The sequence below is a fragment of the Astatotilapia calliptera genome, chromosome 6 (genome assembly GCF_964374335.1).
Source record: "Astatotilapia calliptera chromosome 6, fAstCal68.1, whole genome shotgun sequence".
Classification (NCBI taxonomy): domain Eukaryota; kingdom Metazoa; phylum Chordata; class Actinopteri; order Cichliformes; family Cichlidae; genus Astatotilapia; species Astatotilapia calliptera.
Window position 1 is genome coordinate 21864057 of NC_137427.1, and position 72089 is coordinate 21936145.

Genomic DNA, 72089 nt, shown 5'->3' on the forward strand with positions numbered 1-72089 from the left:
CCCCAGACAGACCGTGAAAAGAGGACATGTCTGGGGAAAAGAAGACGGTTGGTCGCCCTAGTTATTATCCTTTTCTGCATTGCATTTTGTTTTCTCTGCCTAGTCTGTGCAGTTTTTATAATTACTCTGCCGGAACAGTCAGAAATGTTCTTTTGTTTTTCTTTTTGCCTTTGCCAGTAACTGGGATTACAGTGTAATGTAGTCAAACTTGCTCTTAGTGTTAACACACACACCCAAAGTACCGACAACACATTCTAGAAAAATACCAAGACTAAATATTCCAGTAGAAATACTGTCAACATCCTGCTTCTAAGGTGTAAACTTGGCAATCAAAACTAGGACTGCAGTAAAAATCTTATCCAGCAGTTCTTATGCCTTTAAAAACCACATACTGTATTGTACATCTCAAGGAAAGACACTCAATTAACTAAAGAATACAAAATAGGGTTAACTGAGTATACATAATACACATGAAAGAGACAAACACTAAGATATAGACAAAAGTTACCAGATAATTAATTGTTAGTGTATAGAGAACTAAAAGCAGTTCAGCCAGCTAAGTACAAATGTGCAGTGAAAGCCAGGCATCAGAACAACTGATATGACTCCGCACCAGACCAGCATAAAATGTATGCAAATAGGAAGGTTCCAAATGAGAACCTTATGAGAGACTTACTCAAATAAAAGGCAGTGATGAGTACTAAAATAATGGCCAATAATAAAGGGCAGAGGGCAGAATGGTAGACAAGATCCAAATGTTTACATATGGAGGCTTTACACTTTTATTTTAATTTATTTCACACACCTGAAATACACAGACCTAGGTGCGAGGCTTATGATGGATTCATAATTTATTTAGTTTTAAGATTTCAGATGAATCCGTGTGATCACACTTTCTGCATTTCAACTTTTTGTGTATGACTGATAAAACAAGGTCCAAGTGTGTATTAAGCTTCATTGTAAATGTAATCAAAATATCTCAAAATATAGACTTAAAATGTTCACTGTTACACATCTCTGAATTCAGACACCACAAAATATAACGGCAGTGCATTATTCCTAAGCTGTAACAAAAACAATAAACAGATGAAAAAAAGAAATTCACACTGTTAAGCAACCAGTTATATTTGCAAATACTTGTGTTTGTACCAATGATTGCAGAAAAGTTCTTTTCTACAATCATTAGTTTATACAGTGAATAATAATTTGGTTTATTGTAGATATCGGAAATTGCATATTGTTTGTAAGCTCAAAGAATGAAAGAAAGTAGTCTTTTTGACAGGTTGTTTTTTTATTTTAACACAAATTTTATAAGTAAGATAGAAAAATAAAAGATAAAAGCTACTAAGTGTCATTGCTCAGAGAGAATACTAAAAGCACTAGTTTCACTGATCAGACTTTTTCTGAAAGTGACTTTAGGTTTTGCTGATATTTTATGTAAATGACACAGATTGAACTTTTAAAAAAAAATTTGACAGGTTGTTTAACCATAGTTTGTTTAAAGACAACTCAAACCCAGAGCAGTGTTTATTGCAAGTACTAATGATACAATTTAATCAGTAGTCCTTGCAGCACTACTCATGACAAGATTTTGAAATGTATGAAAGTGTGAAACTGAAAGAATGGGCTTGGCATTGTGATTGCACCTTAAGACTTTCAACATTCTCTTTGCTTAGAAAATGATGAACAAAACAAGTCCAGCTAGTTATGTCACACTTTGAAAAAGCAAGAATTTCTTGCTTCACTTACAAATAACCAAAGGCACAAGTCTTCAGTTACTTATTTGGACTCCAGCTGGTAAGGAGTCTGTTGCCTAGTTAGCCTACCATTCAGGGTGCGGTTAATACTGACTAAAAGAATACTGCTGCACAGTTAGACTCCCAAGAGGTAAGAGAAATTTTTATTTTTTTTTATTTTTTAAATTCCGATATTAACACAAGTAAATATTTAAAATTATAATTAATAAGGAATTAATTTACACCACCAACATCTAATTTCTTGTCAAGGTGTCATCATTCTGCACTGACAGCTCTGTATAACAAATACGAGAAAATGTTTTTGTACTTTTGCGTGTGTTTAATCCTTGTTTAAACAAAAACATATTTAACAAACACACATTTATATTTATTAAAGACTTAAATGATCATAATATGATCAAACCAATAATATACAAAACATTTAGACATTGCATGATATTATTATTAATAAATCAGATTAAGTCACTTTTTATGTTCTAGAGTAGCAGACAGCGTCTTAATAATAAAGTACGTGGTCAAAGGAGCTTGCAAAGAAAAGCGTCTGGACTTCTTTAAGTTGCTTGAAGACGTTTCACCTCTCATCCGAGAAGCTTCTTCAGTTCTAAGGTCAAATGGTGGAGAGTCCCAGAAGGATGCCAATGTTCACATTTTGGACAGAGAGGACAGATGGTTTGAAAGAGGAGTGAAAGAAGCCATCTATGTCCACTGTGAGCGACCATCTTTGAACAGAGGCGGGGGTTTACGACACCAACTCTCTGCCATCTATAATCCAGTTTTGAGATCCCTTCCCAGACGCCTTAACGCCCACTCACATCCTGGGCCATCTGACCTCAGGAATTCGCATGATAAGGTGGGGCCAGGTTTCACAATGAGCTCACCCAAAACTCTGGCTGATTGGGACCCACACCCAGCTTCACACCTTGGCTCAGGCGATTAGAGGATCATCAGGGGGTCCTTTTGTCCCTCTGTGGGGGGTTACTCCCACTAGGTTTATATCTGGGACTCTCCACCATTTGACCTTAGAACTGAAGAAGCTTCTCGGATGAGAGGTGAAACGTCTTCAAGCAACTTAAAGAAGTCCAGACGCTTTTCTTTGCAAGCTCCTTTGACTACGATGACCTGGATGACTGAGAACCTTCACAGACAATAAAGTACGTGAGAGAAGGCTTTTATTATATATGTATGTTTATTATTCATGATGTCACTAACACTGTGTTGAGTGTAAAAGCTGTAACATAGGGCTGAGACCAGACTTCTTACTGGTTATAAATATATTTTTCATATGACAGTCATTTGAATTAGATTCAGAAAGAATAAAAATTTTTTTATCACTAACTAAAATGCTGCTGCACAGTCAATTCTGATACACAAATACATGTTAAAAATACAATGAATGCATAATTAGTTTACACCAAAAAGGTCAAAGTTTTGTATGTTCTAATTGATTTTATAAGCTTTGAGAAGTCTATTAATAAGCTGTAGATTCATACATTCTTAATTAAATTGGGAGTTTTCATCATCACATTTCTAAATTTGGATTACTGTTTTCTGAAAGTTTCTCACAATGTTAGTTTTTCCTGTTCACATTCAGGTATTTTTCTCAAATTAATCAAATGCATTTTTGAATGCCATTGTTCATTTCACATTAGACTGTTAAATAACAAGAAAATGCCGGCCAACAATGAATTGGTTCACTTTTAAAGCCAAAAAAGTTGTATGCTGAATGTGTAATTGAGTGGTTCTTTGTATTTTGAATAATAGATTGCCCTGCTTAGCTTGTCAAGGTGTGGCCACTCTGCACTGACAGCTGAATGTACAGTGAATATGAAAAAAAAGTTCTTGTACCTTTGCTCTTTGGAATTTCAAAGAATTCCAAGTAAAGAAAAAAGCTCAACTTAACAAATACATACTGATATTTATTAAATACTTAAATGGCTTCTAATTGCAAACAGTCTGATAGACTAGAAAGATGGAATTACATGATTATAAATTCATGATATATATAGTTTTAATGTCAGAAAATGACAAATAGTAAGAATTTTGATCACAGAACACACGAGAGAAGATTCATATTTTGTTATTATTTATTCAATTTCATTATACATGCTGTCACACCATATGCCTGAGACCACAGTTCTTAATTTGATTATTTCTTAGTAATATATAAGTATAAATATTTCAGATGAAAAGAAAAAGTATTTCTCAAACATGTCCTCTGTAATTTTAGTTTATTCATATTGTAGCAGTTTTGTAACTCTTTTCCACACCTGTTATGAGTGAATGAAAACTACTGCCAAACGGAGACATAGAATAGAAAACTGAACCAGAGTCAACAAGTAAAAAGTCATTTTGTTTTGTTCATACATTTTTGTAAGTGCAAATTTTACTTCTTTGGGAAAATTTAAACAACACAAAACAAACAAACAAACAAACAAACAAAAAACTACAAATATATTTATGGAGGGTTGTGTTTTACAGGAACCAGGCAGAGGGAGGATGGAACCTCTTACATTCCTCCTCCTATTAGCAGGTATTTCTTGGGTTGTATCTTTCTGTCATTTCACTCTCTTGATATTTGTGGTTTCATGTGTTTGCACGTATGTGTGTGTGTGAGAGATTTTGAGACAGTGCAAATAGAGCGATGATGCTAATAGCAATTTATATTTAAAATATATGAAAGTATAGACTGAATTTGTATAATTTTGCTTTTTGCCTAAATTCAGATAAGAATAATAATCCAATTAATATTCTACAGGACTAGTGGGAGCAGCATCTACTGACAATTCAACAACAGGTAACAAAAACAGAAGCTGAAGGAGCCTAGAGCTGAATGGGCTAAAAGATTTCCCCACCCCTCACTCCCATTCCTCTGTTCGACATCCCTCCACCTCCCACCACAATTTGACGTAACTAAAGAAACTTTAGTGTAATGAAACTAATGTACATGCTTTTAAGACAGTGTTCTTTTTAATGCACAACTATGTCAGCATTTTACTGTATTCAATGAGTAAAATACTGAACAGCTGAGGTGGAGGAACATGTGGGCATGGGGGACTCCCATTCTATTAACCCAAACCCACTAACACTTCTATTTTCAGTTAGCACAAGCCCATCAGACATCAACATAACATCAGTACCAAGCAATGCAACCTCAAACGAAATCCTACCACCACTAAACTCATCTTTACAATCATCAAACACTACAAGCTCATCTACAGTTAATCATGCTTTTACTGCCTTATAACTTCTTTTTCATTTAACCTCACCACCAATCAACCCAGTCTCAATGGGAAATGCAACCTCACCAATGCCTTTTCTTTTTACAATAATTACCTTTTATTTAACACAGTCGCATCTCTGGTAAACATTACATCAGTACCAAGCAGTGCAACCTCACCACCAGAAGGTACAACTCCACCAACAGTTTTTGGAACCTCAGCACCAATAAACTCAAACATAACCTCATTACAACCCACCACAACATCATCTTCAGGTAATCTAATACAAATCGTGCGCATTCAATATATGAATGACAGTTAATTTATTATGTTCCATAATCCACTAAAAAGATTTTAAGTAGTGGACTTTAGAACAAAATCAAAATGAAAATGAACTGCAGTATATATTCCTTTGTCTAAAATGCTTTTATTCGTGTCTAAATTATGCCTCTGTATTCAGTGTCATTATTTTATTTTAAGCAAAGATCATGATGAGCAGATATTGTAAACACCGGAGTAATAAAAGTTGCTGTCCCTCAACAGAAAACATCACATCAGCACCACCCTCACCAACAGCAACAGTCAACACGAACATGGCCTCATTACCAGTTAACCCAACTTCATCGGGTAACGTGACGTCAGCAACACCCTCACAGACAACACCAGGCATCATGACCTCTCCGCCACTCAATGCAACTTCACCAAAAAACGTGACATCAGCACCACCCTTACCACCGTCTCTCAATGCAACCTCACCTCAAGTCAACATGACCACAATTCCACATACTTCACCGGGTATAGTGACATCAGCACCACCCACAAAACTAGTCAGCATGACCTCAGTGCATCTAAATGCAACCCTACCAGGTAACATCACCTCAGCACCACTCTCACCAACAACACCAGTCAGCATTACTTTATCACCACTCAACACAATTTAACAACAGATCAACTGTCCTCAATACCACTTAACCCAGTCTCGTCAAGATGACCTCTATGCGACTTAGCACTACCTCAATAACAATAAACACAACCTTGCCTGTGAACATGTTGTCAACAACATTAAACCATAGAACAAGTTGATATGACCTTAACATTACTTTACCCATCCACAGAACCAGTCAACATGACCGCAGCGTCACTCAGTACACCCAGCATGACCTCACCAACAGTCAAGCCATTATCTCCAGACCTAACTTCGCAAGGAACATCCATACTTTCAAATGTCACCTTTTTTAGCACTACAACTAAAGCTGCAGCTCCAACCACAACTACAACTGCCGCGCCAGCACAAGCACCTAAAATCAATTTAGGATTTAAGCTGCAGGAAACCTTTTCACCAGAACTTGCAAACAAAAACTCACCAGCCTTTAAACAGTTAGAATCAAAAGTGACTGAACAGGTGAGTTCTTGGAATTTTTTTTAACCTTCCCAAAAAGTCTACTTATCTAAACGTCTTTGTTCTTTTGATCTGAATGTACTTAAACAATAGATATATAAAAATATGAATAAATACAATTCTAGCTGGTTACTCCAAATAACTAAGAATTTTATGATGAGCAAGGGAACGTATACATGAAACATAAAATGTATGAAATCTTTGTGATATGACTTATATGAACTTGATTTTAAAATATTTGAAATTTCATTTTTTATGATATGTATTTATATATCTTTCAAAACAATTTATTCCTAGCTCAACGGCGTCTATAGTAAAAAATTTGGATCTAGCTTTAATCGAGCTGTCATCAGTAGTTTCAGGTAAGAAACACAGCTTAAGATTACTTTCTAAAACTAAACATTTATTAGCTACTAACCATTTAATGATCAAGGAACTGACCTCACAGACCATTGTGAGGTAAGTTGACTAGTTTCAGTTGTTGTGCAAAGGTACTGTTTATATGGCTGCAGAAACCTGCAATCAACTGAGACTGAAGAATTCACTTGGAACAGTGACAAAACATTTCTCCCACTGAAAACTTATGTCCAGATGAAAAGATTCAACTTTTTTACTATACTGGATGATTGAGCATGCATCCAGACAACTAACCATTTACTTTTTATTTTTAACAATAGATTTAATAAGTTCATTCTTGCCTTCTTGATGTAAGGCTAATCAGTGATAAAGAATTGACAAATAAAATGAAAGCATAGAAAATCACTACATTTTTCCTTTACAGTCAAGGATCCATTGTGGTTGATGCTGAGCTGATATTCAATAATGTCAGCACATTACCAAATATCAGCTCTGCAGTTGCAACTTTGACAGAAGCTGTTGCAAGCTCAACTTTTAACCTCTCAGTTAACACGTCATCTATTTCAGCAAAAGGTCGGTCCTCATGTAATTTGTTGTTTCATCCTTCCTGATCATTTATTGTCATAAATTGTGATTTTGGATGTTGATCTCAAATATATGATAACTAGGAAATAGTCACAAGACTGTGCAATGACTTATTTAATATTGTGATTTCCAGCTGTGACAATAGCACCAACAGAACAAATCATAACATCATCTTCAACAATGAATCCAAGTACCACACCAGGTATTACCATGAAATAACTATGAATTTTTACATGTGATTATCACAAGCATGTAACACCATCATACAGCCTCACTCTTATAACCATTTTATCCAGCCTCACCACCACTCAACATCACCTCTGTGCTAACAACATTTAATGTGATATTGATTCCACTGAACTCAACTAGAGATGGCACGATACCACTTTTTTATGTCCAATACCGATACCGATATCATAAATTTGGATACCTGCTGATACCGATAGGAATCCAATATAGTTTATTTTTTTATCAATAAAACAGTTTTTTTAATATCTTGCTGCATTTTGTATAGGTTCATACTCATGTTTTAAAAACAAAACACTAAAGCTATTCTGTTATACCTGTATGTAAAAAACACACTGCACACAAAATATTTCATGGTTCAGCAATACTGAGCTAATAAACTTAAACCTACACCATCCTCCCTATTCTGGTATTTTAAAGAGTACTTAGCAGAAATATTAAACAACCTAACTGATAGGGTTGCAAACTCCCAGTAAAAAAAAAAAAAAAATAGGGAACTACCCCCCATCCTCTGGCTCGTGATGCATAATCGACGTAATCAACCTTAATTTAATGCACATGTAAAAAAAAAATGCACAGAAATCAATTATTTTTCTACAATAATTAAATAGATTCAGCATCTTTTTTCAACAGAATTGCAGACTGCACAGATGGAAAAGGTACTATAGCTTACTAGGGTATGTATTAGACTTAATAGTTACTATATACAGTAATGACTTCTATACATTTTACCTCTGATTAAAACTTTGGTTGTAAGATTCAGATAATTGTTTATTAAAAGCTAGACATTTTAAATGAGAATAAAAAAGAAACATATTCTTTGGGCCCCCCTTTTCCCTGTTAATGCCCTATCGGCCCCCTTGGCTAAACTTTGCTAGATCCGCCCCTGCACAGTTACCAGCCGTCAACTACGTAGAAAAGGATCCTGGTGTAGAAAGTAATATTAAATAAATTCTAAGAACAGCTTATCAAGCTTAAATGTGCTGCTGTTGTTCAGCCGCTGGTTTCCTCTTTCTGGTGCAAAGTTGGCGATAAATAAACAAGAGAAACGGGACTCGCAACAGAAAAGCCGATCAGCTGATCATTGATCAGTTTCATGATTGATGTAGTAACAGGAGAGGGAGGGAGAGAGAAGAGGCAGTCGCTCCATATATCGGTTGTTAAGCTTAACATGGGAATGCTTCACAAACATCCAGAGATGAACTTACACACTTGCTTTACTTCTCTCTGGGATCACTTTCTCGGAGATGAAATGCCGGTTTGGTAGCGAGGATCCAAATGCTGACCGCCAGCAAGTCTTGCACGCCACAGCCGCTCTATCACGTGACGCATACTGCTCCGACACGCTAAGGTTATGAGCTGAGTTGCGCCATGTTGCAAGTTTTGTGAAGTGCTTTTGTGATATTTAATGGATCGGATTACATTTTTTATTTCTCTCCGATATCCGATCCAGTAATTTAGGTCAGTATCGGACCGATACCGTAATATCGGATCGGTCCATCCCTAAACTCAACCTCAGCCACACCAGATAACATGCCCTCAGCACCATCCAAATCAATAGCACCAGTCAGCACAAGCCCATTGGCACTCAGTACAACCTCACTACAAGTCAACATGACTTGAACAGCAGTTAACCCAGTTACACCAATTAAGGTGACCATAGTACCATTAGCACCAATGGCACCATTCAGCATGACCTTACCAGTAGCCTCTACAACCTCACCACAAGTCAACACACCTTTAACACCACTTAACCTGACCACACCAAATCACCTCACTATAATGCTCACCAACAGCACCAGTCAGCATGCTCTCACCCCACTCAGCACAACTTCACTACAGGTAAACATGACTTCAACACCACTTATCCCAAACTCATTTGCAGTCAGCATAAACTCATCAACACTCAGTCTAACCACACAAGTGAAGAGGAGCCTCACCTTTAACCTCTATCACCAGGAAAATCAGTGTCTGTTAAATCAATCCATGACTATGAGGAAACGTGTTTTCTTTAATAAAATACAGTATGTACCAGTTTATACTAAAAGTGAATGTCCTATCTGTGGCATGTTCATGAAATTCTTTAATTCTCCATTTGTAAAAATAATATATTGTAACTGACATTTGTTCCAACTATATCTATTGCCTCAGCTACTGCCAATGCCACGAATGCTACCTCAAATGCAGCGACAACTTTGGGCTCTAATACAACTGCAGCCACAACAGTGGTTTCCAATACAACTGCAGCTACAACTGTGTCTCCAAATACAACAACCACTTCCACTACAGTGACAACATTACCCACAACAACTACCAGCACTGCATCAACAGATCCTCCTACTGCAAGTCAAGGAGCCCTTGGTCTGATATTCAGTCTCAGCGAAACTTTTACAGCAGACCTCGCAAACCCAAGTTCATCAGCTTTTCAGGCTTTAGCTCAAAAAGTGACCAATGAGGTAAGACGGCAACAGTGCTGATATTCTGTTGGCCTACATAAAACTCACTGAAAATTGGCAATGGTTAAAATACTGAAATGCCTCTTTCCCTGGTCTTCTTCTTCTTCTTCTTTACATTCATTTATTCATATTTAGTTTGGTTATTAAATCTTCTAAGTCCTGTTTAGTTTTGTAAATCCATTTGATTTGCAAGATGATATTTATGAAAGCCTCAGATTCATACAGGCAATGGCATGTGCATCTGCTGTAAAAGTATAAAACTACATTTTATCTTTCAGGTAAATGCTGCATGTAAACGTGTCTATAGATCATCCTTCCTTCGTTCCTTTGTTAAATCATTCCGGTAAGGCCAAAATTTGATAATGTAGTTTTTCCAGATATTTACTAGTCACTTCCTGCCATAAAAGTATTTCTTTCTCTCTTTACCAATAAAGGTCAGGATCAGTGGTTACCGATATGACTCTTGTATTCCAAGACAAAGCCTCAGTTCCTACAGTAAACAATTTAACCACAGAACTCCCTGCAAATATTAACTCTTCTTCCCTGAACATTATACCAGGCAGTCTTAATGCAAGTAAGTATTTAACCAAACTTATTTAATTCTTTATCTTAAATAAATTAGTAATTCTTTATTGATAAATCACCGGTACAGTTACAGTTTCCACTTTCTTTGCTTCCGCAGCTGAGCTCAATATTACAACAACCCCAACCACTGCTTCTAACATTACTACAGCTGCAACAACTGCAGCTACAGCAGTGGTTTCCAATACAACTGCAGCCACAACAGTTGGTTCCAATACAACTACAGCCACAACTGTGGGTTCTAATACAACTGCAGCCACAACAGTTGGTTCCAATACAACTACAGCTACAACTGTGTCTCCAAATACAACAACCACTTCCACTACAGTGACAACATTACCCACAACAACTACCAGCACTGCATCAACAGATCCTCCTACTGCAAGTCAAGGAGCCCTTGGTCTGATATTCAGTCTCAGCCAAACTTTTACAGCAGACCTCGCAAACTCAAGTTCATCAGCTTTTCAGGCTTTAGCTCAAAAAGTGACCAATGAGGTAAGACACCAATACTATGTGCTAACAAACAAACCTAAATGTCGGCTAGCATAATAATGTAAAATGTATATATTCTTGGAACTATATATGATTTAAGAGACTTTCATTTCTTCCTTTAACCTTCATTAAACACTTGTAAACACTTCACAATAATGTTCTCTTTCAGATAAACAGACTGGTTAAAAATGTCTTTGGATCATTCCTACGCTCCAGGGTTAACAGCTTTAAGTAAGGCTAAATTTCTGTCCATGACTTATGTTTTTCTTAGATATCTGTCCTTCAACTGCTTTTAAGAAGTATTGCTTCTGTCTTTGTCATTCTAGGAATGGATCAGTAGTTGTCAACATGACTCTTGTGTTCCAAAATCAAAGCTTGGTTCCATCACTAACTAATGCAACTACAGCGCTGACACAAGCACTCCAAAATACCACACTGGGCATCATAGAAGGCAGTATAAGTAAGTTTCTGGCCACATATTCTGCAGTTTGAATTTATTAATGTAAACTACCCTATATAATGTTGTATAATTGTGCTGTCAGCAGAGGTGTGGACTCGAGTCACATGACTTGGACTCGAGTCAGACTCGAGTCATTAATTTTATGACTTTAGACTTGACTTGAAAAAATGTTCTAAGACTTGTGACTTGACTTGGACTTTTACACCAATGACTTGGGACTTGAATTGGACTTGAACCGGTTTACTTGAAAAGACTTGATATTTTACCCCAAATATAAAATTTAACATGCATATTATATAGAGATTGAAAATGTGACGTCATTCACGGGTAGAACCGCAAAGGATTCTGGGAACTCGTGGCAAGCGGTACTAGCGCACGCAGGCTTTCAATTAAAATCAGTTATACAGCGATAAAAAGAAACACAAAAATGTCAAGAAGCCGTTGTATTATTAACTGCAATAGCCGGTCGCATGACAGCCACGGGAAGCCGACGGGTAAAGAGATCGGTTGTTATCGGATTACGTCGTTGAAGAGAAATTGTTCGAGCCATGTTTCCGAAGTAACAAAGACACGACGGATGGCCTGGATTGCAGCCATTCAAAGACCAAATATAACGTCCCAGAACACTCCAGCTCACAGGTTAGTCTGCTCCAAGCATTTACACGAAGATCAGTCTGCTGTTGTAGTTAATGCGTCATTTTCACAACATAATTGGTGATATAGGTTACAAGCAAGTCTGGCGCTGAACAGAAATTGTCGCGCTATGCTCCTTTGTTTATTGTGCATAAATAGTGAATTGTCCTGACACAATATTGCGTTTCGCTTCTGTTATTATGGTACATTGACAAAAACATATACTTTTATTCACAGGGTAAAACAGGTTTTTTGTATCACTAATTGCCCAGTACGATTACAGCATACAATATTATTGTCACTGCTACATTTCTGTGATGCTACCAGAAATTATTTCCACTGCTAATTAATTACCGTTGAGCTCAAAGGTCCTATTAATAAACGGTTAAGGAATGTGTATTTATGACGACGATTTGTGAGACTGGTAAACTTATGATAGGTACGATGGTCTTTACTTTCTACACGGTGCATTTCAAGGTCCTGCACCCATCCGTCGGTAAACTGTACCTGGGCTTGTTGCAGTGACCTGAAGTTACTAAACTTCATGAGTGTATGCACTCACTCCAAGAGCCGTATGATTATAAATATGCATATAAATATGCTACGATGAGATACCTGACTTCATCTAACTAGCAAATGTTGTCCAGGCTACGTTGGTGATACAGTTTTTTTTTAATGTGTATGATATTTTTGTCATGCGATTTTAAAGCCGGTCCTACAACCGCATCCAAGAATAACATGCAGCTTATCTCAGAACTGTCGGTGAAAATTATTCTTGGAGCTAGGTTTAATTGAGCTGCATTTTAAAGAGGTGCAATTTCACAATTTGTGTATATTTTCTAAGTTCACTATTTTGTCATGTGTTGAGAAAAACACAGATTTAAAAATTACATGGTCTAATATTTACATTTAGCATAACTGCAACATTATTTTTTCGTTGTTTTTTTTTTTAAAGACTCGAAAGGACTTGAAATTCAAAGTTTCAGACTTGTGACTTGACTCGGACTTTTACACCAGTGACTTGAGACTCGACTCTGACTTGCCTGACATTACTTGAGACTTGACTTGAGACTTGAGGATAAAGACTTGAGACTTACTTGAGACTTGCAAAACAATGACTTGGTCCCACCTCTGGCTGTCAGTGTTACACATAAAAGCAAGATGAGAACTCAAGTTTATAAGTCCAGAGAATTTTATGGAGGTACCTTTTTTTTTTTTTTCAATATTCCAGGAGTGTCATCATCAACCAGTCTTCAGTCTACAATTGGCATATGGGCGCTAACACTGTTGACTGTGGCACAAATCATGATCAACATGTAGGCACCACTCAAGTTCACTCCAGTGACTTCACCAAAAGTTTTTACTGTGCTATAAAACCGGGTGTGCCGACCAAAGGAAAAACAAAAGATATAAGAAGCTAGCATTATGAAATTTACCAAGATGAAGTAATTTGGTGCTCAGATGTGTGCTGAGTGTAAAAGATTAATATATATATCTTATAGTATTTTCCAGACACAAATTTATGGTGCAAAATATCTAATACTTTTTGGCAACGTATTGGCAGTTACTTGTGAGTAACACATTAGCTAGTTAGTGCACTTGTTTTCGTTGCTATTGTGGCATTAAAAAAAACTATAAAAAACATACATATTAATTTACAATATGCATTGCAAGATGCGAATTAATATCCTAACATATTATTGAGTTAAATGGTGAAAGAGAAGATGTGCATATTTAATGATGTGAGTTGAACTGAAATGATCTTGATGCAGCAGACAAGTGATTGATTCTGTCATAATCATACAGTATCAGGTGAATAGTTTGGAAGGTGGACTTTAAATGAGAAACAGCATACTAGTCTAGCAAAATATTTACATACTACTGTCTTAATAAAAATAAGTTGTTTTTCTTCTTTTCATTGATTAATTAGTGCATTGATTAAAAGATCTGTATGCCTCTATAATGAAATTAATAAAACCATTATTTATTCAACCAAGTACTAGAATCTTAGGCTTAATATGCTTCTTGTGATTTGTAAATGCCATCTCTTTTACTCTGCATTTTTTCCTTTTAATATCAGAAGAAGGAAAAACTACTGCAAATAATAATTATTAGTGGTGTGGTGAATGTGATTTGTAGATTTGTGAACTTTATATTTATCAAAATAAAGATTATGACAATTACCAGGTTTGTGTACTACAAAACAATTAATGCGTTAAGGAGCTATTTTGAGATTAAAGTCAGAGTGTTCTGTGTCAAGCAAGAGCCTAAATCACCATGTGAACTTTAAACACGTGAACATTGATATAGCACAAGGTTCAGTTGGCTCTGCATAAAAATAGGTGGTCGAAATTGTCTTCAAGAAGCTACTTTTATGTAGTAATGTTGTCACTGTAGTGGAAGTAGTGTGAAGTATATTTCACAACCTGTACTTTTTTACTTTTACTTGAGTAAAGGAGTTGAATCAGTACTTCAACTTTTATTGCAGCATTCTTTAACACTGGTATCTGTACTTCTACTAAAGTACAAACTGTCTCTACTTTTGACACCTCAATGAACAGGTATGAAATCTTTAACTGGGGCTTAGGTTTTGTCAAGCCAACTAACACAAACAAAGGGTTGCTGTATTGAACTTCTTTATCAAAGATGTGTCATCTTATTACTAGACCTATTATTTTCAGAGCCGATATCCAAGGATAGTAGATTATAGATCAAACTGGGATTGTTAAGACTGGCTGTTAGCCATAGTCATGAATGTATCCCTAGCTACTACCAGAATCCAGGAAAAAACAACAGGAGCTACCAAGAAACAAGTACAAATGTGTTTCCCTTGCAAACTACTGTTTACAAACTACTCTACTACAGGTAGAGGACCACAGGCTTTGATGTACTATCAAATGAAGGAGCAAAGTAGCAGACAACAATCCATTTACACAATATTGTTTTTTAATTCTCTGTGTATCACACCTGCAGCTCAACCCTCAATGGATATACCTGCTCTCACTCTACTGTAATGTAGCATTTATTTTATTGTTCTAAATGTCCAAATAAATTCAATAGTTGTAAATGGGCTCTTCTTGTGGAAGTGTAACTCTCAGACTCTGCTTGTGTTTAGGATGGAGACTTCATGTTGATCACACTAATGGTCACTCATTAGCTGTATCCATGATTTCCAAAGCAAACTTGAACTCTTATAGGTCTGATGGTGAGAGAGGTAGAAGTACATGAAAAGCTGTGAAATCTCTGGTTTATTAGGGAATATATATCTTTTCTAGTGCTTATTTTCTGTGTATTTTGTTTTATGTATTTTATAATAAAGGCCTGTATAAAGGAAGGCCAGCTTTGACTCACAAACCAATTGCTCAGCCAGACTGGAACTGTGCAGAACAGGAAGTCTTGTGCAGAGCTGCAGAGGCAGTATATTAAGAACAGAAAACACATGTACAGACAGAAAAGCGGAACTAAGCAACACACACACACACACACACACACACACACACACACACACACACACACATCAAGTAAGGGCAGAGGTAAAGAAGTAAAGAATCATAAAATGATTATAAATACTTTGAGTCTGCGTCTTCTCTGTCCAGTAGAAGAATAAAAAGAACTGGGTTCAATAGGTTGTGTACAAAATTGTTTTTATTTACAAGTCACACTACACACCAAGCTCCACAACTTACAGTCTTATCTGTTCTGGAAAATGGGTCATATCCATACACTCCTTTTCTTAAACTCCAACAGTCAACACAAAACTAAAAAGATGTTGTAAAAAAGTATTTTTACAGGACATTATCCTGAGCTTTTACTTTATGTATGTCATATAAAATACTGGTGACTGCAAGTGCTTCCCCTTAGCCTTCTAGTAGATGCACTTGGTTAGAGATGGAGAATTGATAGGATTTTAGCAATTCTGACATTACAAAAGTCAAAAGACATTAAATTTGTGCAAATTAATTGCATGCTGTTTTGTGAAATGTTTGTGCATGTTGGAGATCGGTGTTCCTCAAAGAACAAAAGAAAATATTATTATTATTTTTGTACAAAACACTTCTCATAAAAGTAATGCAATACGTTACTTTTTAACTACTTCAAAGAGAAAGTTATTTATTATAGTACTTGTTACATTACTTTCGTATTGCTCTGTAAAACAGCTGAAACACACACACACACACACACACAAAACATATTAAGGATTGTACATTAACATGAAACTGTTGTACACACACACACGTGAAGAGAGAGAGAGAGTATGCATAGTATGCAAACGGCTACCAAACGTCCATCATAATTCGTCATACAATGAGAACAGGACAAATCAACAGTCTGTTACTGTTGCTATTTTTACCATGTCTTCTTGGAGCAACTGTAATGCACATAATTTCCTTAGGGATTAATAAAGTATTCTGATTCTGATTGTTTCAGGATGACCTGCCATTATCCAATGACACATCTGCTTACCTGTATCTGTTGCTCGTTTCTCCTCCTCTTCTTTTCTCTTTTTTCTAAACTGAGCACCTGATGGCTTTGAACTTTTCTTGTCCATCTTCCATTGGTTTTAATTTTGCACTCCAGTATGACCACCCATCCATCAACTCAAGGATCACCACAACATGACCTAATAGACCTACACCTTAGTTCACAGATTCACTTTGTCTAGGGTTTATTTCTGGGATTTCACACAACCCAGGATTCAAATCATGAATACATAATGGGCTTGGATTTACAGCATTATAAATGAAATGTGCTCTATTTGGAAGCAGCGGGTCTCCCTCCCCTTTCGACGGGTTGTGTGTGAGACTTTAAATCATCAAACTGAAAATTATAAATTTTAAATTGTTATTGATCCCTTTACCCCCAGTCCTAAAGTGTATATTTATTTTCTTACTCTTCTTATATATATTGTTTGTTTACTTGCACTGCTGTAACTGGAGCCTCGTTGTCTCGTCTCTCTATATGCTGGACTGTATGTAGTGGAGATGACAATAAAGTTTACTTTGACTTCAGCAGCAAGCAGGCGCACCGAAGGCTCTCGCGCTCATTTTTCGTGTACAGAATTACAAAAAAACATCGGTGCAAATTATAAGTCTGTATCATAATGTCTGGTGTTTTCGTGTTTGTTGGTTTGTTTTTATTTTGTTTTATTTTGCGAGTTGATTATTATTAGATGCTGCTCCAGCCAGCCAGAGAATTTTTTTTTTTTTTGCCGATGCCCGTGATGCTGCCCCCCACCACGATGCCGCCCCGGGCAACCGCCTGTGTATCTAAAACCGCTACTGCTAACGAGCAAAAATGCATTTTGAATGCTGAAAATTTGAAGATTTTGCCAAAAATGCTTAAAAATATTTCAAATGTCAAAAGCTTATTATCTTTCTTTTAGTATTTAGGTATGACCACAAAGCTGACAGCACCAAGCAAAGATGAAGACCAGCAGAAAGAGACTTCAAAGCAATCATCACATTGATCCTACTGTAGAAACATAAACAGAAATAGAAATGGTTGCTGATCATTAGCTTGTTACTTGTTGAAATTCAGGGTCTGGCTGCTGGGCAGGGGCTTAGCTTAGTGTTAGCATGCTGTCTGTGCCAAACTTGTGTTGGTAGCATAATGTAACTGTTTCTCTCCTGCATGCAGTTTGCCTTTCATCATTGTGCTCTCCTCCTTTTTTGCCAAAAAATAAAAGTAATATTCATATTCACGCTCTACACCACTACTTTCCTCCTCTGCCACAGCAACTGAAATCAGCAGATCAAAGCTCAAGTGCAAATGGAAAGCATAAGCAGTGATCAGACTAAATATTCCAAAGGATTGGTTCTCTATAAAAATCAGTTCTCGATTCCCATCCCTACCCATGGTGTAAATCTGAAAACCATAGGTGATTTTCAGAAAAGTACATTTCTGATCTTGAGTTTGGGATTTTTAGTAGATACACCTTTGGAATCAGTTTCAAAATCCTATATCATTTACTTCGTGAGATGTTGCATTCAAAAGATTATCAGAAAACTTGACCTTTGACCTTGTTGTTAAGGTCAACAAAATTCTTACTTATCCAAGATTTTTAGTAGATGCACCTATGGTATGAATTTAACAAATGAAATTGACAAGCTTGGCTGTCCATGTCACTGCCCACCCTTTTCAATAATAAGTTCAGTAAAGAACATCTGTATTCACTGATCAGCCCATTTTCCCAGGTTTTTGGCTGCTAGTCTTTTCTTTCACATCACTTTCCCCCACTGTAAAACAAATGCCAACATCATCACTGTAGTCCAATCATCTTGCTGCCTGCTTTCTTCAATTCAGTCAGCCTCCACTCTGCGTACTTTAATCGCCCTGCTCATCTTTCATTCGCTCTTGCAGTCTCCTTCATGCAAACCACTTCCTTCCCATCACTGTCTCACACAAGACACTCCACCCAAGCCTCCATCTTGTCTTTACCACCACCACCACCATCTAAACTCTGGGGGGTCACCCCTGGGATTTCATTCTTCTGTGATGGGCCATCAGAGTCTAATTGCCAAATAGCATAATTGGAATTTTGTATATTTATAAATCATGTTCAGTTCCTTCTAATGAACTCTCTCCTTATTGAACGCTCACTTTTTAGTCATTGAGTATCAATATGAAAAAATGTTATAAAGCATCAAAACAAGCAGGCTTCTAACACTAGCAGTCTTTTCTTAGATTTAACAGGTAAGCTTCTGGGATACACATGTTTTTAGTAGTGCAATTAGCAAATTGTTACATGTGAATTTGTCTTGCCTTACCATTTGTGCAATATAAGAAATTAGGCTATTTCTCCACAGAAAATGGCCTTAATCTTAGAGGAGATTTGAGAGAACAGTTGATGAAACATTAAACTGTTTCTAAGGACATTTTAAAACAAGAAACTTTTATAATGTTGCCATTTAAAGTTTGATTAGGATTGAGAGAAACTAGTAATACTACTACTAATAATAATAATAACGATTAATAATTTAGGATTGTAAATCCTTTTATCACTAATGAAAATAAATATGCTTACATTTATCTGAAGGAACTGCTTTAAAAAAACCAGACAAATAAGCTACGTGCATAAATGTGTTGTATGTTCCTCAGCAACTGTTGATTGCAGACCGTGGGAGGAATCCACTCACCAATTTACTGTTTGGGAAAAATATATAGTTTATTTAAACAGTAATGACTTTGTTGTTTGTGCATACATAATGCGTATAACAATAATAATGTATAATTTAATGATTGTTGCATTTGATTTATGTTCTCATTGTCTATATGTAATGAGAATGGCATGCCAGAAGAGGGCTGCATTAACCCAAGAATTAGTCCCTGAAATGCAAGAGTTTTGGGGCTCTGTAAGACAAGGTTAAACTGCCCTTATATCAACAGGCAGTGACCACAAGTTGAAAAGATTTTATAGAAAACAAAAATCAAATTATGTATACAGAGGAGTGCAGCATTTCTCACAATTCTGAAATGTAATTTAATTACTTAAGAGTACCACTTTTTCAAAACCAGCAGTGGTCTGTGTGACCCATAACTATTTGGTAAATAACTTTTCATTTGGGGAAGATGGTGGAGCATGTCATCTACCAATCTAATCGTTGGCTCTTCCTGCCCATGAGTCAAAGTATTTGTGAGCAAAATACTGACCCTCCAGTTGTCCCCAAACCATCCATCGTGTGTGTATGAATGTTACTCAAAGTTCCAAGGTATAGATAAAAGCACTGTATGAATGTGTGTGTGAATGCCTTAAGTTGAAAGCACCTTGGGAAGGTGCTATGTAAGTGCAAGTCCATTCCACATCCACATTTAAACGATATCAACCAACTCAAGTCAAATTCTGGCCAGTATTTCACCCACACTCTTCCGCTGTCATGTTTCTCACGATAAGAACACACAAAAGGACTAACAGTGATGCTGGAACCCATTGTCGGATGAGAACGTGTTGCATTGTCAGCTGTGGAGCACTGAGGCTGGTGAAATACAGGATGACAACAGGGGGTTTAAGGAAATGTTAACTTGACTTTCCCTGCCAAATGTAAATATGCTGACATCTTTTCTCTTCGCATTCAAAAATACATTTTGAGATTGTTTTAGTTTTGAACCCAGCCACTGATGAAGAAGTTCTTGCCTCTGTGCAGTTCTCTTCATGGCATAGCCTGGGATGGTGAAATATGGTAAGGGTGAAAAAAAGCAAACATTTCTGTTAATCCTCCTCCACATTCTTTAGATGAAATGGAAGGATGGATTAGGACAATATGCAAGGTGAGCATATTCACCTTAAATGTACCAAGCAGTGGGGCGAAAACAGTGGATTCTCTCATAACACTTTGCCAACAGGAAAAAAGGAGAGGGAGAGACAGTCACACCAAGACACTCTCAAGAACTATTCCCTTAATAGACACACTACCTCGACCACCAATACCGCCGCACAAATGGATGCAGCTGCAGCAAAACTTAGTCAGCTATTCTTTTAGATTTTAAAAGTTTTCCATTTACCACAAAATTGCTCAGAAAGAAAAATACCAAAACTATGAACACCAAACCTGCTTACTAATCTCCGTCATCTTTTGGGCAGTCCACTAGCAATAATCCTACAATGTATGCTCTTAAATCACCAGCTGTCATCATTGTCAGCATTGTCATGCTGAAAAGCAGATGAAAATGAAAATCAGAAAATTGCCAATCAGATGCTTTTCTGAAGGTTTTGCATGGTGAATCTTAATTCTAACAAGAACATCTCCAATGTAATGTAACCCTAATGCATGACAGAACCTCCACTATGTTTTACAGATGGCTATAGACACTGAGTGTCCCGCTTTCCTGATCCCCTGTGTTTCATACTGATGATGATTTGAATGAGAAATTTCAGATTTGACTTCATGTCTCCCTAGGATCTGTTGCATCTGATTATCAGTCCAGTTGTTGCATAATTTGGCATAGTTCGACCCCTTCTCCCTGTTTTCCTTCCTTAACAATGTTTCCTTGACAACCAATCTGATGAAGACCATTTGTGATAAAGGTTTCTGATAAAGTAGCTGTATCATTCACAAAAAAGAAAAGAGAGCTGACTCAAGAAAAAAAATCTCTTTAAATATATTCACTATGGAAGAAGATAAACACACTTTTCAATTACTTGAAGACGTTTCACCTCTCATCCGAGAAGCTTCTTCAGTTCTAAGGTCAAATGGTGGAGAGTCCCAGATATAAACCTAGTGGGAGTAACCCCCCACAGAGGGACAAAAGGACCCCCTGATGATCCTCTAATCGCCTGGGCCAAGGTGTGAAACTGGGTGTGGGTCCCAATCAGCCAGAGTTTTGGGTGAGTTCATTGTGAAACCTGGCCCCACCTTATCATGCGAATTCCTGAGATCAGATGGCCCAGGATGTGAGTGGGCGTTAAGGCGTCTGGGAAGGGATCTCAAAACTGGATTATAGATGGCAGAGAGTTGGTGTCATAAACCCCCGCCTCTGTTCAAAGATGGTCGCTCACAGTGGACATAGATGGCTTCTTTCACTCTTCTTTCAAACCATCTGTCCTCTCTGTCCAAAATGTGAACATTGGCATCCTCGAAGGAGTGTCCTTTATCCTTAAGATGCAGATGGACTGCTGAGTCTTGTCCTGTGGAGGTTGCTCTTCTATGTTGTGCCATGCGCTTGTGAAGTGGCTGTTTGGTCTCTCCAATGTAGAGATCTATGCATTCCTCGCTGCACTGTACAGCATACACCACATTGTTAAGTCTGTGTTTTGGAGTTTTGTCTTTCGGGTGAACCAGTTTTTGTCTGAGCGTGTTGCTGGGTCTGAAATGCACCGGGATGTCATGCTTGGAGAAAACCCTCCTGAGTTTTTCTGATACACCGGCTACATAGGGGATGACAATGTTGTTGCGTCTGTCCTTCTTATCCTCCCTCGCTGGTGTCTGGTCTTCTTGATTCTGCAGAGAGCACAAAATCACCTTTTAAGTGAAAGGATAAGACAGGTCCATTTCACCATAGATGCCCTCCAGATCAAGATCAGCCAGACCCTGCAGGAACTGGAAATCCTTCTACCCTCTCCAATCTTAGAAGAGGTTTACAAGTTTGTGGACAAGGCTCAGCGGGCCCAACACTATAAAGGAAAAGAAAGACAATGCAGGAAATTTCACACATTGCTTTCAAAAACACACACTCCTCATCCTGAACCTACACAACCCAGAGAAGAAAACACACCTGATGCCAGTCAGGAGAAATGGGTTAAGAACTTTTCAGACAGAATTCTCACTGAACCTGAAAAGAGAGTATTAGCCAAAGGACTCAGATTTGCCATTTCTCCACAACAGTTGCCCATAGTGGACCTCATCACAGCCACAGAATCTGCCATACGGATTAATAAATTATCACAGACAGAAGCAGAGCAAATCAGGATGAAAGTCTCAGCCATGCTCTCCAGTGCCAAAGTCCCTCCATCCAACCTCACAATACAGGAAAAGACGGCCGTCGCTTCCCTGAGCAAAGACCACAACATCACTGTTTTACCAGCTGATAAGGGAAGATGCACCGTGGTCCTAAACACTACAGATTACCATACAAAGATCACTACTCTCCTCAGTGACAACAATACCTACGAAGCCTTAAAGCAAGACCCCACAAGCAGCTACAAAAAGAAAGTTATAGCTTGCCTTCAAGACTTTGAAAAGGACAAAATTATTGACCGCCTTACATATCACCGCCTTTACCCAGGGGATGCCATACCCTGCATTTACGGACTTCCTAAAATCCACAAGGAAGCTGTCCCACTCAGACCCATAGTCAGTAGCATAAACTCAGCCACTTATAACATTGCTAAACACCTTGCTACCATCCTTGCTCCTCACGTGGGGAACACCCCACACCACATCAAGAACTCCACCGACTTCACCGACAAGGTCCAGAAACTTACCGTGGATCCAGATGAAACCATGGTGTCCTTTGATGTAGTCTCTCTCTTCACTTGCATACCCACCACGGAGGCCGTGGAGACTGTCAGAAAACGACTACAAGAAGACAGCTCCTTGGAGGACAGGACCAACTTCACACCCGATCAGATTTGCACACTGTTAGACCTCTGCCTCACCACTACATATTTCAAATACAATGAAGGCTTTTACAGACAAAAACATGGCTGTGCCATGGGCTCCCCCGTGTCACCTATTGTAGCCAACCTTTACATGGAGGAAGTGGAAAGGAAGGCTCTTGGCTCTTTCAAAGGAAGAGTACCCAGCCACTGGTACAGATATGTAGACGACACCTGGGTCAAAATCAAGACACAAGAAGTGGAATCCTTCACTGCGCACATTAACGCTGTGGATAAAAACATCAAGTTCACCAGGGAAGACACAAAGGACAACTGTTTGCCTTTCCTGGACTGCGCTGTGCACATTGAGGAGAACGGCAACCTCAACATCGAGGTTTACCGGAAGCCCACACACACGGACCAGTACCTCCGCTTTGACTCCCATCACCCTCTGGAACACAAACTTGGAGTAATTAGGACCCTAGAGCACCGGGCAGAACATGTTCCCTCTAAGCCTGAAGGAAAAAAGAAGGAACACACACATGTAAAGGAAGCACTCAAAACGTGCGGCTATCCTAAATGGGCGTTCTTAAAGTCAGCAAAGAGGCACAGAAAAGAAGATCAGACACCAGCGAGGGAGGATAAGAAGGACAGACGCAACAACATTGTCATCCCCTATGTAGCCGGTGTATCAGAAAAACTCAGGAGGGTTTTCTCCAAGCATGACATCCCGGTGCATTTCAGACCCAGCAACACGCTCAGACAAAAACTGGTTCACCCGAAAGACAAAACTCCAAAACACAGACTTAACAATGTGGTGTATGCTGTACAGTGCAGCGAGGAATGCATAGATCTCTACATTGGAGAGACCAAACAGCCACTTCACAAGCGCATGGCACAACATAGAAGAGCAACCTCCACAGGACAAGACTCAGCAGTCCATCTGCATCTTAAGGATAAAGGACACTCCTTCGAGGATGCCAATGTTCACATTTTGGACAGAGAGGACAGATGGTTTGAAAGAAGAGTGAAAGAAGCCATCTATGTCCACTGTGAGCGACCATCTTTGAACAGAGGCGGGGGTTTATGACACCAACTCTCTGCCATCTATAATCCAGTTTTGAGATCCCTTCCCAGACGCCTTAACGCCCACTCACATCCTGGGCCATCTGATCTCAGGAATTCGCATGATAAGGTGGGGCCAGGTTTCACAATGAACTCACCCAAAACTCTGGCTGATTGGGACCCACACCCAGTTTCACACCTTGGCCCAGGCGATTAGAGGATCATCAGGGGGTCCTTTTGTCCCTCTGTGGGGGGTTACTCCCACTAGGTTTATATCTGGGACTCTCCACCATTTGACCTTAGAACTGAAGAAGCTTCTCGGATGAGAGGTGAAACGTCTTCAAGCAACTTAAAGAAGTCCAGACGCTTTTCTTTGCAAGCTCCTTTGACTACGATGACCTGGATGACTGAGAACCTTCACAGACACACTTTTCAATTCTTCGAATTTAAATTTGTACAATTTGAAATGGTGATTATATAAATTAGGACAAATTTAAATGATCAAATAATAAAAATATTGTCTCATTATTAAATATTACAGTATTGATAATGAAATGCGTAACCAAATAAGAAGGGTCATTTTATTTGCAGTCGAGTACAAGAAACAAAGCACTGGAATCACTGTCTCCTCACTTTACTCTCACAAACAAAAGAACAGATGTGTGGTAGTCTACCCCGCCTACAAAGAACACTTGCATTACACATATGAATGACTGGTAAAAAAAAACAAAACACTAATTATTGAGGCAATCTGCCTTTTATTGCACCCTTCATTAAAAATTCCCCCATGTTTAATTAGAACACGTCCGCCACACATGAAATACGCCTGTCACTGGCTGAGGCCCAAGGTATTCAAGCTCGGCAGGATTGGCTGTGGTCGACTGCGCGCTTAAACGCATGAAAGGGATGATGAGAGATGTTTGAAGGGTTTGTAGCAAATGGAGTTTCACAAATATGAAACTGATTTAAAGTATGAAATCAGATAATTGAATAAATCATTTGCTAATTATTTCATCAAATTGAATTTGTTTTGTTTTTTAATTATTATTTCACTGTTTCTAATAGCAACTTTGATTCTTAAAATTACTTTTATATTGTTTTGAATGATCCTAACTTGCTTTGAAAACTTGCTGACCTCGGTTTTTTCAGTTGCAGACTAGTCACCCCTGATAAAGTTACAGCAGTCTTTCCTGAAGCGAAAATAAATAAGTCCATTTAATAGTTTGGGTATTTTACAAAAATATCATTCACATATTTACCTCCTGTACTAGGAGCCAATGACTTCTAGATCTTTAAAATATGCTTTGACCTATCCATATGGAATTGCTTACTTTAAAAAAAGAGGTTTTTTTTATGTTTTACTGTATTACTTGGGTGTCAGATATGTTCTATTTTTTTTTTTTATTGTTCTAAACCACATAATGTCTTTAGTGCCGCTGTGCACACATCAGAAAATCTTTAAAAAAAAATCTAAAACAAAAAAAAATGGTTTCCTTTTTTACATTCATTTGAATTGTGTTAGCAGGGGAGTTGGCAAGGCAAGGCATTTAATTAGTGTGGTTATTGTTGCATGTATTCATTACAGCCCGCTTCCTCTACTATCTCTCTCGTCGGTGTAAATCTAAGGCTGACAGAGCTGCAGTATGACACACACAAGAGCAGACGATCATTTTTCTTCATCACAGGTGAGTGTCATTTTTTTAACCTGTTTTTCTATGAGCGCCAGTGAAGGGAAATTGTTATAATAAACAAAACGGTTTATTTAGTGAGCGCTAACCCTGACTGAAATGTTTACAGCTTTAAATAAGCTTAGTTAAACTGTAACCAAGTTGTTCTTTGTTCTGATAGAATCCCTGTGATGTTGTGAGTTGAAGCATTTATATTCGAGATGAAAAATGGGGCTTCACCCCTATATAATTTGTAATTAAGATTGTGCAAAATAATGCAAGTGCTTTGTTTGATCATTATGACAGAAAGATGTGAAGATAAAAAATAAAAATACATAATCCTTCACCAGGAATAATATAAATCAACTGACAGATCATTTTTTGCTAGATAGGACTATTATCAGACCCAGATGCAAATATATAGCTGTTGCACAAATGATTATAGGCTGGAAGTACAATAAATAGAAAAATGAGAGAATGAAACGATCAAATGATGCGTGCAGGGCCGTGAACATGACTCTTCCTACACATTTTAGCTGAATGCTGAACTGCCTTCTATTTCTTTGATGAGGTAGGTGCTACAGTAAAACTGCTTTTCCAGAATAAATGGTCAACAGTGCAAATAAACAGACTTTCTGATACAGCAAAAACCAGTATGGACATAAAGGTATATAAAATTGTACTATAAAAAGTTGAGAAGTGTTTTTTTTAACCCACTAATTGCAGCAAGCAAAAGAAGACTTTAAAAAAAATCATTATCAAAATGGTCTAAGTAGTAGTAACTTACTACTGAAAGTTAAAGCAGCTGAGTTATGTGTGGTATCACTTGTTGTGTTAATCTGTACAGTAATGTGCATAAAGACCAGGAACTCCTCATTAAGATAAGCTCTGTGACCTCAGCACTTATTCAAGAACTGCGTCCCAACTGTCTGAAGAACAGCGCTTTCTAATTTTGTTTTGCACCTCTTAACTTTTTTGGTTCTGTCATAATTTAATAATAATTTAAATAATATATTTTCTAGTTGTGATTATATTCTTTTTTTAGTTATCATATTCTTTATCACAAATGCTAAAATACACAGTAAGTAACTTTTTCAGCAACTCAGGTTCAGATTTTCTCAATTTGTGACTAATTAGAGACTAATGTTCAAAGTTATCATCATTTCAACTGAAACGGGACACTAACTTTTTTTTTCCTTAAGTGCTGATGATTTGTAATTTTATAATGCACAGTGGCCTTGTTCTATATAACAAGTAATTCAAGTTGCAGTATTTACAGTGTTGATGGGTGTAAAATGGTTTCAAAAAAGGTGTTTTGTTTAATTTTTAAAATGGGTTGGTCAAGAACCAGATAGAGGGGAGCATTGGAAATAAATATCAGTCCAAACAATGTCTTAATACCTCCTACCTCGACATGGATTACAAGACATGGTTGCACTGTAATACTGTAATTTTGCTTTTTTGTTTTCATAAAAGTGACTCTAAATCCACCTACTTTTGGAGAATTTGGAGAATTCACTTCCCTCTGAAGGTATTCAAACTATTGTCTGATGCATTAAGCCTTTTTTTTTTTAATGTCCAGTCGTGATTTTGTAAATAAAATGTAATATAACCTTTCAATCATTATAACAACATCTGTGTTGATTAGAAGACCACCCGGTATTGTTAGCCACAGCAAGCAAAGAGATTGTGTGTTAGATACGCCCCCTGCTCTGAGAACAAGCTTTTCAGGCCCATGGTCTCTTGTGATTTATATGGCAAACCAAAGTTCACTGTTCAAAGATTTACTGATAAAAAGTAGCCCCGGAGCTGCATTTCAGCCTGAAACAAACAGGATTCTGGGTGGTTTGTCCACTTTTTCATTGTTAATGTGCCATAGAGTGGTGCTATGAAATGCCTCGAAGTAATTATTTCCAATTCTCTCTGTATGTTTTGACAGGTTTGATTAGGCCATGGATAACAGCACCTTGGGATGGCTCGGAGATGATAACACATCTCTTCAACTTGAACTTCAATCGTGTACTTTATTGAGGCATCAGGTCTCTCGCATTTTCCTGTATGCTTTCCTGTCGGTTGGCATCATCTGCACAGTTGTGGGCAACTTCCTGGTGGTCTTGTCCATTGCTTACTTCAAGCAGCTGCAGTCCCCCACAAACTGCTTCGTCATGTCCCTGGCAGTGGCTGACTGCCTAGTTGGCCTTGTAGTGATGCCTTATAGTATGATTCGAACTGTGGAGGGGTGCTGGTACTTTGGTTCTCTTTTTTGTCGGATACACTCTAGCCTAGATGTTATGCTCTGTACTGCCTCCATATTTCATCTCAGCTGCATCGCCTTCGACCGTTACTATGCTGTCTGTAACCCTCTAGTTTACTCGTTAAAGATGAGCCACAGGCGGGTAGCTCTCCTCATTGCTGTATGTTGGCTTGTCCCCATACTCATTTCCTTTGGCCCCATTATGCTAGACCTTCATGTTGCTGGTGTAGACATGGTGATTCCTAAAGATTTATGTGTGTTCTTGGTCAGTCGCATTTATGCTGTCATGGCTTCTTTAGTAGCCTTTTACCTGCCCATGGCAATCATGCTAGTAGCCTACTGGAAGATCTTCAAAGCTGCCAAGCGGCAGGCCAGGCAGATCAGTGCCATGGAAAGCCAGATGGCTGCTGGAGTGGGTAAAGACTCAAGCAAGAAAAAAAGACACAGGAATGCCATGAAGAGGGAGAGAAAGGCAGCAAAAACTTTAGGTATCATCATGGGAGTTTTTCTCATCTTCTGGATGCCCTTCTTTACTGTCAACATCGTGGACCCGTTCATTGAATACAGCACAGAGGTGGTCCTCTGGGATCTCTTTCTGTGGTTAGGGTATATCAACTCATCCCTAAACCCTTTCCTGTATGGTTTGTTCAATCGCTCCTTTCGGAGGGCGTTCCTCATGTTTATGGGCTGCAGGGTATGCCTGCCCGGATCATCCCCAGGGATGGAATTATCACATACTCGAAAAGAGGCAAATGAATGTGCAGAGCAATCCTAAAATAGTATCTATAAATGTAGGTGTAGATATTTCAACAAACAGTGAGGGCTACTTTTTTTTAAATCAACAACATTACTCTCGGACTACTTCAGCCACAGTTTCTGTTAACAGCAAGGCAAAATATGCTTAAAACTGAAAGAATATCATTAACTGTGACCTGTCCACTAATGAGGGTGGGTTTAAAACTATGCCTTCAACCATTATGTAAGAATTTGTTCCCAGCCTATGGGTTCATTTTCATAAAAAATTACATTATTCATTTTTCTTGTTATTATTATTACATTTGTTTCAAAAGGATTTACAAGAGGAAAAATGAGCAGATCATAAAGTTAAGTAAGAGTGGGAACTGTGGGAAATAAGCAGTTAGACGTTTTGGCTAACTTATGTGAATTGCTCTGTCCTTAGAAGATCCTCTGTTGAGTGTAAGGAATGTGTAAATGCAGTAATGATGATGGTACAATTCCCAATGAGTAGGCAATGTGAAAGGTTAAAGTGTCAAAAGCTGCCTCTCCAGGGTTTGTGTTGAACTAAAACAAACTACATCCTAGGTGCTGACCATTCCCATATTTATTCTTAAAGTAATTTTTAAAGGTCTAAACAATAGGCCAAAGCTTTTAAATTTGTGGTAGTACTGTTTTTCATCTAATAAGAAAGAGAACCAAAAGATACCTAAATTAGAGGTTTTATGTAAGAGTAAACAATTCCCAAGATCTAAATGGGGGAAAGTTTGGAAGATTTGTGAAGCAAGACTTGGAGAAGCAAGTTGAAAGGAACAGATGAAACTTCACTTCAGCAACATGCAGATTTAAATCTCAGGTAAAGGTAAAGCTTTTTGATGTTTATAAATTTGCTCTTCTTTGCTCAAGAATTTGAAACTATAGTGATAAAATTCACTGACATTATAATAAACTCAAGATAAGACTGGGTAGCAAGAACTGACTGAACTGACTGGCAGAGAAGCAGGAATTCACACCAGTTTGAATGTAAGCGGAAGCAAAAATAATATGAAAAACAAAGAGCACAGCACAAATTTGGATGTGTCTTTTGTTCCACTTTTGCTGGTATTTGCAGTTTGTATAATTCTGCAGCACAATATTTACAATAGCTACTTACACTTACACCCTGAGAGTTTTGATATAAATACACATTACATGATTTTATAAATTTGATGTTTATTAGATGTTGTGCTTGACTTTTTCTCACTGTGTGGTCCCTGTAGGACAGCTACAATATTAAACCTTACCTGCTGATACAGCTTCAAGTGACACTTCAAGACGTTTAGTCAGAAATATTGTTTCATAAAAAATGACTTTTTTATGATTAAAATAAATACTTTTACTTGCCTTGTTTACTTACCTCCATCACTGATACAGATGCAGTGAAATCTCAGTTTAAGATGGGACAGGAAGAGAAACAGATTTAAGGTAATTAAATACACTATGTGAAAAAAAACCCTACTGGGCCACACCTCCTAATTATTATCATTAATGACATGTTTTCCTATGTGATACAAATGCTTTTAAGGAACTAAGTCTGCGTGCCCTGTCCCAAATACTTTGATCTTCTGTTATTTACTGGATGTGTTCAGTAACCTCTGGTTAGCACATTTTGTGAGAGCTAGAAAATGACAATATGACTTATGACAAAGGAACATTTGTAGTAAACCTTTAGTGTCAATATGTTAATTTCTAATCCTGTCAGTGTTTTTATTTGTGTTGCTCAGAAAGTGAATTGAAAGCACTCTATCATATGGTTTCATCACTGTATAATATTGGATGTGATGATGTGCTATGGCTTATCATTACAGCTGTTAATATGTTGATGCAAATATTGGGGTGGCCTTTACAGTGTAACCCAGACCGATACATCAACCATGCAGTAAATCCTGCACATAAAAAGTGACTACAGTGTACAGAGTTCATTCTGTGTGTGCTGTGTTAGGTCAGCCTGTGGAAATATATTGGTCGGGTAAACTTGAGACTTCATGTTGCTCGAAGGTCAGTGTGATTGATTATCTGTGCCTTACGAGGGTATTATGAAGTGTATGCTCCCTCTCACCCACTGTATTTGGATAGGTTTTGGGACACTCTGTCCACAAAGACCTAAGGGGGGAGAGAAGATGAAAATGTAATAGTAATGACAGTGACAGTGAAAAATATGTAGAATGTAAAATAAGATTTGAACTGTAATGCACATTTTTCCCCAAGTTGTACACTTTTGCTTTTTCCAAAGTGAAGAAACAACTTCTCTTCTAAGCCATATTAAGATTAAGATTTATTATATTGAGAAACACTGGATTGTATAAATCAAACCAAGTTATCACATAATATACACATTTGTGAACACTTACATGAAATTTATTTAGATGCATCATAAATTACAAGATTTTTTTTTACTTTCTAACGTTAACATTATGTGAACAAATGGCAGATAAATACATAAGTAAACCCATCCTTTAAAGTAATGATACACAACCTGTAGTAGCCTGTGAACTACAATATACACAGCAGACTTTTCACAGTGTGTATAATAACCTCTTCTTCTTCACCCACCTCCACAGGCTGATGCAGACACAGATGGTCTTGAAACACACAGAAGAGACCTCATTGGACCACGGACTCGATGCTCCACAATGCATCAGCAGTGCAAAGCAAAAAAGCTGTGTCCACTTGATCTCAGCTAAGGCAGCCGTTTTAAATGCTAGTTGTTTCTTTAGTTGTTATTCATTAGGAAACACAGTTTACTGCACCCATGTTTGATATTTGAAAATCCAAAGTTTAGCACATGAATTCCTATCTGATCGTAACATTATATTGTAGATAACAGGTGTTTAAACAGAGTCACCAAGTTTCCTGCAGTAAGTAAATGTACAAATTTCCATTAATAAAGAGTTAGCAGATTGTACCACATTCAGTATGTGTTTTGTGGTGGTAGATTTCTGAGGATTTGAATGGTGGTTTGTAATGAGCTCACAATGGAAACTAGAATTTTAATCTTAAGTGTGTATACAATATTTTAATATACCCTAACTTTCCATTTATTATTACTTCCATGGATACAAGTGTAATGGAACCTAAACACGTTGTTTCCATTACCAAAAACTGCTTGCTGGGGTCTGGAGTCAATGTACATCTTAATTACTGTGTATGTTCTTGCAGACAGTTTACTCATTAAATATGTTAAACCTGTCATGTAAAAGGAAGCCTTCTTCATTTCTTTGCTACAACCAAGTTCCTATCATGTTTAATCTAACTTGCATCTGCACTGTTCGAATACATCCTCACAGCAAGCTGTTCTACAACTTACCAGCACCAGAAAGGTTTTGATAGATGACAGCAAATTCAAAAAACTTAATGAAGCACTTTTTTTTGGCCAATAATGTTATTTAATTCACTGCTAATGTTACAGTAGCACAATCATAGTGGGAACTCCTTTAAAACTCCTTTTATAATTTCGGATACCTCAGCCTTTTCTCCTTGTTTCCCTTATGGAAGAATGGTTTATTGAGAGCCACGCTTACACTGACGTTGACATGGACCAAATGAAGGTCCAGATGTATCTCTCAGGTCCTGTGTCAGCAGTGGCGTGTCCAGCGGGGTGGCCACCAGACTGGCCACCCCAGGTGCCACCCCAAAGGCAAAACAATAAAATTCAATCAAATATCAAATGTCCGATTATGTTTTCACGGTGAAGCTCAGATATCCGAGTGTAAGTGAATGCAGCATCGGCTTCAGCGCTATGCGCATCACGTTAGCAAAGGTAGGAGAGCCAAGCACGAAAGACGGCACTGCAGGAAACAATTTTTCGGTGAAAGAAAATGAGGACAGAATAAATGTCCCGGTAAGTAATATTAAGTTTGCTGAGTTTAGTAAACTTCGGTGAAATTAGAATACCAAGGAAAAAAATAACACTTAAAGAATTATTGCAGCCGTTGAATATTTCAGACAGTATGCTACTGAGGGCAGCTAACATAAGAGTTATGAGTTATAAGATATAATCTAAGTCGTAACATTGCTGTATGGAGCTGCAGATTTGGTTGCAGGTTAACATAGCTGGACTGGCCATCGGGCATACCGGGCATATGCCCGGTGACTTATTTTTTTATTTTTTTTTGTAAGGGCACGGACAATGAGAGGTGGTGGATTGGCCAGATGCAGGTCGATGTGTAAAAATAACTCAGTTGTTTGGTGGTGGCTATGGCGGGGCTTCCACAGAGGCCAGCAGGTGGATGAGGGAAGGGGAGGCAGGAGGAGAGCCCCGAGGCAGCCGCCAGTCTGAGTGTCAGGTGAACTGAACTTCAGGTAAGAAGTTATGACCGGGGCCCTATTTCAGGAAGCCGGTTTAGAGCAAAATCTGAGTAAGTATACCCTGAGTTAACGAAAACTCTGGGTTTTCGGTTTCACAAAGCGAGTTTAGATTAATTCTGAGCGAGTTACTATGACAACACACTCCGTGAAGCTAACCTGCCCCCTAGCAGGTTTACTTCAACTAACCCTGACTGTCCCCGCCTCTTTGTCGGAAACCTGACTGTAGGAAGTGTCAGACATGCCGTGCCCCTTCCTTGAAGAGCCAGTAGATGTTGAAGCCCAAATTCTCCGCAGAGCTCTCCACCGGGAGAGAGTGATTAGAGCGCGTTTGGACATTTTATCATTTCCTGATGATTTCCTGTGTGAACGTTACCGTTTTTCAGCACAATCTATAATTTATTTGAATAACATCCTCAGGCCTAATATTGCTCATGTGACACATCGCGGACATTCTCTCAGTTCTGTACATATTATTTGTATCGCACTTCGGTTTTTTGCAAACGGGAGCTTTCTGTATAATATTGGTGACGCTGAGCACGTTTCCAAGGCTACCGTCTGTCGGGCAGTCAGGAATGTTACAGTTGCACTGAAACGTCTCCTGTACTCGTTTGTGGTGTTCCCCGGTCATAGACCCACAAGATTTATCAAAGAGGGATGCCACAAAATTGCAGATAGCAGGATGAACGAAACTTAATTCATGATGTGGTGATACTTGAACTACTACTTAAATTTTACATTTATTCTCAGGGTTCCCAGGCGTGATTGGCTGTATAGATGGCACTCACATTCCAATCATTGCTCCTTCAGTAAATGAAGGAGACTATGTGAACAGGAAGTCTTTCCACAGCATTAATGTACAGGTACATGGTTCCCTGTAGCATTTCAAACTAACAAATTATTTCATTATAGTAATGGATGCTAATTTGTGTTCTCTGCACTGTGAAGATCATATGTGATGCTGCCAACATTATCACAAATGTGGAAGCCAAGTGGCCAGGCTCTGTGAGTGGTGGTGGTGGAGGACCCCCACCTGTTTTTCAGGCCTCCGTTTTTTTTCTAGTGGCCATAACGGGTCACATTTGAGTATACAGAGTAAGCAAATATGTACTTGTAATGTGCTCAGATAATTTCAATAAGTGCTTACAGAGGGGAAATTAATGTAGCCTCTAACTGCAATTGATTTACATCGGACAAACAGACCAAGCACTATGGCCCATGATACAATTACACCTTACCTGTTTGGACTATATTTTTATATTTCATTTTTACTTGCTGCCAGGAACGTTGGGGGCCTGTTGGGTTGCACCTGCGCTCAAATCACATCACAAAATAAACTGTATAAAACACAAAATAAAATATAATAAAATAACGTGTTAAATGGGTGGAAATCCCTAGATCAATGTTTAAATTAACACTCACGCATTGACTCTGTCGGCTATGTTTTGCCATGCATGCTCCCTTTCTTTTGCAGCTGAGGCTGTGTTACTTTTTTTCTGCAAAATTTGCATGTTATCAGCATATGCTGCCATCAGAATTTCGGCCTCAAGCGCTGTAAAATACATTGACCGCGCCTTCTTTCCCTCCGTCTCCATGGTGACTCGCTTAATCTGTGCTCCACTGATCAGGGCTTTATGTATCCTCGTGCGCGCGCTTAACTTGGGGTTAAAGCAACTCCGCGTTGATTGAACTAATTGTTATCAGCCTTTCTGAAACCGAATATTCCGAGTTGGACAGTTCGGGGTTACTCAACCCTGAGTATCGTTTTTCACTCTGAGTTTTCTAAACCGGCTTCCTGAAATAGGGCCCTGCAGTCTATCTGGGTCAGATATAAACCAAGTTTAGGTGGAGTTTATTTTCGTTGTGCTGACTTTTTACCCTCAGTTGCAAAAACTCGTACTGCGTTCTAGCCAGCTTGACGGAGTTTATATACAGCTGGGTGGGTGCTATGATGTTACTGATAGTGAACTTTATTTTATTCATAAGGTTAGTAGAGTTGCCAACGGCTCCTTAAAAAAATGGAATGGTCCCTCATTCAGAGAAAATATTACACGTTTCGTATTGAGCTGAGAAGAGACGCAGTTTGTCCCGGACTTTCGCTATAATGAAAAAAAGACACAAAGCTGGAGTTATTCTGTCGTTACGCTGCACAGCTGCCTCTTCTTCTCTCATTCTCTCACCCTGCCTCTCCTGTTGCTACTTCAATCATGAAACTGATCAATGATCAGCTGATCAGCTTTTCTCTCTTGTTTATTTATCGCCCACTTTGTGCCAGAAACAGGAAACCAGCGGATGTCGCGCTAAACAACAGCAGCACTTTTAAGCTTGATCAGCTGTTGTTAGAATTTATTTAATATTAATTTCTAGTATCAGCTGATGTTTGCTGGAGCCACAGCTGTAAAGCTGCTGGTCATGATGTCGGTTTGGATATGTGGTGAGAGGGAAACATGAGGATGAAACCAGGAGATGTCCTTACTGGATCATCAGAGCTGTGATGGAGAAACAGGTTTACCTTTTGGGTGACGTGAATGAGTTGAAGTTATGAACTGTTTCTGAGAGACAAATAACACCAGGATCCTTTTCTAAGTAGCTGACAACTGGTAACTGTGCAGGGGCGGGTCTAGCAAAGTGTTTCCAGGGGGCCAGGTAGGGCATTAACAGGGAAAGGGGGGCACAAGGAAATACTTTTCTTTTTTATTCTCATTTAAAATATCTAGCTTTTATTAAATAATTATCTAAATCTTGCGAACAAAGTTTTTATCTGACGTAAAATGTATAGAAATCATACATATACCAAAAAGACTGTGTACATCACTGTCACAACAGCATTTGTTTTCATTCAAAGGCTTTATGGCTTTAATACCTGGTGGGCCGGTCTGTAGTCAAAATGCCTAATTTTTTGTCCCAGTCCAGCCCTGCAGGTTAATACTGGCAGTGTCACCATGCCAGCTGACTGTATTTCATCATCAGCCAGTGTTGTTCTTTATACATCAATATTACCAAAGTTTATCATAAGGCAGCATAGAAAGTATTTACTTGCTTTCAGGTTTTATTCAAATGTTAGTCTTTTCATTTGTTTCCCCACTTTTTTCCTGTTTCAAAATCAAACACCAGTTTGTGAGAAGATTATCTTCTTTTTTTTTAACAGGCAGATAAAGTTTTGCATTGGAACTGGCTAATTTGCCAATTGTATGTTAAAAATGTTCGTATTTTAATATTCAAAGATGTTTTTGCCCAAAACATATGTGCACTACATGTCAGTAAAAATACTATGCAAATATTGATGTTCTTGAATGCTGAGTAAACACTGACAAAGCACTGATTGTATCTCTTGTACTTTATCAACGCAGTATCTAAAAACTTTGCACCGTAGTGGTTAAAATCTCATTCTAATAAGAGTTAAAAGTGCATTCGGTTATTAGGTTTATAGGATTATTGAATTATGGTTAACGGTTGGTAGAATTGTTTTTAACATTATCTGCCAATTACATCTGCCACCCTTCTCCAAATCTGTGCCCCTACCTGGCCCCCCCAACAAAAATTTTCTCGACACGCCACTGGATGTGCTCCGCTGGCACGGCCATTAATTTTTTAATACACCTTCTCGGATTAATTCACTGGGTGTCGTGCCATCAGTTAACCCTTCGCGTGCCAGCTGTGTGGCAGGAGTGCCCAGGATTGCCGACTCCTGGTCTAACCCATGCGAAATACAGGGCTGCAAATTCCCCTCTTGTCATCTAAAACGATTGCCTATTATTGTCACAAGGGGGCGCTTTGATGCAGTCTTGCTGCGTTACGACCTTGCGTCTTGTGCGCAGGAAGCATTGGCTGTCTCTTCCTATGAGAGCTTCGCAATAAGATAAGATAAGATAAGATAAGATAACCTTTATTAGTCCCACACGTGGGAAATTTGTTTTGTCACAGCAGGAAGTGGACAGTGCAAAAGTTATGAGGCAAAAATTAGAATACAATAAGAATAAATACAGTACACAACTGTACAGAATAGAATAAAATAAAATACTATATACAGTAGAATAAAATAAAAATAAATATACAATAAGATAAAAATAGAATACAAATACAAATACTATATACAACTGAGTAAAAATACAACGATGACAGAAAGGATTATTGCACTTAGTATTATTGCATATGTATGGATGTGTGTGCTTGATCAGTTAAAGTCTTTATTATGGAGTCTGACAGCAGTGGGGAGGAAAGACCTGCGAAATCTCTCCGTCCCACACCGTGGGTGCCGCAGTCTCCCACTGAAGGAGCTGCTCAGTGCTGTCACAGTCTGCTGCATGGGGTGGGAGATGTTGTCCATCAGGGATGACAGCTTAGCCGCCGTTCTCCTGTCACTCACCACCTCCACTGGGTCCAGAGGGCATCCTAGAACAGAGCTGGCCCTTCGGATCACCCTGTTCAGTCTCTTCCTGTCCCCAGCAGAGATGCTGCCGCCCCAGCAGACCACGCCATAAAAGATAGCAGAGACCACGCCATAAAAGATAGCAGAAGCCACAACAGAGTCATAGAATTTCTTCAGGAGTGGGCCCTCCACTCCAAACGACCTGAGTCTCCGCAGCAAGTACAGCCTGCTCTGCCCTTTCCTGTAGAGGGCGTCTGAGTTATGAGTCCAGTCCAGTCTATTGTTCAGATGAACACCAAGGTACCTGTAGCTGTCCACAGCCTCAATGTCCATACCTTGGATGTTCAGTGGTTGCAGTGGAGAATGCTTGTGCCTGCGGAAGTCTACCACCAGTTCCTTGGTTTTACTGGCGTTGATCTGGAGGTAGTTCAGCTGGCACCAGTCCACAAAGTCTTGAGTCAGTCCTCTGTACTCCTTGTCGTCCCCATCAGTGATGAGGCCGACTATTGCAGAGTCATCAGAGAACTTCTGCAGGAAGCACTGGGTGGAATTGTGGGAGAAGTCTGCAGTGTAGATGGTGAAGAGGAACGGAGCCAGAACCGTTCCCTGTGGGGCCCCCGTACTGCAGACGACCCTGTCCGACACACAGCCCTGAGTCCTCACATACTGTGGTCGGTCGGTGAGGTAGTCCAGGATCCAGGTAGTGAGGTGATGGTCCACTCCAGAGTTCACCAGCTTGTCCTTTAGAACCGAGGGAAGAATGGTGTTGAAGGCACTGGAGAAATCAAAGAACATGAATAATGGCGGTCAAGTGTTTTTTCAACAAAGTATGCAGTGCTGCAAACTAGATAATGAGACCAAATTGTTTTGTTTTTTTTTTACATATCAATGCTAATAAGCTACTCTTTTATTAGGCCCCGAACTCTGACCACAAAGGGAATAACGTGTGTCGAATTACTTGTGTTGGAGTTATTTGTCCCGGTGAGTCACTCGCTTTCGTTAGCTACCTGTTAAGTTTACACAATGTATTTTTCCCGCCGATTAAGCTCAGAAACATTTGAAAAAAACTAAACAAAACACCAATACAGTCGGGAACTGTGAGAATGTATTGTGTTGTTTTACTTATCTTGTTGTTCCTTACAGTAAGTACAATAAGTGTTTAATGTTCTAAGCTACAGATGGTACTTATCAGTACATATCTATATTTTTATATCTATAAAAAGAAAGCTGACGCTTGCGAGACTTGGTCTGGGTTTTTATAGCAGATGACATTAAAAATATTGTGCAGTCAAAAACGAAGTGAAGCAGAGCAAAGTTACAGAGGTTTGATTAGAGACACAGCTAAGCGTACGTGCCGGCGGGTGAGAAAGCCACATCTCAGTGATTCTGATCCGTCGGGTCCGCGTTTTGTGTTCACGTCTTTGTGCAGAATCCGTGTATCTGCTCTCATTTACTGTTTTAGCGGTTTGGTGGTTGTAGAAATTTTGTGAGGTTTAACCTGAGATTCTGGCGTTTCGGGCAAAATAAATTTCTATTTAAAAATCGATTCAGGTTTTAATGAATCGATATCACGTTATCCAAGCCAGAATCGATTTTAATCGATAAATCGATCATCAAAACCCACCCCTATTAAGAAATATAAAATTTTCACTACTGAATGGACATTAATGATTCAATTCAACCTTAACTATAGCAACAAGTCACATCTGTTGTCTAGAGGCACTTTACATTGGAAGGCAGAGACCCTATACTATTAGAAAATGAATCCCACCAATCAGAGAGCCCACTATGAGCAAACAATCAGCAACAGTGGGAAGGAAAAACTGTTGCAACCTCTGTTAGATCCAGGAAATCTGTTGAGACGCATTAGAGGTTAGGGCAACAGATGCAAGTCTTCAGAGCAGTGACAGTGTGACTTTCGTTGTGCATACTTTAACCTGATTGAGTTTTCAGTTTTCTTACTTGTCAAAATGCATCATGAGTAAAAAACAATCCTTGACATGGTAATGAAAGAGTATTCTCAGCAAAGTTGAGTTAAACAAGTTTTAATGGAAGTTTAAGTTAAATCTTTTGATTTTTACTAATTTTGATTACATCAACGTAATTTTATTACATTAACCTAATCAAATAAGGCCAATTTTGATGAAGCTCCTGACCCAGCCCAAGCTCTCTATGAAGACGAGGAAAAACTCCCCGGGGGGCCAGAATGATGGGAAGAAACCTCGGGAAAGCCAATTCAAAGAGAGATCCCCTTTCCTGGGATGGCTGGGGGGGGGGGGTTACAGGAATTTCAGGATAGCAAAATTTAGAATTGGCCAAAAAAACCCAAAAAACAACCTTTTCCTGTTAAAAAAAACCAAAAAAATGAAAGAAAGACAAAAAAAGAAAGTTAGGTCACGTATCACACTTATATGATAATATATGAAATGTGTGTGTGTGAGAGATGGGTTTATCTGAGCCAGGGGTGACGCTGGAGGTCCCCCAGCGTTGGGCGCTTCTCCGGGACATCGGTTAAACACGCATCCAGGAAATTCCGGCAGTCTGGAAAGAAAGAAAGGAGAGAAAAGATGAAGATGATAGTTCCAGTGATCCAAGCCATCAGTGAATCTTGAAGTGTGATGTTTTCTTACGTGGGGACAGATGCTCGTTGAATTTCAGTTCGTTTTCAATGAACGTCATGATATTAAAGTCCCCCACATGAAGCGCTTCGTACAGCACCACTCCCATTTGCCACACCGTGGTGGGTCCAGGCCTGTATTTTTTGCCCCAGTAACATTCGGGAGGGCTGTGGATAGGTGTACCTAATAAACAGACACAATTACAATTTCTTCTAAAACAAAAGGCACAAATTGCTACATCTGTGAAGAGCAGGAGCTGAATATGTTACCATAGAAGAAGCAGAACTGCGATTGCTCCGTAGCAAAGCAGCTCAGGCCAAAGTCAATGATACGAACTCGAGGCACATCTGAGCCGGTCTCAATCAGAATGTTCTCACTCTTGATGTCCCGGTGAAAGATGTCTTTCTCTTCCAGGTCCTTTGCTGCATCAACCAGTTGCTTCAGAATGACCTGGAAAAGATGAAAAAGACAGTAATGAGTCAACAGGTTGATGCTTCTCTGATACTCTATGCTTTGATTGAATGCTGTACAGTCTAAGGCTCTTCCAGTCAACTTACCTTGGCCTTTCCTTCTGGTAAACATCCTCCATTTTCTCTTATGTATTCAAACAGGTCCACCGCGGGGACAGGTCTCTCCTGCACCAGGATCAGCTCTGTGCCAAAGTCAAACCAGTCCAACAGAGACACAGGAGCCGACGTTCCCACTGATCCATCTGCTTCAGCTGCAAGCTTCAGCAAAATGGCCACTTCCACTGAGACTTCCTTCCCGTTTTCATCCTGATATATTACAACAAAGTGGATGATGAGGAACAGATGTTTCACAGGTGAACGCTGCACTCAGTCCAGGAATGTAAAAACAGTTCAAGTGTTGCACACTTACCGTCACTTTGATGGGGATTCTGTTCTTGGGAACGTGTTTGATGGCTACCTAAAAGACACAGAGCATTGGTGAGCATTTCCTCAGTATGACATCATTAAAGGTGTAAAACGGCACCTTTAATGCTCAGCTGACGATATTATCCGTTATCTGCATTACTGCCTGTCTTACTCCCACCATCTGAACACTTACTGGGAAATGATCTGTTATCCTGTAGCCAGCAAACACTGCTCCACAGCCGCCATTTCCTAGATGGTGCTCCTGCACATATCTGGCTTGGTATTCCCCTGAAAAGACCCAAATGTTGTTTTACTACAGCTGTGACACAAATTACTCTCTGCTGTACCCTAAATGTTCATTTTGCTCTTCACCTGAGTATAAAAGCCAAGCTGCTTGCTACTTACGTTGCTGGTCGGCTGCTGGATTTTGGACGACGTTTTTGGTTTTGTCCTTTTTCTTTTTCTTGGGTGACTCTTTGCTGTCTCCCGCAGACTTGTTTCTGCCATTTTTTGTGCACCCCTTTGTGTTTTGACTGCAGTCTGCAGATGTGGAAAACAGCAAAAGCACATCAGCGTATTAGATCATACACACAAATATCTCCCAAACACTAATATCTTAAACCGAGCAACCAGCTGTGCACTTAATCTACCCCTCACTCAACTAATTAGCCTACCTTTACCAGTGTCCACGGAGGAAGACGCTTGCTCCCTGTCTTCACTCGTAGGCTCAGCAAGTTTAATCTTCTTCGGTGCACTGGTTGTGCCCGCTCCATCTTGCTGGGCCTTACGCTTCACTGCTTTGACCTGGTGTGTATCTGAGCTGGTGGAAGGAGCAGCCTGCTCAGTGACCCTCCTTCTTTTTACGGGGGTCTTCTTTTCAGGACTGGCCTTTCTTTTAGCCATCCTGCTCTTAGAGTCTATAAACAACAACAACAACACAGTAGTGAAAAAGAGTGCTCGACATCAGGACTGGAAGGATTTTGATGCCATTTTAGGAAGTATTGGTTAAATTATAATAACAAGTTTATCCTTTTGATAAAAACAGAGCAACACGAGTCCATACTAGGTCTACTAAGACTTAGATCTTCATGACACTTGTTGATCTGTTTTTACTGCTGAGTCCAAGAATAAACTAATAATAAAGATTTGAAATAAAGATTTAAATAAAGAAATAAAGATTTCAACTAATTCTTCTTCAGTCATATGGGTATACACACTATATAGACCACCTTTATAGAATTATATTTGTTCGCAGATGTTGGCATAGAGCAGATCAGCTATTTTGAAACAAAAAATACACTTTTTTTTCATCAGTAACAAGAACTCCATAACAGCAAATGAACTGTACAACAGAAAAGTATCTCCCAAACACTAATATCTTAAACCGAGCAACCAGCTGTGCACTTAATCTACCCCTCACTCAACTAATTAGCCTACCTTTACCAGTGTCCACGGAGGAAGACGCTTGCTCCCTGTCTTCACTCGTAGGCTCAGCAAGTTTAATCTTCTTCGGTGCACTGGTTGTGCCCGCTCCATCTTGCTGGGCCTTACGCTTCACTGCTTTGACCTGGTGTGTATCTGAGCTGGTGGAAGGAGCAGCCTGCTCAGTGACCCTCCCTCTTTTTACGGGGGTCTTCTTTTCAGGACTGGCCTTTCTTTTAGCCATCCTGCTCTTAGAGTCTATAAACAACAACAACAACACAGTAGTGAAAAAGAGTGCTCGACATCAGGACTGGAAGGATTTTGATGCCATTTTAGGAAGTATTGGTTAAATTATAATAACAAGTTTATCCTTTTGATAAAAACAGAGCAACACGAGTCCATACTAGGTCTACTAAGACTTAGATCTTCATGACACTTGTTGATCTGTTTTTACTGCTGAGTCCAAGAATAAACTTGTCACATTATTTTACCAAAAGACAAAGTGCCCCATTAACCTTTCTTTGATTAGACGTGTTGTAATTATGCTATTTTCAGTCAAACATACCCATATGGAAAAGAAATGGTACAAATTTATAAAAGACTTGCGTAAGATGTGGCCTACTTCATGCAGTGAATCATATCAGGCTTATATGATTTACTCATGAAAGTGGCCACTTTCTCATTACTTTCATATATTGTTTTAGTAAGTATCCAAAACATACAAGTTTCACACAAGACAGATACAAACTTTATAAGATTTATATATATCTTTTCCATATGGGTAGGATTCAAATGTTTCATTTTATACACAGACTGTCAACATTTTTAGAAAAGTAGATTCTGTTATTTGAGGGATTTTACCCAGATTTGATGTATTTGTTTACTTACTTTGATCTCCTGGATCTTTCTTTTCTCCTGAATTTGTATTTTTTCTCGTTTCCTTTTTCATGTTAATTTTTGAGACCGTTTAAAAGTGAAAATGTCACCGTGATGAGGGAATACTTCTTCAAATGTGTGCGCTTGTCTTTCCTAAGCTGTTTAAGCGAGTTCCGTAAGTTAGCTTTCAAAATAAACTCAGGAGACTATGGCAACAGAACCTTGCCTTTCAGTGACATCACCGACTGCCAGTAAAAGTGTTCCTAAGTAGTTTAAAGAAAAACACTATGGCAGACAAAGCCATAATAATTCATATAATTTAATGAGAAGTCGATATACCTACCTATAAATTTTGTTTTTTAAATTGTGCATTAATTTTTTTATATAGTGTAACTACTGGACCTTATTTCTCTTTTTAAATCTAGAGACAACCACGTTTTTGAGGTTGTATCACCTTTCTCATAGCTATTCATTTGTGTGAATAGCTATGGGTTAACTAGCTATTGGTGTTAATTTACTGATTAACTTATAAAACACATGCTCAACTTACTGAAAAAGTCCCACAGTGGCTTCCATCCTTATGTTGGTTTGTCCAGTTTACGGCAGAACACATCAAACCTGGGGCCCATGTCAGCCCTACTTGCGGCCGTATATTTAAGTGAAGAAATATAAAGCAATTTGGCACTTGAAGAGCCTTTTTTGTTAGCGGGGGATTTATTTATTTTTGAGTCCAATGTTAAAATGCGTTCTTAAAAAAGTTTAAAAAAAAAATGAATATGAAGGTCTAACCCAGGAGTCAGCAACCTTTCTGATGATAAGTGCCATCTAAAATTTCCTTAGAAGTCAACGTGCCATATGATTGCAGTAGCAATAAATTTAATAACGCTCTATATCAACAGTTACACACTATATAGACCAACTTTATAGAATTATATTTGTTTGCAGATGTTAGCATAGAGCAGATCAGCTATTTTGAAACAAAAAATACACTTTTTTTTTCATCAGTAACAAGAACTCCATAACAGCAAATGAACTGTACAACAGAAAAATATCTCCCAAACACTAATATCTTAAACCGAGCAACCAGCTGTGCACTTAATCTACCCCTCACTCAACTAATTAGCCTACCTTTACCAGTGTCCACAGAGGAAGACGCTTGCTCCCTGTCTTCACTCGTAGGCTCAGCAAGTTTAATCTTCTTCGGTGCACTGGTTGTGCCCGCTCCATCTTGCTGGGCCTTACGCTTCACTGCTTTGACCTGGTGTGTATCTGAGCTGGTGGAAGGAGCAGCCTGCTCAGTGACCCTCCTTCTTTTTACGGGGGTCTTCTTTTCAGGACTGGCCTTTCTTTTAGCCATCCTGCTCTTAGAGTCTATAAACAACAACAACAACAACAACACAGTAGTGAAAAAGAGTGCTCGACATCAGGACTGGAAGGATTTTGATGCCATTTTAGGAAGTATTGGTTAAATTATAATAACAAGTTTATCCTTTTGATAAAAACAGAGCAACACGAGTCCATACTAGGTCTACTAAGACTTAGATCTTCATGACACTTGTTGATCTGTTTTTACTGCTGAGTCCAAGAATAAACTTGTCACATTATTTTACCAAAAGACAAAGTGCCCCATTAACCTTTCTTTGATTAGACGTGTTGTAATTATGCTATTTTCAGTCAAACATACCCATATGGAAAAGAAATGGTACAAATTTATAAAAGACTTGCGTAAGATGTGGCCTACTTCATGCAGTGAATCATATCAGGCTTATATGATTTACTCATGAAAGTGGCCACTTTCTCATTACTTTCATATATTGTTTTAGTAAGTATCCAAAACATACAAGTTTCACACAAGACAGATACAAACTTTATAAGATTTATATATATCTTTTCCATATGGGTAGGATTCAAATGTTTCATTTTATACACAGACTGTCAACATTTTTAGAAAAGTAGATTCTGTTATTTGAGGGATTTTACCCAGATTTGATGTATTTGTTTACTTACTTTGATCTCCTGGATCTTTCTTTTCTCCTGAATTTGTATTTTTTCTCGTTTCCTTTTTCATGTTAATTTTTGAGACCGTTTAAAAGTGAAAATGTCACCGTGATGAGGGAATACTTCTTCATATGTGTGCGCTTGTCTTTCCTAAGCTGTTTAAGCGAGTTCCGTAAGTTAGCTTTCAAAATAAACTCAGGAGACTATGGCAACAGAACCTTGCCTTTCAGTGACATCACCGACTGCCAGTAAAAGTGTTCCTAAGTAGTTTAAAGAAAAACACTATGGCAGACAAAGCCATAATAATTCATATAATTTAATGAGAAGTCGATATACCTACCTATAAATTTTGTTTTTTAAATTGTGCATTAATTTTTTTATATAGTGTAACTACTGGACCTTATTTCTCTTTTTAAATCTAGAGACAACCACGTTTTTGAGGTTGTATCACCTTTCCATTTTCTATTAAAGTACATTAATTCATGTGTACTTTGTTTTCTAAAATAAAAACATCATAGTTACCCAATACCCCGTTGTTGTGTGAATAGCTATGGGTTAACTAGCTATTGGTGTTAACTAGCTGTAAAGCTGCTGGTCATGATGTTGGTTTGTATATGTGATGAGAGGGAAACATGAAGATGAAACCAGGAGATGTCCTTACAGAATCATCAGAGCTGAACAGGTGATGGAGAAACAGGTTTACCTTTTAGGTGACATGAATGAGTTGAAGTTATCAACTGTTTCTGAGAGATAAATAACACCAGGATCCTTTTTCTACGTAGCTGACAGCTGGTAACTGTGCAGGGGCGGGTCTAGCAAAGTGTTGCCAGGGGGCCAGGTAGGGCATTAACAGGGAAAGGTGGGGCACAAAGAAATACTTTTCTTTCTTATTCTCATTTAAAATGTCTAGCTTTTATTAAATAATTATCTAAATCTTACAACCAAAGTTTTTATCTGACGTAAAATGTATAGAAATCATACATAAGACACAAGACTGTACATCATTGTCACAACAGCATTTGTTTTCATTCAAAGGCTTTATGGCTTTAATACCTGGTGGGCCGGTCTGTAGTCAAAATGCCCGATTTTCTGTCCCAGTCCAGCCCTGCAGGTTAATACTGGCAGTGTCACCATGCCAGCTGACTGTATTTCATCATCAGCCAGTGTTGTTCTTTATCAATATTACCAAAGTTTACCATAAGGCAGCAGAGAAAGTATTTACTTGCTTTCAGGTTTTATTCAAATGTTAGTCTTTTCAGTTGTTTCCCCACTTTTTTCCTGTTTCAAAATCAAACACCAGTTTGTGAGAAGATTATCTTCTTTTTTTAACAGGCAGATAAAGTTTTGCATTGGAACTGGCTAATTTGTCAATTGTTTGTTACAAATGTTCATATTTTAATATTCAAAAATGTTTTTGCCCAAAACATATGTGCACTACATGTCAGTAAAAATACTATGCAAATATTGATGTTCTTGAATGCTGAGTAAACATTGACAAAGCACTGATTGTATCTCTTGTACTTTATCAACGCAGTATCTAAAAACTTTGCACCGTAGTGGTTAAAATCTCATTCTAATAAGAGTTAAAAGTGCATTTGGTTATTAGGTTTATAGGGTTATTGAATTATGGTTAACGGTTGGTAGAATTTTTTTTTAAACATTATCTGCCAATTACATCTGCCACCCTTCTCCAAATCTGTGCCCCTACCTGGCCCCCCCAACAAAAATTTTCTCGACACGCCACTGTGTGTCAGGTCTTTGTTGGGTGGCTTTTTTTTTTTATCAAGGTCTTTTTTTATTGAACAAAAATTATATTTAACAAATATTGCAGCAGTATTAATAAACAGTTTTTCTTCTTTTCCCCCCATACCTATCCAAAACAATGCAACCAAGGCGCAGCCAGTTATGCTGGATGGGTTTTTTTTTTTGTCTGCTTCTTAAGGACATGACTTTCAGATAAATTTCTTTTTTTATACACCATTTGTCCAGTTTCCTCACATTTCTTTTAAAAACACACTACACACCATGCTGACATGTGCGACGTTTTAGGCAAATAGCCCCACTGACTCACTTCATTGATGTAAAATATTATTTTATATCTGCCAAACTCTGTCATCGTTACTATTTTTTGTAAACTCACCTACAAAATTGGAAACAAAAGATATGTGTACTGCTGGTAATAAAGCACCTAAAGATATAATAAAATTATCTCTGGTTCTTTGCTAAATTGTCTTTTATGTGTAAACCCAACACTGGTTCATCCTGTGAATTAGGTGCCTTTTTGTACTTGAATGATTCATAGGTCATTGCAGAGTGATTTATAGCTGTCAGCCTGTGTTTGTTATCTTTGGCATTTTTTGTAGATTCAGCTAAAATGGGAATGGGAATACATGTTGTGTTGTTTTTGATAGGCTGCTATTAACAAAGTCAAGTCCAGTTTAAGAAATTGCAAGAAACGTTTATATGACCACATAAAACAGGGGTGTCCAAACTGCGGCCCGCGGTCCATTTTTAATTGGCCCGCAAGTAATTTTATGAATAGAATAGAATTTGGCCCGAACTTTTGGTTGAGTGTATTGCACTTCTTAGTTTTAACACCAGGGGGAGCTGTTGTTAATCAAGGCAGTTGCTCCACCAAAAAGGTCAATCACAGAAGAAATTTACCCCCAAGTTACTAAACATGGCAGAACCAAAGAAGCGAAAGGTAGAAAGTGAGTGCAGAAAATTTCAGACACGGTGGGAGAATATTTCTTCAAAGAATTCAAGGGGAAGTGTGTCTGTTTGATCTGCACTGAAACTGCGGCAATTATGAAAGAGTATAATGTACCACGTCATTATGAAACCAAACATCAGGCCTATGCATCCTACACTGGTGCTGAGCGAGAGCAGAAATTAAAGCAAAGGGTAGCTCTCCTGCATGGTCAGCAACAGTATTTTTTTCGTGCTCAAATTATCCAGGAAAAGGCTCCAATAGCCGGCTATGAGGTCGCCCAACTCATCGCAAGACATGTCAAGGCTTTTTCAGATGGAGACCTCATAAAACACGGCCTCGTTAAAGTCACCGAAATAATGTGCAGGACTTCACCAACGTCAGCGTGTCCAGAAATCCAGTTGTGCGACGCACTGAAGACTCGTCAGCCAACATTAAACTGCAACTGTCTGATAAAGCTGTGCTTTTGATTTTTACTCCATGGCATGAGATGAGAGCACCGATGCCACAGACACCGCACAGCTGCTAATTTTTTGCGGGGAGTGGACGAGAGCACGAGCGCTTTAGGTGAGTAAAAAATATATTCCACAGTACCCGTGGGTTAATAAGCATGCATGTGCAGGTACACATGCTTCAAATATCTATAATGCGCATCAATTCTGTCACTACCCTGCTTTTGCGCACCACTTTCTTTATATGCACAGCGCACGCACACGTAGTCAGCTGATCTCATCTGATGCAGATCTACTCCTTGATCAAGTGACATTTGTCCGGATTTTTAGCAGAGTGGCGTCGGATCAGCACAGCAGCTGATTTACGGCCCGATTTACATACCCAGCGCAGCTGATACCAGAATAATTTACTAAAATTATATGGACTCCTGTTATTAAGTCCAGTTCAGTCTGTTAATGTTGATAATCGTTTCAAACGGACGTAGATGTTTTGCTAAGCCTAATAACTTAAATAACAAACTTGAAATGTACCCGTCCCATTTTCCCCTTTATTGTTTTTTTTCTCTGTACTGCAAATCTTCTGTCTAAGAAGAAATCTGAGGCTGCTGTTCTGAGAATGAGCTACCAAAGCTTTTTCTGATTAAATCAATAAAGATTAATTTAGGGAAAGCTGTGATGAAGGCAGTTTTGTCTTTAATTATATTCAACAATATAACACATTTGACCACTTTTAAGTGATTTTTCTAACTTTAATACAGTAAAGTTAAGGTTATATACCTAATTTCTAGTAAGGCTTCTAACAGGAATCAACTGTGGTTTATTGGGCTTCATGGAGTTGTTCCCTTTCTCTCTATCAATGTGCACTGCCTCCAATTCCAGATTTATGAAAGTGTGTTTGTGCTTTCCTGAAATCTTTTTGTATTTCTTTTTCTTTTTGTAATTTGTACTTCTCAGTCAGTAGACATATTCTTACTGCTGTTCTGACCGCTTTCATTAAATGCAGGTGTTAATTTATTTCCAACAGATTCACTTCTACTAAAAACAAGTCATCCCAAAAGCATTTAGCTTTACTTAAAGATGAATAGGTGCACAAGGTAAAACAACCAAAGCAACAGTGACATCTTCTGGATGAAGGAGATATTTTTCTTTAATCATGAATCAAATAACGTAACGTAACTGGAAGGCATAAAACAATAAAGAAATTATTGTCTCCACATTTTTTCCTCTCCTACATTTTTTGCCTTTCATCTGATAAACATAAACCCCCCACCAAAAAAACACAACTTGACATTACTGTTCACTTGGCAACGTTGGCCACTCGTCTTTACAATGCCTTGTCAAAAAAAGAAACAGAGGCGCAGATTAATGATCATAATTCAATATGAAATTTTACATTTGATTAAACTGTGGCACCAACACAAAAATGCACTTGTGATTTTACTTTCGCGGAGATTGAAAACTTAGTTTCAGTACAGGTATTTGTTCTTTTGCTTCTTTGTCTTTTGTTAAATCACAAAACATGCCAACCAAACCATTTACTCTCAGTCTTTATCACACAGTGTGAGCTGGCTAACATTTAAAGACATCAAAACTGCCTGATACAAAACTGTAAGAAAAACATACAACAATACTAATTATCCAGCCTTATGTTAACTGTCTTTCCCAAAATATTACATTCTTAAAACTTGCCAGCTGTCAGCTGTAGGCTATGAAATCTTCACATCCAGTGCCTTCAAGCGAAAAAGTATTAAGTCCCAACTTACTGCTTATTTCGCACCCATGTCCCAAATGTGTCATTGAGCAGTTCGCTAGAAGTTTCATCCAAATAAACATGGTGGGACCCACGTGATTGGGATAAGGGTTTCTTTTTTTTGCCTGTTTGTGCAAGGATCAACCCATTATTCTCAGCTTTAATCGTGCCTTGATTCTTTGATATTATGCATTATCACAGTCTTTCTTACATGTCGGTCCAATATGGCCCTTTGAAAATAAATAAAAGCCTCTTTGGTGACCGTCTAAATGTCAGTCTCTTTCAGGCCATAGCATTCTGCCAGATCATAAAACTGATAGCTACTCTGCTCACAAGAGTTGTAAATCCCCATAGACACCGTGTCCACCGTTTCAATTCGACCAACAGCAGGTGTGTTGCATTTTCCCGTCCCTCCCTTAATTTTATTTGACAGATTATTTACTTTCTCTTTGAGCTGGAAGGAGGACTTTCGCAGTGGTGGAAACAGACTCCATCTCTTGAAACCTAGTGCATGTCCTTTTCTTGTGTGTAGCAAAGAGCTGCCGCAGGATTCGTGCACAGCGTAGCCAGGCTTATAATCGCCTCTCTGATCCCTTGTCATTCCCTTGACAGCAGTCCGCCATCTCTGGTCATAGAAGCGGCGAAGGACCCTACGTTTCTGGTAACACTGGCACTTGAGGAGCCTGGTGAAAGCCCGCTGGAACTCTTTACTGGAGCAGGGGTAGATAATGGGGTTGATGCAGCTGTTGAAGTATCCCAACCAAAAGATCACCTTGAACACAGTTTCAGACGGTTTTAGTGCCGGGAAGAAGGAACCTGAAAGGAGATGAAGCCATCAGGAAGATGTGTGAGTTACCATAAAGTAAATGAACAATATAGAACAAATATTTTCGCAAATATCCTACAAAGAGCCGCTGAAGATAAACGTTAGTACTGTCAGAGAATTTGTACACATGCAAAATATATAAATTTAATAAATATGAATGATTTTTACAGTTTGATGCTGTATGTCATTTTGTCAGTCAGGTTGGATACTAAATAATAATAGGTAAGTAATAATAAAGCAAAATAATTATATGGAATAATCTTAATTTAACAAAGATATATATATATACTGCAAGAAATGCACACGTCTATGCACAGCTGTGATGTACTATTATGTTATGTGTATATGTATTTGCACTCTGACGGCAGGATCTTTTTAATGATTTATTGTGCACCTGCAGGTTTTTTTTTTTTTTGCTTATGTTTGTTAATAGAAGCAAAGGAGGTTCTGACATTTTAAGGGCAGATATTTATAGAACATGCTTCACCCACAAGCCTGAGGGCACAGAACTTTTTTTCTTTTTGCTTGAATACCATGCACGATGAAGGCAGACTTTTCTGGTACTTACAGATTTCTTGAATGGATTTAACTGATGTTAACTGATTACATGAAATGTGCCAACACAATATTAGATGGGCTTTTTCCTGTGATGGAAACTCTCGCTAAAGGGGTCAGGTGAAACATACACATTGTTATCAAAAAATGTTTTTTCCATGCTCCAAGGACACACACCAGGCTTAGCACAATGATTCATAAAAGTTTTGAAATGTTCCATTTAATGCAAGCACATCATCTTTGTTTCTGCTGGTGTTTCTGTCTGTGTTTGTTATTGGTTTTGCCTGATGTGAAATACTGGAATGGATAACCTCTAAATATTCAATTTATCAACTCTATTTAGAATAATGGAAAATGAAGGGAATTTCTATTATTTCTTGTAGTGGGGATTATAGATATTTAAGAAATATGGAATATATGGAAGTTTTCTAGCTTTTGTGCATATGACATTACACACTGGTAATTTAACAAATGAGAACATTAGAGTTTTTCATAATGAAAATTGCTTTTTGCACAGATGACTAGCAGCACAAGGCATTTTGCTTTGCTCATATACTCCCAATGCTATTTTTAGTACAATAGTCCGATGACACCCTTATTTTTCAGAGGAAGCTGCTTTTCTCTCTTTCTTTACCGTTATTCTTCTTTCTCTCCAGGCCTGGGATTTAACATGGCATCGAGCCTGGACACAGAGGCAACATTTAACAATGCTATGATGTCAAGTCTGCACTGATATCCCAGAAATCCTTTTTTTTTTTCTGCTTAGTACTGCACAGAGGCTTGTGTGTAATGCTCAGAGTTCATGCTCTGACATTACTGACCACTAAACAGAAAGAATGCACTTATATTAAAAGAAGTGGATGATGAAACAAAGTTGAGACTTTCTTCATAGTCTCATTTTTCTTTCATCACTACCCACCCAAATTCACTCAGGATTAAAGACTAAGATTAATAAATTAATAAGAGGAAGGGATGTTCTTTTTTTGAATTATGTCCCTAAAATGACATCACCTTTAGAGGCAGGCAGCAAGTGATTCACTGCTCTGACGCACAGCCAAAACACCATGACAACAGGTATATTTTTTATGTATTTGTTTTATTGCTTCTGGGATGGCAATCTTTTTTAATTTGTGTATTTTGTATATTAGTGTGTTTTGTTTTACGCTTTTCTAAAGCTTAAACTCAACATAAGGCCACCAACAGCTAAGATATACAGACACTGAAAAACTTGAAACCTTAAAAGTGAGGGGATGGAGGCGCCCTGCTATGCTGTGTGGATGTTGGGCAAAGGCATTTTGTTGGCATAGTTGATTTTTGTCCACTTGTGCCCTCAGATTCATTGCAAAAAAACACAGCTGCTCATAATGATCACCTTTATTTGTTCCAGTATGACCATTCCTCCATCAATAAAGTTTGTCTGAATGTTTTGACAAGAAAACAATGTGAATTGTATCTGTGCAAGCTCTCGGCCAGCCAGATCAAGATAGTCTTGGGAGCTTGAAAACGAAGGTAGCTGGATTTAATTAGGTTTGTGAAGATCTTGTCCAGTTCTAAAAACAAATGTTGGCAAGCCCCAGATATTTAACCTCCAGTGGGGGTTGTGGCCTTTGGAGATGGTGCTGAGGGTCATGAGGTCATTACTTGAGCTGAGGTGTGAAAAAAGGCGTGGGTCATTGCCATACTGGGGGTCAAGCGTGAAACTAATATGAGACCTTGCCCCACCCTGTGAGGTGATCTTCTGAGGTCAGCTGAAGCAAGGTGTGAATGGGGGTTGAAATGCCTGGGAGGGGATCTCAAGAATGCATTGGAGTTGGCTGACAGTGGGAGAGTATAGCCAAAGAAACTGGACACTTATGAGAGATTTTAAACAATTTATCACCACGGTCAAATGAAGGAATACCTGTTGTCAAAATTGTTTTTGTACTCAGGTATACTGCCAGTGGTCTGCAAAGTCTATTTCAAAGAGTGATATAGTTTTATTCTGGAAAAACATGGCCGCCCAACAACTTATTAAGACACTCAATAAGTTATATGGTTCAAGTATAACCACTGAAAAACTATTTGGCTACTTTACGCTCTGGTCAAATAAGATCTTCAGCTTCACTGACAGAAAAAACCAAAACCAAATAAAGACGACTGCATATGGACTCTAAGCCCCTGTCCACACATACTTGGATATTCTGGAAGACATAAATTTTCTTTGCATTTGTGACCTTTCCTCTACTTTTAAACAGCATTTTAGGCCACTGAAAATGGGCCTTTTGAAAACCTCTTCCAGCCTGAAGATTTTCAACAACGACGTTTCTGTATTAATATGTCAACAAGGAAAGCAAGGATGTTATCTTGGAACATCAAAGATGTGCGCCTGTATTTCAGTTTTTGATGTCAGACTGCTTGGTTTTGCTGTTTTTTCATGTGTTTTCACATTGATGGAGATTTTGAAAACAAAAGTGGAAAATCCCTGTATTAAAACGTACCTGTGTACAAATAGAGGATGCCCTCTGCACTTACTCACTTAGTTTCATCATAATATCTAAAACATTTTTCTGGACTTTGTTCTTTGGACTTCTGTCAGAATAATTGAGTGCTTCCCCTTTTTGTACACATTTCTAACTACTATCATTCATTTATGGTATGATATTAATGACCAAATGACATATTATCATAATACAAAACTGCAAATATTACAGACTGTAGCAATAGTAAATGTTTACTAGTAGTTAACATTAGTTGTAAAATTTTAGATTTTCTGATTGCTTGTCTCCCGTTACTTTCCTGCTTAATCAAATCTGCTTGTGAATCACGCCCGGAGTCCACAACTAATTTAAATATTTTAAAATGGGTCATCACTATCAAATGCCCCCCACAATAACGACTATCACAAGAGGGGCTAATAATAAGGTGTAGCTGAGTATTTACAGCAGCATGACTGTGTGTATGTGGTTAATACAATACTTTCATGATGATGAAGGGGCCAGTCACACAGCATAACAATGGGTTTTGTTAATGTGTTACTGAGGTGTTTTAACAGACTTTGGACAGTAGAGGTTTCTAGCTCAGATAATTTATTGGTCAGAATCGCAGACAGTAAAAGTAGCTAATGTTGTGTCACGTTTTGAAGACCTGAGATGAGCATTTACCCCATCGCTATCTTGGTTGCAAAAAAAATGTATGTGACTAAGATTGGTGGGTCTGACTGGTAAACCACATGCCTAATGACATGCAGTTTTTGTTGTTAGCCAATAAATATGTCCAAAATAAATCCAAAATGAGTGACTGAGTCCATAAACTCAACAAGAAACTCTTTACAGACGTCAAATCAGAACAATGTCCTCACATGGTTTTCAGTAGGACCAGAAGTCCTTTTGCAACCACAACTATCGCCACCTGTTGGCCTTCAGAGAGACTGCAGATTTTTTGTGCACTTCCTCATTTACAACAACCAATTTCAGTCTATTAAACAATAGTGGGTGAACATATTTAAAATCAGTTGTGCATTTTTGAAAAACAAAAAAAAAGCATTTTCTGCTAAGCCTGAAAGAAGAACTAGTTAATTATACCACCTCAGTGGTCGTGGTTGGCTTTTACAGAGGGAAAGAAATGGCCTTAAACAGAAATCTGACAGGCCATTCCTCTTTATTTCCTCAGTTTCTGGCAATATAAAATGGGTCTGGTGTGCTAATATAGGTTGAAACGAGTCAGAGGATTCCATCTAGATTTGGATCATCACACAGAAAAGTCCTGATTGGTATAAGATGAGCTGAACGTACAGCTCTGCCTTTCGGCAAAAAGTTACCTATTAATGTCTGTCTCTGCGATGGACCAACATCACCGTGTCTGACTGACCGAGTGTAGGTTAGCAAGCGGTGCTAAGGCCCCACACTCATCTGTGAGTGGTTTGGGAAATAAAAGGCAGCCACCCATGGGGATAAATTGACAGTGTAGAACTTTATTGATCCCTGGTGGAACTTAATGTTTAAAAATACTTCCTTTGAGGAGGCCTGAGGTCATCTCTCAAAGGGTTTTTGCAAACCAGATGGCTTACAGCACGATGACTAGATTCTTAGAGTTCAGAGTTTTACTATGCTTTAAAAACCAAATTGCAGGTCGTTAGTTTAGATATTAGTGTTTTGATAGTCTGACTTCCTTTATCATGCAAATTAGAGACCTTTCTGACATTCACCAGGTATCATAAATAAAAAATAAAACAACTCAAGATAACACCAGACAAAATTAATGATCCCTTTTGGCTGAACTGCCTTTGAATGCAGATTTTTAGTGTCACCATTTTAGATTTAAGAGTCTGTATGACCTTTCCTAAAAGCAATAACGCGATCACAAAGTCAAATTATTACAATCATTACAGTAATGTTAATTAAAACTATTATTAGAGACTGCCTTGAGGTGCACAAATTGATTAATAATGTGTGTAATGAAATGTGTACTGACTTTTAACATTTTAAACCTTTAAATCTCATTCCTGTCATTTTTAATCACATGCTGAGGATGGAGTTTGTCTGATTTAGGCATACAAATAAACGTGCCCCTTTCTTTCCCATTAAGTGAATAAAATGATAAGTAGCACCAATTTCATTTCATGCACCCCGTGTGTCCCTAATAATTCCAGTCTGTAAAAGGAGAGGTGCAGCAAGAATCAGAGTGCTGTGTTAGTGCTTTGCCCAGTAAGATACTGGCCATTTGTTCTCAATGGCTCTCGCAATCAATTATGTGAAATATATGCAAAATGAAAATCTGTGGTGCCACCATTAACATGTGGCACCAGAGCTCTATTAGTCTAAGCGAATCTAGCCTGAATCCTGCTACGTAGGCACTCTTTATTTATTCAGTTTTGCATTTCAGTCATTCTTTTTGTTGCTAATACCCATATTGCCTCTGTTTGTGTTTTAAGGTGTGCCTTTATGTCCAGTTTTGTCTTTAAATTTAAAGCTATTTCCATTTGATTCCACTGTAAAATGTGCTCGTTCGGTTTGATTTATGTGTTGTCATAAAGACTGAATTGGTCACCCTCAGTGGAGGGCCTTTTCAACCATCTGCAGGGGAATAGAAGATCTCTTTGCCTGATTTGAATCTTACATCCCACTCTCTTAGTACCGTAGTCAACTTAATGAATATGCTCAACAATAAAACATAAATGTTTATTCTTGAAAATCATGCCTGTCTGAGTTTTTACCAAGGTAAGTAGCCGCTGGAACTGGTCATCAGTGAAGAATGTCAGTCTGTTATGACTGCTCTTTGAAAAATGTGATATTAGCCATGTGAAGGAATAATTACAGTCATGAAAAAATTACAGGCATGAAAACAAACCACTTTAATGGTCATGTTGCAGAGCTGACCTTTCCTGACAAAAGAATTGGTTTTTGTAGCATTATAGCATCTTAATTTTGATCACTTCCTGGCATAGCTCCCAAAATAAGCTGCGCATGCAATCCAGAACACGCAATTTTCTTATTTTGTTAGGCCAAACGCCAATTTTACAGAGTTTATTAACAGTGTGAAAGGGTTTTCTTAAATTAAAATTCACGGAATTTCATACGTTTAGGTTTCCTTTGCGACCAGAATTTCGAGTCTTTTATAAAAGTCTGCGCAGCTGTCAAGAGGAGCCTCTTAGACGCAAACGTTTTCAATCACAGCGTCAATTTCTTATACTGAACACGACCCATTTATTCAGAACGCTTTATTTTGGACCGATGTCCATCTCACACATGATCAGTTCAGGAGTAAAATCATAAATCATAGCAGGCCCGAAACAGGCGTGTTTGTTGCTCTTAAAGATAGAAACTTTTTAAAAGCGCATTTAGGAGAGGAACATTTATAAGAAGTCATATTCTCCGTCTTTGCCAGGAGTCTGGTGGAAATGCAACAGACTGAATCCTATTTTACGCAGGACCCAGCTCATGACCCAGCATGAAATGCTGAGAAACGGTTATATAAAAATAAAAGAGATCGATAAATAAAACATACCCATTGGCAGAAAGAAGAAAAAGGGCAGCCAGCAGAGGATGAACATCCCCACCACTATGGCCAGGGTTTTCGCAGCCTTTTTCTCCCTGGAGAACTTCATCAGCCGCACGGAGAGCGAACTTCGAAACGGGTGGTTTTTGCTGCTTTTTGAGCTCGCCGGACGCGCGTCCTCCAGCACGCTGCGACAGTGTATCCGCAGGACCACTTCCATCGACTTATTTCTCTCGCGTTTGACTCCCGCTTCCAGGCTCCGAGTAGTCCTGCGGGCCACCACGTACACCCTAAAATACATGATGAGAATGACCATAAGCGGGAGGTAGAAAGAGAAAAGCGAGGAGAAGAGCGCGTATCCCGGCTCCTCTGTGATCCTGCAGATGCTTTCGTCCACAGGCGGCGGTTCCTTCCATCCCAGGAGCGGACCGACCGAGATCACAACAGATGATACCCACACTAGGACTAAAATAGCGACTGCCTTTCTCTCAGTCATAATACTTGGGTATTTAAGGCAGTATTTCACGCCGATATAACGGTCGATGGAGATCATACAGAGGCTGAGGATTGATGCCGTGCAGCAGAGCACATCCACCGCTGCCCAGATGTTACAGAAAACCCGGCCAAACACCCAGCATCCCAGCACCTCTAGAGATGCAGAGAAGGGCAGCACAATAATGCCCAACAGGAGGTCTGCTATGGCTAAGTTGACAATGAAGAAGTTGGTGACGGTCTGTAACTGTTTGTTGCACACCACAGACAGGATAACCAAAATATTCCCAACAATTGCCACCAAAATAAAAACGGAGAGAAAGATCCCAACTCCGACAACCTGTGAGTCCATTGTGAAGTTCCTGCATGTGGTAATGCTGTCATTTGGTAACATCTGGTCCGAAACAGATCCATTAAAAGAAGTGAAAAACAGCCCATGGTTGCTTTCGTTCCTCAAGTTAGAGTCTGTCATTTTGAAACGCCATAAAGAGAAGTAAGGGAGTAAGTTTTCTGAAGAAAGCAGTGTGACACGCGTCGTTCTCAGTCTCCTTTCATTCTGTCTTTCCAGTAAGGTTGCCAAGCAGCCGTTCACACTGTCAGTATTTATCACGGGTCAAGCGAAGGGAAAGTAAAAGGCAACAAAACTAAATAAAAATAAAAAATAAAACCGATGGGGAAAAAAGAAGCCCCTGCAAAAACTACATCCACAAAGACTGACTCGTGATTAGTGTTAAACTCACTTAAACGTGTATGTACACAATGTTTAATAAACTATAAAGTTTGGATGCCATTTTTAAAGATCATTAAAAAAAAAACAAATTAGGTAAATGTAAAAATATTTCTTCCATGCGACGGGTTTCCACTGCTGGCATCCTTCATAACAAATCCCAGAGTCAGAGCTGGTACAGCAGGTCTGAACCTACTGCACAGCTCCACCCACACCGCAAAAAACATAACGATGGGCTCACAGTCTCCACCAGAGAGCGTATATGTGGTCACGAATTCTGCATGACCGCTGCATGTGTACAAGCCTTAAATGCTCCAGTGCTTTTTTATCACCAGGGTGATGATGATGCGCTTATGGGCAAATAAAGTTTGACCAAAGAAACAAACAAAACAAAGCAAAAGGACACGTGTTGGAGGTAGGGGGATAAAAGCTATGTTGTTTATTACTCACCGGTTATTACACACCAGAATAAGCCTCTCTTTCATGCCATAAGTGTAAAACAGTGGCACATCACTGAGATTATCCAAACTGCCACCAGGCACCGACAAACCATACTGACCCCGGTGTGAAAATCCGAGTGCCTTCAGGCAAAGCGGTAAAGCTTCCCAGTGGCACTGCAGCTGCTTTCTCCAGGCCTGGTGTGCATAGCTGAAGTAGAAAGATGGGCCTGCACAAACCACTAGGGAGCCCAGAGGAGAGGAAAGGTCAAGAGGCAGGGTCACAGAGAGGCCAAACAAACCCTGCATGGAAAACGATCAACCCCAAACTACCGGTCTGTTTAGTGTAGCAACAGAGCGTGTTGTGACACATAGTTAATACATGTCTCCAGGATGAATCTCAAACATGTCTTGGCGAAAAGTAATCAGCAACACCTAAACATACCACACCAGGATGTTGTGGTGTGTGGATTCACATGCATATTTATAGAAGACAGTATCTAGTTTTGCTGGTACTGGAATACTGCTCTCCTGCATGATGAAAGCTTCCTGCTGATAGTGGTATCTACATCATCTTAGATTGAAACAAATGATTGCCTATTTCCAAGTGCCCATCCTGCAGGTGCGTGCAAATTCAGTAGCACTTTCTTTCTTTCACATTTTGTAATAAGAAGTACTGAATCATGCATTGAATGAAAAGCAACTTAGGAGAAACTTCACTAGTTTTCATATCACACAAGGCAGCCGAGCACTCTCAGAGGCCCATAATTACAGCTGAGACCTCTTCAGATTGGTTGGTTTCCACCTCTTTCTTCTTATTAGTTTGAGTGCTCGCAATAGGGCTAAGAGTCCGTACCCATGCTGGAGAAAGGCCATGTGTGTCTGCGTAGCTCAAAAAGCATTAGAGCTTTACCCCCACACCCCCAAAAGACCCTAATGATGATTACACACCAGATAACAAAATTGCTGGATGGATGGATAAAAACTGAAGAGACAACTTTCTATTCTTAGATCCTTTGTGCTGCAAAAAAAGTGTCAAATTTACCTTAATAACAGAGCCAGTTAGTGAGTGTTGGTGAAAGTTCTCAATGCTTTTAAAATTTTTGCTTCTAAAATACATGTTCATAGAAAAAAAACACACACAAAAAAACAAGCTGTAAAATAGGTACGACATGCTTCAGACATGACACATGCCCACCTGTCCCCTCATTTGAACCTACAACACTGAGGCACTGTACTTCCTGTTTTCATACTGAACAGTGGCTCTGGACCAAAATGTGAGGTATGCAGTGTCCAGTATGACGAGTTCAGTTCCATTCATTTCATTTTATGTATACAGCGCTAAATCACAACAACAGTCGCCTCAAGGCACTTTATATTATAAGGTAGACCCTACAATAACACAAATACAGAGGAAAACCCCAATAATTATTTGACCCTCTATGAGCGAGCACTTTGGCAACATTGGGAAGGAAAGGAAAGGACTAGTCAGAGTTTATAGCTGCTTCAAATTAGATTTCTTCTTTCTCAACGTCATCCCTGCACTCAGCTATAGTTTGAGCTAAGTAGCAGAAATGCTCACCAGAGTTAGTATCACCGTCACCATCAGAATTTATTTGAATTTGTTCACCATTTCCATGCTAAGGCATGAATGTGATCACAGAAAATATGGCGGTTGGCATTGAGCAGTGAGACTGACTGTCCATCAAACCAAGTAGCTGAGCAGTTTAGATAAAAAGCCCCAAAGCTATATTAGCAACTTGGGTCTAATATCGACTCAGGAGTCTGGCTACGGGCAGCAGCATTTCTGTTTCTAGTCACGGTGAGTCTGCTCAGCTGTCAGAGCACATCCTTTATTATTAAATTTATAAAAAAGAAAAGCTACAATCTCATCCAGCCCACCTGCTCCTCCTTATAAGAGAGCTAAATCCGCAGTCATGCAGAACCGACTTTAGACTGCACTAACGCAGGAGATATTTGGACGAGCCTGTTAGAGAATGTTTGAGGTAATGATACATGGGATGAACTGGAGGTCACTAAAAGTAATGTCCTTACCAACCCGCTCAAGATTTCCACTCAGACAGTTGAAATAAGAGAATTTCACATCCACATTTGGACAAGTGGGTAAGATTTATAGTCCCTACTTTATGGAGTGAACCCACTATAGACAAATTTTTTATTCCTCACTAAATTCTCAAAGTTTAAATATTGATTATTGTGTTTGAAAGTCAGTATAGTGCATAAGTGCAGCTCTATTGATCTGATGTCATTGTTTGACCAACAAATTGGAGAATAAAGCCAACAGTCAAACCTCAGAGTCAGAGTTTTGTTTCATATTCAGTGTACAAACTGAAAAATTTACTTTGATTTTTTTTCACCCTTTTTTTTGTTCAGACTACAAAGGAATATATTTTACTGTCTGATACACAGTGCCAAAAGGTTTTGTTCACTTACAGTTGTAGTGGGAATTTTGCATTATGTGGCAAAAAACAAACAAATGTACTGCACGCAGAATGAGAGTTTGCTGTTTTTGTGTTTTCCTATTCAGTTTTATGTCATTTGAATTTTGTTTTTACTTATATAATGACATTTATTTTGTAAAGTGCCTCCAGACATTTAATATTGTAAGGCAGGGGTGTCAAACTCAAATACACAGTGGGCCAAAATTCAAAATTAGAACAAGGTCGCGGGCTAACAGTAATATTTATTGAAAAATATCTTCCTCCAGATTTAAGAATGAATCTCTTCTTATGGACTCAAACAAGTTTTGCTGAAAAACTGAATGTGGAACAAGCAAAGCTTAATACTAAACAATGTATATATTAGCTGTATAATACCAGTAGGCCAGCTCTAATAATAATTTGGTATGGCTTCGCGGGCCAAATGTAATTAGGCTGCGGGCCAAATTTGGCCCGCGGGCCAGAGTTTGACACCTATGTTGTAAGGCAAAGACGCTACACTATTTCAGAAAAAACTTTAACCATCACCAACCTGATTTCCTGTGAGTAAGCACTCGGCGACAGTGGGGAGGAAAAACCTCCCTTTAACAGGAACATTTAATGACACGCAGTAGTGGCTTCTAAAGACACAGCGCTTGCTGTGAGGGATAATCCTAACGTTTCCTGCTTCTCATTTTTTATGTGTATGTGATGATGCTTGATCTCTATAAATGTACTGTGAGTTATTGTGTGCGTTTCTGTGTTGTTCTCTCTACCCTGACTCAGGTACCGCCCTGCTTCCTGTGGAGCCAGTGGTTTGCGCTCATATCTCAGGAACGCAACTGATGATCAAAGTCAATTTTTCACAACCTCTGCCCTGCTCCACTCACCCTCAGAGGCTTTTGACCTCTATCAAAATTCCTGGTATTTCCTGTGATATCGTACTGTATGTTTCCAGTGAGAAAAATGCCATTGTAGCCTTTACAGCCTAAATCATTTCTTAAGCAGTCCGCCATCGACGTGTTGAAAGTAAAACATCACTTGTGTGATTTATCTATTTGTCTCTGCGTTGTACTGAATGTTTGAAATGATGTTTCAAGCTGTCAGAGACTGGAAGGACGAGTAATCTGTTGCCTGCTCATATCTTCGAATCCATTTGTTATGATGCTAACCCAGATTTTTGTACATTTAGACATTACACACGCACACAGACACACAAACACATTCCTCTTTCCTCTCAATATGGCAATCTGCACTAGACTTTGAATGTGTGCCATCTTATCAGTTCTCAGCAGAGTGCTTGGACTCAGTCGGCCACAAGTCATGCTTTGATTTCAGCTCATACACAACTGTTCAAAGGCTAAAATGCTTTAATAGGTCAAACGGTCAGAGGTTTGTTATACTGCTTCTCGAATTGCAAGTGTTTTATTAAAAAAAAAAAAAAAACATCATCAAAGACAATGCAGACTTTACATATTTTTAAGAATTAGTTAAAGAAAATAAAGAAAAATCTGTGGACTTCCTAATACGGCTTTCAAAAGCATATTTGCTGTAAATCAAGGCTATTTTGCATCAGAGTCAAAGAGCTGCTCTTTTCACCCAGGCTTCACTGTAAATCCAGCAGCAACAACAACATATGGCTCTCTGCTTGTATTCAAAAGTGTTGATTTACACCTTGGAAATGTTCCTCAAAGAGCTCTGTGAGCAGATGGGAAAATTTGTTGCCTGTTTTCATTTAACAGGATCTAAATTGGGGCATTTTTCACACTTTTCCAATGCTTAATTAGTGCCATTACAAAAAGAACACATAGCTGCAAGTGGAAATGGGTGAACAGAGAAGCAGTGTCATTATGTTTTCACCATTTATCATGTCCATTCTGCCTTTGACGATGCAGATAGTTCTCCATTTTACCCTTAACCCTCCAGGCAAGATGTATTTATAGAAATATATTTTTAAATCTATTTAACTTATATTTTGAATGTCTAGATATATAGATTTTTATCCAATATCTAAAATTATATCATTATGCGACTCAAAATTTAGACTTTTTAAATGTATTCTTATTTCATTTTTCCCCGTATTTATGTATGTCTAATTCTGGATCCAATCAGTGACATCATAATACTTTTAATTCATAAAGACAGGGCAGGCCAGCTAAAGGATAAGCATGATTTTCTGAGACTAAGTTCTTAAATTAAGATGTTTGAAACCAGTCTCAAATATGGACTGCTATTATGGCAGCTGTGGAATGCAAATCATATTGTGATTGTCAGTTTGGATTGGCATGTTATGAGATTATTCTGTTTGTATAAAAGTTATAGGGGCCATGGCACAGGACCTGAAACAGACCAGAGTACCAGCATGCACGGAGGGGAGAATCTGAATCACTGGGAATGATATGCTCTAACAATTAGAAATGAGCTGTTTCAGATTCTCTCACGAAGAAAGTCTCAGGACAGATGTGATCTTTTTCAGGCCTAATTTGGGGCACTGAGCATACTATGGTATGAGAAACACTGAGATTACTGGAAACAGGAAAAAAATATTTTTGGTTACATTTTCATTAGTGGTAGCTCTTTTTTTCATGTTCGAGAAACTGATTTCAGATGATCGGAGCTTTTTAGCATATTATCCTGCTTGATGAAGCCATCAGCAGATGGGTGCAGGTGTGGTCATAAAGGGATGGACACGGTCAGTATTCGGGTAGGCTGCTCAGTTGTTACTAAGGGGCCCAAAGTGTGCCAAGAAAATATCCTTTACAAAGGAGAATGGATCCGTGCTTTCATGTTGACTGCACCACAGTCTGATCCTACTATCCACATGTCACAATGTTATTTACTGTTATAGCCTCAGTTACCTGCTCTTAGCTCATAGGAGTTGCACCCAGTGTGGTCTCCTGCTGCTGTAGTCCACCTGCTTTCACATGTTGTGCATTCAGAGATGCTCTTCTGCATACCTTGGTTGTGACTTGTGGTTATTTAAGTTACTGTTGCCTTCCTATCAGATCAAAGTAGCCTGGCCATTTTTCCCAGCAGTTTTTGAGACTGTTCTCAGATCAGCACCAACAAGCACAAAGTAACTTAAATCACCTTTCTTCCCCATTCTGATTCTCTGTTTGAACTTCAGCAGCTCATCTTGACCACGTCTGCATGCTTACGGTCATTGAGTTGCTGCCATGTAACTGGCTGATTATCTTTACTTTAACAAGTAGTTGAAAATGCGTACCTAATAAATTGACCAAACAATGCAAACTTCCGTTTGTACATCTGTTGTTTCACATAACATCCCAGGGCTGATTGCACTCTTCTTCACATGTGGCCACTGAATGTGTGCTCACAAACTGAGCATTTGTACTATAATAAAGAACAGTAAATTAATGAGACAAGTCCAAATGACAAAGCATCTGTTCTGTAGTCCCCTGCTGTTAGGCCATATTTGTAGGCCGCCCATTGTTCCACAGTCAGAGGATAGATGAAACTGCATTTAGTCAATACCTGGTAGCAGTCTACCCTTCATCAAGGCTTAATTGTGGGGTTACCAAGCTGCTTCCTCAGAACCTGAGTGGCTTAAAAGTAGGTTTTGTAGTGACAAATAGAAAAAGAAGGGCCATTCAACATCTTTCGCTCCCAACTCTTGATGTACTGATGCTTGGTCAGCACACTTTCTCATTATATTTTATCACACGTAGCACATGTATACATAAGGAGCATGTTTGGACACTGGGTAGCATAATGACAGGACCTCCAATAAGAAAGATGTTTGAGTCTCATCTAGGACTGCTGTCTTCACACGTCCAATTTGCTCTTGTTGTTGACCTCTTTTTAAAGAAATGCACCAGCACTAAGTTGCTACATTTAGAAAAGGTCATTTGGGCCAAAAAATAAATAAATCTCCAACCTGCAACAACTTTTTTTCACTATTCCCACTCTGACCTGGACATAAACTGCCTGTTTATATATCCTTGAGCCATGTGTGAAAAAGTAATTGCCTTCTAAACCTGATAACTGGTTGTGCCACCAAGAATCAAGCAATCAAGTGCGTGGAATAGCTGGAAATGAGTTTTTCACTTTGCTGTGGAAGAACTTTGGCCCGCTCATCTTTGCAAAATTGCTGAAATTCAGATTTATTGGAAAGTTTTCGAGCATTAATGGCCTGTTTGAGATCATGATTCTTGATTCACTGATTTGAGTCCAGACTTTGAATATGTCACTCCATAACTTCAAAAGTCTTGGGGATAAACCAAGAGATATTTTGCCAAATGTGAGACAAGCCTTTGTATTCTTTCTGGTCAGTAGTACTTTTCTGTTTGAGACTCTTCCGTAGAGAGTCTGACCTCTCACTGACCTCAACTGGGACAAGTGAGGCCTAAAGATCTTCAGATTTTGTTCTGGGTTCTTTTGTGACCTCCTGGATGAGTTGCTAATGTATTCCCGGAGTAATTTTGGCAGGCTGCCCACTCCTGGGAAGGTTCACCACTGTTCCAGGTTCTCTCCATTTGTGGATAATGGCTCTCACTGTATACTGCAGTCCTAAAGCATTAGAAGGTTTTGTAATCCTTTCCACACTGACAGATGTCGATGAGTTTGTTTCTCAGCTGTTCTTGAGTTTCTTCAAATCGTCGGATTGTGTGTTGTTTATTGAGATCTTTCAGCCTACTTTGTCAGATAGGTTCTATTTAAGTGATTGCTTGATTCAACGGGTCTGAAGTAATCAGGCCTGGTGTGGTTAGTGGAATTAAATTCAGTTTTCCAAACAATGTGCTTAATCAGAGTTAATTAATGATTCAACAAGGAGGGGCAATTACTTTTTCACATAGAGCCACTTGCGTTTACATATATAAACATTGTTTAAAAACTGCATTTGTGTTTCCTCTGGTTAATTTAATCTAAAATTAAAGTTTGTTTGATGATCTGTTTAAGATCTATTTAATGATCTATTTAAGTGTGAGAAATGTACAAAAAAGTAAGATCAGGAAGGGAGCAAATACTTTTTCACAGCATTGCACACAAAAATACACACACACACACACACACTTCTACTACCATATACATTTTTTCTTTGGAGAGACATACATTCAGTTTCTGGGAATTGACCATTTTTAATTTCCTCTTCCAAAAATATAGAAAAAGCTAGTGGTGCTTACAAGAATAAAATACTAAAACAGCTTAACAAACTGTCTTTACTAGTTAATATGAATATTTTTGTTGTGTGGGTTTGAAGGCAGAAACAATTTCTGTAAAATTGTTGGCACACAGACATTTGAAATGTTTACTTTTTGTTCTGATTCTGGTATCTTGTTGACAGCATGACACACCTCCGGCAATATGAGATTGGTCTCTTTGCATTTTAATGTTTGTCTGAGGACTCTGATTGCTCCACAGTTTGCTAAAATAAATGCAGTTTTCTTAAATTGCTGTAGTCAGTTCTTCTGCATGCCCGCGATTTTGAAGGCTGAGACATATTTGTTTGTATTTTCTCGGAGACAGAGCTGTTAATATGCACCCTGGAGTTGTGCAAATTGAGTAAGAAAATTCAAAACAAAGGTCAGGATTCAGCAGTGTTGTCCAAATAAACATAAATTCATGTTTCAATATCCCCAAGGTAAAGTGTCTGATGAGAAGCAGATATATACATACATATATATATACATACATGATCTACTTTGATCTTGCCCTCTAGCCTCCTTCTCCATGGAGGGTACTGCCCCTTGTGGCTGTTCAACTTGTAGCCAAGCATCTCACTGATCACTGCTGCCGTATTGTAGATCAGCTTGTTAGTGTCGGTAATCGTGGTTGTAGGTATCGTCCGTAGTGCTGCATTAACATCATCTAGCAGACCTTCTGAGGGTACTTCACGTAATCTTGGTAACCGGCTACGGGGGATCCAGGTTTCAAGCTTGGCCATTATCCTATTTTTCAGGTCAGTTCCTCTCGCACTCAACGATCCTTCTCCTATCGCACTTGGGGCTATGTACCCAATCTCGGGTAGGGGTGATGATATCTCCTCCCTGACCTGGCGTCCTGACTCCTCCTTGCTGTAGCATTTATGTTGTACCTCGTCAATCTCTAGCTGTGAGAGCAGTCCCTTCTTTCGAATGTTGGAACACTGAGCTACTAGTTGTTTCGCCGTCATTGTGGATGTTGGGTATCGAAGATATACACACACATATACACACACACACACATATATATATATATATATATATATATATATATTCGTTTGAATTTGCGCTTGTTTTTTGCTTTCACTTTGCAATCGCGCGAACTGTGTATAGAGAGCGACAGCACTGATCTGTGAGTGACGATCATTTGCGCACCAATTTCTCTGACATCGTCTTATCAATCGTTAGCTTACTATGCAAACATGACAAGTGAAATCTCCGGCAGCTTAAACATGTGAGAGGTTGATCGCGCAGAGAATCGCTGAGCTTATGTGAGTGCGTGTGTAAAAGCAGCAGGATATATATTTTAGTTCTGCTGAGCCAAATAAGACAGGTCAGGGTGAAGAAGTGACAGCCAAAGAAAAGCTTACCACAAAACGGAAAAGTTATGACAAATCAGACTATAAGGCAAAAAGAAAGTGCAGCTTTATGGTTTCATGGACAAAAGAATTTCTGTGGCTGCAATATGACGAGCTAAATAACCAGGGCTGCACATAAGTGGTCCGCAGGTGCGCATTCGCTGTCAAAATAAAAAATGCGCACAAGATAAGAAGTTGCAACGCGTGTTTGCATACATAAGATTTTCTGGAGGAGGACAGACATTTGTTTAAAACTCTTAAAGATGTCGAAGAAGCTCCTTTAAGCAATTACTTTGGTGTTCCTCCACCTCCAAAGAAATGTCAGAAGGAGTCCGAACCACAAAAGAAGAACGTATTCTCAGAAAAGTAGTTGCAGGAGGTGAGCTGGCTTCAAACAAATGATGAACGCACAGAGATGTGGTGCGGAATGTGCCGTGAAAATTTAATAAATGACAAATTTAAAAGGCATGAACATTTTTTTTTGTATCGAAAAAATATCGAACCGTGACACCAAAGTATCGAACCGAACCGAACCGTGAATTTTGTGTATTGTTGCACCCCTAATATATATATATATATATATATATATATATATATATATATATATATATATATATATAATGACAATAAAGGATTCTTCTTCTTCTTCCTCCTCCTCCTCCTCCTCGAAAGGCTTCAATAAAATTATTTCACTGGACAAATACCATACAGTATATACATATATTAAACTAACAGGTCAATTGCATGCTATGTTTTAATTGTTTGAGTGCAGAAAGATGTCAAGTGAACACAAGCTGAACTTCTCTCCTTTTTTCCTGTTCTTACTTTTGTTAGTGTAAAGTAATAAAAAGGCCCATAAGGGGTTGAAGTCTCATGAGAACAAAGGACAACATCAAGTGGGATGTTGAACATGATCCCCGAGTTTAAACTAGAAACACTGGAAAAACAGAGAGACAACAGAGCAGAGGAGCAGAGGAAAGAGGCATTTGTGGTATGACAGTGGAGACAGGGCATGATTTTCTTTAGGCTCTCAACTTGAATTCTAATGTTAAACCAGACTGTTGTTTTTTTTTTGCTCACAGAAAGATGCCACCAACAGTCATTGAAACAGTCATTGAATTTTGGATATTTGGAGACTCTGTAAATTACAGTTTGTGGAATGTGTAGGTGATTCAGTGCAGCGTGACACTAGCAAAATAGCTAGTGCCTGCTCCAAATAACTGTAACTGTGAGCTATAGAGTATATATACATATATATATATATATATATATATATATATATATATATATATATATATATATATATATATATATATATATATATATATATATATATATATATATATATATATATATATATATATATATATATATATATATATATATATATATATATATATAAATGGGCCCTGCGACAGACTGGCGGCCTGTCCAGGGTGTACCCCACCTCTCGCCCTATGACAGCTGGGATAGGCTCCAACACCCACGACCCTGAAAAGGATAAGCGGAAGCGAATGGATGGATGGATATATATAAATGACAAGGTGTTTTATTCTGACAAACATAGAATTCTTAAAAAAAGGTAACCCACACACACAATTTAAAACGCACAACATTTATACTCATTAAACAGAAAATACACACACGAATACAAAAACTACTAACTTGTAGTGCATTGCTTTGGGCCCGCGGGTACAATACATTACAACTATGGTAAATGGTAAATGGCCTGTATTTGTATAGCGCTTTACAAATACCATAAATAAAAAGGAAAACCAATGGCCTTTATCCCTTTAGGCCTGCAGGGCCATTTGGCCATCAACTAAATCAATAAGCCTGCGGATATTGCACAAAGACTTTTAAATCATTGGTAAATACAATGCTGAATCATCCATCCATCCATTCTCTTCTGCTTCTCCATTGTAGGGTTGCAGGGGGACTGGAACCAATCCACATGAAACGTATACAATTACATCAACTTGAAGCTACACAGACGCATTTTTCATGGTATACCTAAACTGGCTTTATACTCAAAAGCCTCAGGTGTGCCCCTCGTCCTTGGCCCGATTCAGCAGAACAAAAGGACTTCCTGTTTCATGTCCATTCATTTGTGGTTTTTCCTCCCCCTTCAGTTGCTCCCTACTAAACCCACAGAAGATGCTGAGAACATGTCACCCCCCCCACTAGTGGAAACAAAAATCATCTTACCCCATTTTTCCACCTGGTTTACAAAGCATCAAAACTCAAATGATGGAAAATACACTTGATAGATTTTTTTTAAATGTCTGGTGTTTTAAGACGCCACTCCTTGTGATCCATGACAATATACACAATATGTGAACGTGTCCTCTTCTGTACCTGATTTAGGGTGGGGATGTGTTTAACTGAACAGGTAACAGCTCATTTCTCCCTAGTCTTCAGCAGCAGACACCTTGGTTAGCTTTCATTGACACTTCTAAGCAGGAGCACAGCTACACGGCTTGTGGTGGCTATGTCTTACCATTCCCTACTGTTAGTTTTCAATGATTTAATTCAATTTTCAGTAAAATAAATAAATAAAATAAAATCACATTTAAAATAGTTTGAAACATGGTTTTGTTAATATATATCTCCTATGTAAAGTCTCATATATCAGGATATAGTGTCTGAAGTAATGTAACCAAGTGGCCACACAGGAATTTACAAATAGTCTCTTGCCCATCCGGTGTAGTGATAAGACCTTCAAACACCCAAGACAAGAAAGGCAAGCAAGTAAGGTTTAGGGGCTCGTGATAAGCAAGCAGATTCAAAGGCTGGACTGATAAAGCTATAACACATAGCCTTGGCATCTCATCTGGCATCTGTCATCTGGGAGCGTGAGTTCGTTTGGGAGCTACTATGGTATACACATATAACACCCATTTATTTCTTGACAGCTATTGATTGTATTTGGTGAGACATATTTGATGTTTTTATAAAGAATATTTATGCAAGTTAATGATAGGACTCTGAGGTAATTCTGGTCTCGACAGTCTTTGCTTCAGTAGTTTAGCAAATGTAAAAATGTAAAAAATAAAAAGTTTTTTAAAACAAACCTTATATGCAACCACTCAGACAGACTCACCAACTTCAGAATCCAAAAGTCACATATTGTGAAACGGAGACTGTCATATGGAGACTGTGAACGAAGGTTAATCGATTCAAAACTCAACAAAGAAAAATATGTTTTGAGGCAAGTCTTGCAGAACAAAGTCTGCTAATTAGACTATGGGTTCAGCACTGCTACAAACAAAAATCTTCCTTCTCCAGTTTAGACTGCCGAGACCTCGGGCTGACTGGCACTGCTCGTTAGCTGAGTCAGAGGGGGCCCAAACAAGATAATAAGATTAATACTGGGCTGTGATTATTGACACAGGATTGATTGACTTACTGAATCACAGCATTATCTTACCTGAGGACTAAAAAGATTGTGTTTCATATCGAATACTTAATATTCATACGTTTCGGTACGTGCTTTGTCCTTTCATCGTGCAGAAATACAAATTCATGAAAAGCTAAAACTAACATATCTTGAATATTGACAACAGTGCCATTGATTTCTGTGGTTGCTCCTTTCACTCCCACACACGTGAAGAAACACCGCGTGGAATGACATTTCACAGACGTACAGTACACGCACTGTAAACGCCAACACTCGCTGCTTTTTATCTACATGCTCATTCTGTCGGCCCCACTTTGACACCGTGTAAATCTCACTTAATTGCAAGCCGCTGACTGAGTTTACTGAGAC

General features: G+C 38.7%; 4 protein-coding genes and 1 long non-coding RNA gene across 7 annotated transcripts; 3 read left to right on the forward strand and 2 right to left on the reverse strand.

The window, feature by feature from the left end:
* Positions 1 to 1670: 1670 nt before the first annotated feature.
* LOC113024196 (uncharacterized) lies at positions 1671 to 14368 on the forward strand. 2 transcript variants are annotated; one of them, XM_026171065.2, is made up of 16 exons: positions 1671 to 1887; positions 4236 to 4287; positions 4513 to 4551; positions 5107 to 5250; positions 5519 to 5842; positions 6091 to 6377; positions 6672 to 6736; positions 7156 to 7304; positions 7450 to 7518; positions 9714 to 10018; positions 10297 to 10361; positions 10453 to 10592; positions 10701 to 11095; positions 11262 to 11323; positions 11419 to 11552; positions 13417 to 14368. In XM_026171065.2, exons 2-16 carry the CDS (start codon positions 4254 to 4256, stop codon positions 13503 to 13505), a joined length of 2301 nt encoding a protein of 766 aa, XP_026026850.2. In that variant the 5' UTR covers positions 1671 to 1887; positions 4236 to 4253; the 3' UTR covers positions 13506 to 14368. The 2 variants fall into 2 exon arrangements, with proteins under 2 accessions (XP_026026850.2, XP_080159084.1); XM_080302958.1 differs by lacking the exon at positions 1671 to 1887 and adding an exon at positions 2529 to 2908.
* A 12654-nt stretch (positions 14369 to 27022) lies between these two features.
* LOC113024208 (5-hydroxytryptamine receptor 4) lies at positions 27023 to 29842 on the forward strand. Its single transcript, XM_080302959.1, has one exon. The coding sequence runs from the start codon at positions 27902 to 27904 to the stop codon at positions 28976 to 28978; it is 1077 nt and encodes a 358-aa protein (XP_080159085.1). The 5' UTR covers positions 27023 to 27901; the 3' UTR covers positions 28979 to 29842.
* Positions 29843 to 38889: 9047 nt separating this feature from the next.
* LOC145419230 (serine/threonine-protein kinase pim-2-like) lies at positions 38890 to 45960 on the reverse strand. 2 transcript variants are annotated; one of them, XM_026171069.2, is made up of 11 exons: positions 45450 to 45960; positions 44571 to 44813; positions 42582 to 42824; positions 41819 to 42061; positions 41550 to 41684; positions 41338 to 41432; positions 41149 to 41196; positions 40827 to 41045; positions 40539 to 40719; positions 40282 to 40452; positions 38890 to 40192 (listed from the first exon to the last, which is right to left on the reverse strand). In XM_026171069.2, exons 1-11 carry the CDS (start codon positions 45508 to 45510, stop codon positions 40101 to 40103), a joined length of 1731 nt encoding a protein of 576 aa, XP_026026854.1. In that variant the 5' UTR covers positions 45511 to 45960; the 3' UTR covers positions 38890 to 40100. The 2 variants fall into 2 exon arrangements, with proteins under 2 accessions (XP_026026854.1, XP_080159086.1); XM_080302960.1 differs by lacking the exons at positions 44571 to 44813; positions 45450 to 45960 and adding an exon at positions 43455 to 43595.
* LOC145429459 (uncharacterized) lies at positions 45960 to 56902 on the forward strand. Its single transcript, XR_013909696.1, has 3 exons — positions 45960 to 48717; positions 50965 to 51199; positions 52390 to 56902. It is a non-coding gene; the product is annotated as an uncharacterized LOC145429459 (long non-coding RNA).
* adra1d (adrenoceptor alpha 1D) lies at positions 49725 to 59511 on the reverse strand. The gene is made up of 2 exons (XM_026171089.2): positions 57716 to 59511; positions 49725 to 51168 (listed from the first exon to the last, which is right to left on the reverse strand). The coding sequence occupies exons 1-2, from the start codon at positions 58668 to 58670 to the stop codon at positions 50618 to 50620; spliced, it is 1506 nt and encodes a 501-aa protein (XP_026026874.1). The 5' UTR covers positions 58671 to 59511; the 3' UTR covers positions 49725 to 50617.
* Between the last annotated feature and the right edge of the window lie 12578 nt (positions 59512 to 72089).

Coding starts and splice junctions, on each gene's coding strand:
- LOC113024196 (XM_026171065.2), top strand. CDS start 4,254: ATGGAACCTCTTACATTCCTCCTCCTATTAGCAG. Junction 4,288..4,512: donor ATTCCTCCTCCTATTAGCAG/GTATTTCTTGGG, acceptor AATATTCTACAG/GACTAGTGGGAGCAGCATCT. Junction 5,251..5,518: donor CACCACAACATCATCTTCAG/GTAATCTAATAC, acceptor GTCCCTCAACAG/AAAACATCACATCAGCACCA.
- LOC113024208 (XM_080302959.1), top strand. CDS start 27,902: ATGGATAACAGCACCTTGGGATGGCTCGGAGATGATAACACATCTCTT.
- LOC145419230 (XM_026171069.2), bottom strand. CDS start 45,510: ATGAAAAAGGAAACGAGAAAAAATACAAATTCAGGAGAAAAGAAAGAT. Junction 41,197..41,337: donor GGATAACAGATCATTTCCCA/GTAAGTGTTCAG, acceptor TGTGTCTTTTAG/GTAGCCATCAAACACGTTCC. Junction 41,046..41,148: donor GAATCCCCATCAAAGTGACG/GTAAGTGTGCAA, acceptor GTAATATATCAG/GATGAAAACGGGAAGGAAGT.
- adra1d (XM_026171089.2), bottom strand. CDS start 58,670: ATGACAGACTCTAACTTGAGGAACGAAAGCAACCATGGGCTGTTTTTC. Junction 51,169..57,715: donor TTTCTTCTTTCTGCCAATGG/GTATGTTTTATT, acceptor ATCTCCTTTCAG/GTTCCTTCTTCCCGGCACTA.